Here is a 60,948-nt window from a genome sequence, read left to right as displayed (position 1 = left end):
GATTTATGGATAGTATCATGCATTCAAAATGCAAGATATTATCCTAATATTAATCCCTTACTATATTAATATAAGAATGTAGCCTATATAAATATGCACAAATGTTAGACTCACAGTATCAAGTAATTCAAAACTAAAATTCATATAATTTTCGACTACCGTAAAATCTTTAATTTGTTGTTCAAATGGCCACCTCTTGCCCACTCGACAACTTGAAGCCAACCATTTTTATTCTCATCGCTCTCCCTCCCTCTCAGGTACCTTGAACGAATACTTTAAAGGCGATTTGACACAAACATTTACGTAAAATCACAAAACTAGTTGGTCAAAATAACCTCATTAAAGTAGTCATTTCATCTCAATAATTTATTTAACTTTAATTAAAATACCCCGTACAAAAATTAGAAAAAGTTGAACAGATGAACAAAACGGAGATAGAGAGAGAGAGAGTAGTTTGTAGTAATCATCGGAATGAAAGTCACTGTCACCAAGATCAATTCGCCTAAAGGTTCATGTATATTATACTCCGTATGTGATATGTGAAAAGAGTCGGTCATGCATAATGCTATCTCATTTTCCATATTGTTATCGATTTATATATGGTTTTAAACCAATTAACACTTTACATTTACACTAGATTTTGTGATAAATATTTTTCATAATGTATGGTCTAAATCAAATACTTGCACTAACAATTTGTTAAAACATATGCAGATCACAAGTGATGAGGACAATACTTCAGTCCCCGTGTAAAATGACGTATTAAATAATGATGGGCCATAATTTCTCTATCACTTTTTTTTTTAGAATTTTGACTTCGAGTTCAACCTAAGTGGGTGTTTATTGATGTATTTCACCCTCTAATGAACTACTCGTCGTCGTTTTTTTGTTGTTGTATTGATGATTAAATAAATCGTGATGGCCAATATATTCATGAATAATTTGTGTTTTTCATTCAGTTGGTCTTTTTTTTCTTCATTCTACTTGACCCGCCTTAAGGTTAAGGCATATATGCCTGTTTCAAACGAGAATTTGTGTTTTTCATTCATACCTTGCACCGAAGTACGAAACAGATGAAGTACTCGCAAAATAATGATACGGGATACCTATTCCTAATTTTCTTAAATTTTACGATCCAATAAATAAAGAAACTTTAAAAACCCACATTTCCATATTCACAAAACTCTAATTAGTAATAGGAATTCAATTGTTTTTTTTTTGAGATTAAACGAGGGCATATTATTAGATTACCAACTCCACCAAACTTAGAACGAATTGTAGGAAGTTATTTACAAACACCAATTCTTAACCACTTCACGAACATAATCTAGCAACAAAGTGTATAACCGTATTTCTCTCTCGCTTAACATGAGAAAACCCTGTAAAATCAAACGGTTTAGCCAAGCAACACACATCACTTATACAAAGTCTGAGCTGGCCTCTATGATTAGGTATAGACTCAAGATCTTTGTGTTGTGTTTTATATCAATGCCACAATCTTACAAATCCTTATAGTATGTATACTGTTCGATCACGATGAACAATCAAGTACAAGTCAATTTCAAACTCGAAGTTGAAAACACATTGCGAATATCATGAATTTGCTGGAAATCACACAGAAGGTACCTCGAATTAGGAAAAGCGACCAAACAAAATTTAAGGAGCAATGGAGTACATTTGGAAGTGCCGGTATGCAATAAACCAGCATTCGCCGAACCTCGGATAATCGTGAAAAATGGATTAATACTCGTTATTTGGGGCTGAAATCAAATAGGTTAACTACTGAAATGAAATCGAACACGTGGTAGAAAAACCGGAGAAAAAGAAACGTGTTCTGGTATGACATTCCGAACGGCTCAAATTGAACTGTATTATAATACACGATTTTCGGTTTACCAGGTCTACTAAAAAAATACTCCCTCCCCTCATTCATTTGTTTAGCTTTTGTAATGGTATTTTAGTCAATGGTAATTAACAAATGATTGAAACAAATGAAATACTTTAATAGTTTATTTTGACCAATTAACAAGTGATTTTAGGTAAATATTTGTGTCAAACCGTCTTAAGATGCTTTGTACACGGTACCTGAGAGGGAGGAAAAGCGAAGAGAATATATGCTAGTTTTGGCTTCAAATAGTCAAGTGGGGAAGATGCAACAACCATTTGAACAACAAAAATTTTACGTTAGTTGAGTAATACTAGGTGATTTAGAGTCTAAAGGATTGGATTTATGAATGCTACTTTTGCTTGGTAGAATGAGACTCATACACGTACTTATTTATATAGGCTACACTCTTACACTAGATGAACAATATTTGGATAATATCATGCATTCTGAATGCATTATATTATCCATCCCCACTAAACTAAAAGAATAAGAGTTGCTCAAAATTTTTCCGCTCAATTGATTGACAAATATGGTTGGCCCACATTAAAATTATGACTTTTAGTTTATTGACTAATGATTGCATCCACCGAAAAAATATTACAATCTAATCAAATGCCAACTAAAAATAGGCTTAATATTGCTGGCTGCTTCATTAATCACGCTTAATTTCAATACCCGTAGTATACTAATTTGTTCTTTTTCAAGTTAGTGGTTGGAGTTGATCAGGTTTCAATTTTATTTGTTTTTTTCTAAAATAAATTGTCCTTTTTTTTAAGTTAACTAATCCTTATTAATATGGGTTGTTCTTAATGAAGGATAACGAGTAAGAATCAATAATTCTATTTTTCCCTATTAAAAATAAAAGAAAAAAAGAATATAGGGGTAAATAATATTTTTAATTGTTTGTAAATCGTCCTTCTAGATGTATCGTATACTGTTTATATATGTTTCCGTTATAAGGTCAATATGCGCTTTATAATAACAGAGTACTGACCCTATATTAAATTATGTTATTGCATAATAGTTAGCTCTCATTATTTTTAATAATAAAAATAGGTTCACACAAAAATAACTTAATCTAAAAGTTCTTTGAATAGTAATTTTTTTTTTTTAATAATTCTACTAACACTATAACCAGTACATTACAACTTACTATTATACTACAACTCGTTTATATAAAAAAAAATTAGTTTTTAAAAGTTAGTTAATTTAACCCTCACAAATGCCGTATTTTAACCCTCATGAATTATGAAAATCAATGTGTTTTAAAAATAGGATAATATTATGTAATTGACCATATATCTCCTATATCATAGTAATATAGTATGGAATCGGCTAAATTCCAAATCTAGTTATTATATTCTATTTTAATATTAAAATATAATGAGAAACATATTGTTCATTACCTTATCTAGAAAGATTGCTACCCATTTTTACTAATTATGGGATGTTATGTACTTGTGTCTGAATAATGCTTAAAATCAAAGGAATTACTCCCTCTGTTCCGGTCATTTTTCATCCATTCCATTTTGAGGTGTCTTAGTCAATTGTTTACCTTTCTATTTCGGGAATGTCTTTGACTGACAATTTGATCCTGCATACTTAATTTGGTCTATTTATAATCTAATAATTGGCCTCTCCTTTTTCCTTGGTCTTTATGCCAAAAGTAAAGGTAAGCAAATGATCGGACGGAAGGAGTAATAAAATAGGGTTAACTGAAAATTTATTACCCAAAATAGGATAAATGGGATAAAATTTGTCCTTTTTGTTAATTTGTTTAATTTTAAGCATTAGTTTTATTTTAAAAAAAGCCTTATGTCTCCCTTCTCTAAATCACTGAATGTAGTAAGGAGATAAATGAAATGATATATCATATATGTCCCTTTTGTGTGTGTGTTTACTATAAAGGGAAGAATGCCTCTTTTAATAGTATAAAAATCAATTTCTAATAATAATAAAAAAAATCTTTTAATGTATCGAATAAAATCCTAGAACCCCAATCGATGACATCCTGACTCATAGAATCCCTAACTACCCTGTGAACTCGATCAATCCCAATTTAAACGTCAAGTCAAATTAACTACTAACCTATCAACAAACACCCTTATAATCCTTCGTAACATTTAGTTTAATATTTCAAAACGATGACAAAATTATATTTCATCATACATTTATACTAACCTATCAACAAACACCCTTATATTGATATTCCATCGTCTACACTTCGTGAAATTTTACGCAAGGATATTCTTGGGATGGCTATTCCCCATGTAATAACCAATTAGTTATTTTTTCTATGGGGCTCGCCCCTCATATGCACCAAAAAAAATCATACATTTATACTTATTTAAACATTTAATGCTAGTTCATTTTAAGGGTAGATATTTTGGTTCGCAAAATTAATATATAACGTTTTACTTGAAAGCATGTATGTCAACAACAATAAGAACTTAGGCAAAATAATTTGAAAATTGGTCCACCTATAATTCTATCCTAGCTACGTCTCTGCATATCAAGGAAGAGGACACAAATGACTTGTACGTAGCCACTTAAATATGCATTCATCATGAAATATATGCTGACATGGCAGCCTAGCCAACTTCCTAATACTAACCCCACAACCATTAGTATTATCGTCGTCCTCGTCCTCGTCCTCATCTTCGTCACTATTATTATTGTTCATATTATTATTGTTATCGTAATAATTTTACTCATAACAAGTCCGTCATGACCTACCACTCTCTCCTTAAAAAAAGACCTACCACTCTCATCCCTCACCTTCTACATACTCTAAATCCTCCACATCCAACGTCTCGAGTCTCGACCACCTCAATTGCCATCTGAGAAGCGGGAATGAGACCTAGCCACCTCGTCCGACTAGACCGACTCCTAAGCCGCAACAATCTCCTCAATCTTAAAAGGTCGAATAAAAAAAATACTTGAACTTGTAAACCAAATCATGACCTCCACATGTATCCGTGTCTTTAACATTAACTAATTGGTCCACACCCTTTCTAACATCCATGCGTAATTTTTCCAAGTTGTTGTGTCACCCCAAATCAAAATTCTTGTGTCTGTCCCTGATTGTTATTAGTATTATTGAGGATTATTCTGATTTATACTCCCTCCCATTCAAACCAAATGTTACATTTGACTTTTTTGGTACTATTCATGATTGTAGAGAATCTTTTGTATTATTAGTAATGTATAAGAGAAAATATAGTCATGCGAGATCTTGTTTGATTCATCGTCGTGAATGCTATAAGAATATCAAGTTTTTATAATTTTTAATAATGTGTAATTAAAGATATTCACGTTGCAAAACACGTCTCGACAAGCGTAATAAAATCAAATGTAACCGTTGGTTTGGAAGTAAGGGAGTATATATGAAAGAATTACCTAGCTAGGGACAATTTATAAAAAATGAGATTAACTTGACTTTTGACATCATCAACATCAAATATGGTTCTAACAATTACATATCTAGCTTATGTAATTAATTAAGCTATTTTAGTCATATCGTGCTTCTCGGGTCCTATAAATTCGTTATTGAACTAAATCGATCATAGTACTATACAATTAAAAAACTAAATAAAAGCAAAACCCGATTATAACCGAAATAATGTGCAAAGATAACTAAACAGAAGTGGAAAAAAATATGTTTCGGTAAAGACTCAAGATCTTTATGTTGTGTCTTTAACTATGTCATATATAGTCTTACGAATTTTATAGCAGACATATAATCCGATCACCAGAAGATTAACGATCTAAGTATATGTCAATCTCAAACTCAAAAGTGAAAACACAATCCAAATATCATGACGTTAATTAAACTAACTAGACTATTAAATGCAATAATAAAATGCAAAAGACAAATGTATAGAGGGAAAACAGACAAGGGTTTAAATCGACGATATATAGGATCTTATTCAACACATTAAAAAAAATTGTTGCTATTATTAGAAAGTGATTTTCCTATTCTCTTCATAATAAACACACAGACAGACATAAGACTATATTTAAAAACTAATATTTCAAATAAAATAAATTAACAAATAAACAGGACATATCTTATCCCATTTTGGGAAATAAGTTTCAACTTAACCCTATTTTATTAATTCCTTTGGTTTTAAGCATTATTTTAAAATAAAATAAAAAAATAGACAAAGTACATAACAACCCATAAATTGCAAAAAATGGGTAATGAACAATATGCTTCTCATTATACTTTGATTATAAATCGGGGAAGTGGTGATTGCACAAAGTTATGAGGATCAATCACCACTTTCCCGGATTATAAATATAGTATACAATATAACTTATTCCAAATTTAACCGATTATATAATATTTTAGTACGATATAGGAGATATGGTTCACTACAGAATATAATCCTATACCCATTTATAAAAACATTCATTGAATTTTTCATGACTCATGACTCATGACTCATGGATAATGATCCATTCATAATACATGATCATAATATTCTAAAATTAATCACTTAGTGTAAGGGTATAACCTATATAAACAAGTCCATGTATAAGTCTCATACTACCAAGCAAAACTAGCATTCATAAATAAAATCCTTTAGACTCTAAATCATCTAGTACTACTCAACTGACGTGAAATCTTTATTGTGCAAATGACTGCCTCTTTCTCACTCGACAATTTGAAGCCAGCCGTTATAATAATTGGTTTCGTTATTTATCCTCCCTCTCAGGTATCGTGTACAAAGCATCTTAAGACGGTTTGACACAAATATTTACGTAAAATCACTTACTAGTTGATCAAAATCACCTCATTAAAGTACTTCATGCATTTCAATCGTTGTTATTTACCATTGATTAAAATATCTCCTGAAAAAAGGTAAGCAGATGAACGGAACAGACAGAGTAATTTATGTATCATGGATAATATCATGCATTCTAAAGGCATGATATTATTCTAATACTAATCGCCTACTATATTAGTGTACGTGTAGCCTTTATATATATGTCTCATGTATTAGGCTCATACTATCTAGCAAAACTAGCATTCATATAACTTTCTTGTAATATATCATATACTCGACTTCTTGTGCAAAATGGCTACCTCTTCTTCGCTCGAAAACTTGAAGCCAACCATTTTGATTCTCATCACTTTTCCTCCCTCTCAGGTACCGTGACAAATCATCTAAATACGGTTTTACACAAATATTTATATAAAATTACATATTAATTGCCTAATTGGTAAAAATAACGTAATCACAGAGTATCGGTCGTGGTAACACCATCTCATTTTCCGTTTTTGCCGTATTATGCTTTTAAAGTAATTCTTTGCACTAGACTTTATTTGTGATAATATTGTTCACAATAATAAGGTTTGATCTAATACTTACACTAATAATGTGTTGAAACATTTGCAGATGACAAGTGATGATGACAATGTTCCAGCCCCGATTTAAAATGAAGTTTCATATAGTGATTGGCCGTAATTCCCCCCTTTTTTAGGTTTTTGACTTTGAGTTCAACCTATGTGGGTGTTTATTGATTTATTTCACTCTTGTACTGAATTACTCATCGTCTTTTTATTTGTTTTACTTATAATAAAAATGTGATGGCCAATTTATTTATCGTCTTAATTTCTTTAGGGATTCAACGGTGTATCCCTGAGTTTTTTTTTTTTTTTTTTTTTTTTTTTTTTTTTTTTTTTTATGTTGTACCCCTCTTTTTTTTTTTTTTTTTTTTTTTTATATTCTACATTGTACCCCTAAACATTTTAGTTATTTCTCCACCATGACCTCGTTTAACTTTCCATTAACTTTATCACTATCAAACAATCGTACTTTGACCTTTATTTTGACTCATTAATGTTGTATCACCATCCTATATGAGAAGCATCACAAATCACTTTTGATAAGCACAAATTACTATTAAAAATATCCGTTACGATTCATGACACATGATAATGAAGATTTGATGGATTTTTAGTTAGATTCGTATAGTATTTCGTGAATTAATGGGTAATTTGGCGAACTAATAAATAAATGAGTAGGTTATCGAATAATTGGAATGGTAAATAGATGATTTGATAGGTCAATTAAGAAACTAGGTTAGCAAAGATAATAATAAGGCCATGGTATAAATTAATGTATAAAATTCAGGGATACCCCATAGAATTTCATAAATATAGGCGTACAACATAGAAATCGAAAAACCGGAGGGTACACCGTAGAATATCTCATTTAATTTTTTCATTGATGATAAAACTTTTCTAAACCTCATTATATCTCAAAATTATACGAAGCATAAGTTACGACAATTTTTTTACAGGTGTCATATTTACTTAAGATATCTTTGATAGCAAAATATTGTAGAGAAGATTATAAATTATAAATTTTACATGTATGTGTGGTTAATAATTTTAATTTTACTTAAAGATATCGTACTAATAATTATACTCCATCCGTTCCAGCAATATGCTTACACTTGTTTAATTTTCCCCTCACAAAATAAAGGAAGTGTAAACATATCATTGGAACTAAGGACTAATTTTTATAGAAGATATATATATCCAATACATCAAACCCGATATCTTTAGACATATTGTTTATAGAACTAAAATATATATATTTTTTTGGTATCCGATAAGTCATAAAAACAGACCGAACGAGGTGAAAAAATTCAAACCCGAGACTTCTTATTTAAAATATTTTTGTTTTGACCATCAAGTTATGATTTGTAGAAACTTAATGTCTCCTACTCCTAGTGCAATTCAGTGCATTAAAAGTTATAGTAATCTCTAGCAACGTATTATTACAACGCCGATTGAATTTGCAATTCCTACTTCAAATATAAATCTAATTCCTCCAATATTATGTCCGCTTATATATATAGATAAATTCCATTCACCAACATCATTATAATTCTCAAATCGGGTATCCACCGTCTGCAACAGTGAGAAATTCCCTCGCCGTGTCAGTGTGTGCTCTCACGAAGATACGTACAAGAAGCTGATATAATTAAAGTCGTCTTTTTTTTCCAACTACTTCCGTCATTATAATTATAATTCACATTCAAGCAATCATACCATGGATATTGATGTTGGTATAGAAATTCATATTACTCGACGTAACAATCGAGTACGATCGTATAATTGTCCTCAATTCCTTTTGAATGTTGAGTTAAAGGACTATACCCGTCGATACACCAAATAATTCAGAATGGCAATATCATGAATTCGATAATCACCCTCAACCAACGACATTTTGATTACATCCTCGAGACATAGTCGATAATAATAACAACAGTCTTATTATACGTGACGCATTGTCTATGGTTTATAAAATCCAAGACACCACTTAATAAACAGCTACCGAATTTGCCCACTGATCACCATCCCTTCATTGCTAAAAGAGTTCTTCCCTTTATACTAAACACACACATAAAAAAGGGTATATTGGATATATCATCTCATTCATCTCCTTATTACATTCAGTGACTTAAAAGATAGGAGACATTAGACTTTTTTTTTTTAAAAAAAAAAATAATGCTTAAAATCAAAGAAATTAACGAAGAAGGACTTATCTTATCCTATTAATCCCATTTTAGGTAATAAGGTTCAACTTAACCCGATTTTATTACTCTTTTCGTCTCGGTTATTTATTTATTTGTTTTGACACAAAACCCAATAAAAGAGGAGGAGGACAACTAATGGATTACAAATGGACCACATTGAGTATAGATGATCAAGTTGTCCATCAAGACATTCCAGAAATATAAAGGTAGACAATTGTCTGAGACACTCCAAAATGAAATAGGCAAATAAATGGCCGGGACGGATGGAGTAATTCCTTTGATTTTAATCATTAATTTTTTTTTTAAAAAAAATTCAGACATAAGTACATAACAACCCATCATCATATATTTATCTAATGCGAAAGTCAAAGTCGCTGACATGGCATCACAAAATTTGATCTCAAGATGACATGTCAATTAATGAAACAGCTAAGTTCAAAACACAAATATGGCAACAAATTTAAAACTTCCTAAAATAAAAATGAATTTAAAATAAAATATAATATATTCCCTATCTTCTTTAAAAATATTTTAATTGATTTTATAGCTAACTTATGAACAACTATAGTAGTAATCCAAATATAAATTTTATAGGAGCTTTTTTGAAAATCATTTTTCAAATACTTTTTTTTTTCCAAATTACACGGGTGTAATCATTTTCGAAAGCATATACCGGATAAAGTGGGCTGAACTTATCAACTATGAGTAATTAGTGGAAAATGGAAATTATTCATTTTGAATGAATATATAAATGTTTTAGAGGTGTTAATAGAAGTATGGCTCAATACATCTATATAACTAATTTTATCAATCTTAAATATACAATAATATACAGAGACTTAATTTTTGTAATAAAATATGTATTATAAAGTACTTTATCAAAAATAAAATTGGTGCTATTATATGCAATGATTACTCATAACATTCAAATAGAATATAATTACTAAAAATTAATCAAATAAGTTAAAATAATGATACATTTACAAAATATCAAATTTTATATCGGTTACAAACATATTTAAACATGACTTATCTTCATCACAAAGCAATGAATTATGTTTTTTAGTTATTTGTATGTTTTACATAATTACATATAATTGCTAATTGTGAGTTTTTTTTTATAGCGAACCCGTGAATTTTCACGGGTTTAAACCTAGTAAATTGTAAAAATAGATAGCAATCTTCCTAGAAAAGGTAATGGACAATAAGCTTCTCAATATATTTTAATAATAAAAATATAATACATACAATAATAAAATTCGAAATTTAACCGATTACATAGTATATTAATACGATATAGGATATATATATATATGGTCAGTTACATAATATTATTCTATTTTTGCAACATTCATTGAATTTTTGTGAATTATGGATAATATAATGCATTCAAAAATCGGAATACATGATATTATCCTAATAATAGTCATCTAGTGTAAGAGTGTAGCCTATATAAAGTCCATGTAATAGTCTCATACTACTAAGCAAAACTAACATTCATATATATAATCCTTTAGACTCTAAATTAAATCACGTAGTATTACTCAACTAACGTGAAATCTTTATTGTGCAAATGGATGCCTCTTCCCCACTCGACAATTTAAAGCCAACCGTTTTTATTGATTTTTTCCTCTTTTATCCTCTCTCTCAGGTAACGTCTATAAAGCATCTTAAGACGATTTGACAGTATTTACGTAAAATCTCTTGTTAATTGATCAAAATGACCTTATTAAAGTACTTCATTCGTTCCAATTATTTTTGTTAATTATCATTGATTAAAATACTCCCTTAAAAAGGTAAACGGATGAACGAGACGGACGAAGTAGTTTTAAGCAATCACTGGAAAGTCATTGAGTGTCACCAAGGTCCATTCGTTTAATAGTTCCTCCATATTATATGTGATTATGTGAAAATGGTCAGTCATGCATGATGCTATCTCATGTTTCGTATTTGTTATCGTTTTATGTCTTAAACTAACTCTTTTCATTTACACTAGCCTTTGTGATAAATATTTTTTTCATAATGTATATGGTGTATATTAAATACTTACACAAACAGTTTGTTGAAACATATGCAGATCACAAGTGACGGGGACAATGTTTCAGCCCCGGTATAAAATGAAGTGTTGTATAATGATTGGCCATATATAAATTTCCTTTTTTTTTTGGGAGTTTTAGGCTTTGAGTTCAACCTATGTTGTGTTTATGGATGTATTTCATCCTTGTACTGAATTCCTCAACGTCTTCTTTTTTTTATTTGTTTTATTGATAATAAAATAAAATGTGATGGCCAATATATTCATGCCCTTTTTTTATGTCACCCTTGTACTAAAGTTCAGTGGCAAATTTTGAAAAATGGCAAATTTTGAAAAACATATATACTAAGGGGGGACAAAGACTTGAACATGTACACTCATAGGATAATACACTTCAATTGTTAGGGGTACTTGGCCAGATGGCCCCCTCCGACATAATTAAGATCCTCCATTACTGTAGTGAGACCATAAATCATTAAAATAAAATATAGCATCGTGAGTTTAGTCAATATTAGTGTGCTTCAAATTTCAAAATGTACATATTATTCATCTTTGGTTACGTTTAGTAATGAAAACTGTAAGTAACTTTCATCGCACATAGGTAATATTTTTTTTTTTTTTGGTACGAACATAGGTAATATTTCATTTACGTGAATAATTATTATCAATTCCAGTTATTATTATTAAATAAATTGCTTGATTGAATTACCGCAAACATCACATTGTTGCTTTAAAGTTCGATTTAGATTAACATAAATAGAATTAGCTAGGTGCACAGTTAAATTTAAAATATTCGGCCCCAATATAACAAATTAACCAAGACATAATTCATACTTACTCTATTCGGTTTGATTCTATACTTTTACAAAACACAAATCCTTTTGAGAGACAGTCTTTCATTAATTTAGTGATAGACTTCTCTCATAATAGGTAATTACGATTTTTATTTATTTTTTATCTTTTTATTTTTAATTAGTTATTTGTTTTTTATTGGTTTTCTTTCATTATGTAGTGAGAGTCCGTCTCTCAGGAGACTTACAGCTGATGACGTATTCGCAAAATAATTTATAACCTCGGATACGAGATACCTATACCTATTTCTCTTAAATTTTACCATCAATAATTTATGGAAACTTTTATAATCAATGTTTCCATATTTATCAAAGTCTAATTAGGAATATAAAATGACTTCAAATTAAACTCGAAGTAGGATTATTACATTAAAAATATATAAACGGCTTTTCTAACATGTGACTTTAATGAATCGCCTCTTATTCTTTTATAATAATCCTAGCTAAAAAATAATTCTAGTGACTATAATAACAATATCATGCCCACACACTTGCAAAAACTATTCCTCATGTCCTTCTCCAAAGTTCCTTCATACCTTAATTGGTATGTATACTTGTCAAAGATTTGAGTCGTTGTAATACCTCAACTAAACAGAGACGCCATACATACCAATTACAAACCTCGTGGAATTCGACTCGATTAACACGTTTTATACTAAATGTCAGTAGACATTTCACGACTTTCTTGATTCCAAGTGTGATCGTCCTTCGACACCTTACATACGATATACTTAATGTTGAAGATATGTGTGCATGCAATATTAACTGGGGTCATGACTATTTTTAAAGTCGAAGATAATAATAACTGACCTATTATGGACGAGGAGCTTGCTGCGGTTTTTGAGTTGGTCCGATCAAACGAGGCGGGTCTCATTCCGGGTTCTTAGAGGGCGATCGAGGCAGTTGAGACGTTGAATGTGGAGATTTGGAGGAGAGTTGTAATATTTGCCTTAAGGGACTTGTTATTAGTGAAACCGATGAAGACAATAATAACAATAACAATAACAGTAACAATAACAATAATAAAAAATAACGATAATAATGATAATAATAATAATGAAAAATTGTTTTCGATCTCATTAAAAGTTGCGTTTATAATAATAATAATAAAAATAATAATAATAATAACAATCCCCCGCGTCATGCGGATTTGATGCTTTATTCTTGAAACAAGGGGCGCGATGTGTGTGGATCGACTGGATCTTCCCCCTTAACTCAGCTCGTATGTCTGACTTCGTGATCGGGCGCGTGGTGGTTGATGCTCCTCAGCGCTATGTGCCAAGTATCAGGACTTATGTATGGCGATTGGCTATGTTTTCTTACCTTTCTCCTTCTCTTCGTTGGGGGAAGACGGATGATATTGCCTTACTCAAGCGGATTCATAAATTTTCTATATTTGAGGATACCGGGGCACGTGATGCTGCTCACATTTTTACTAGACTTAACTTTGCTATATCTAAGGATGTGGGAGCCCAGAGCCCCAGATAGTATCTCGGCTACTCACCAATTTCTTGTAAAATTATTTTTGATCTCAATAAAAGTTGCATTTATAAAAAAATAATAATAATAATGTTTTTTTTAAGGCAGATGTCCGCAGGTTTTAGGTGAGTACATCGCTAGTGCTATGGTCACTCCGCTAGTTAAACCAGCTGAAGGCATTCGTCCTATTGATGTGGATACAGTTTGGAGACGCATTGTCTCTAAGGTTGGTGTTGTTTTAATTAATTGTCTCGTTGTTGTGTGGTTATCTTATACGATGGTCTTCAGTTCGGGATCGAGATAACCGTTGGAGGAGAGGCTATTTTGCATGCCTTGAATCGGTTTGTTGAGAATCGTGGTGGTGACGTAGGCCTTTCCATGCTGTTGGTATACTTCTAAAATGCTTTTAACTTGGTCGACCGTGAGATCCTATTACGATACGTACATCGTCATTGCCCTGTTCTTTTCCGATGGGTTGAGTTTTGTCATTCTAGTCCAGCCAGGTTATATTATGGGGAACACAGTTTATGGTCTTGTCAGGAGATACAACATGGTATTAACATTGGTATTGCATCCTTTGGTCTGTAAGATTAGTGACTCTTTTGACTTGTGCTTGTTGGCGTGGTACTTAAATGATGTCACTATCGTTGGTGATCACTTGGTCGTAGGAAAGGTTTTAGAGTTCATTATGGAAGATGGTCTTCGATCGGGCCTTCATCTTAATGTTGGTAAAATCAAGGTTTTCTGCCTTACGGAAGATCCCAGGTGTAGGCTTCCTCAGTTCCGATTATTTATTTATCTTTATTTTTGGTACAAAAACCAAAGAACGGATAGGGGGACTACGGGTGGTTGTTAATGATGATAAGTGAACAATAATGGATGTAGAAGAGCAAGCTACCCAATAAAAGCATTCTATGAATGGACACCTAAAAGTAAAATAGGTAAATAAATGATCCGGACAAAGTGTAATAAAATGCAAAAGACAAATTTATCAGACTAGGGTTTAAATCATCGTCAATTTTTATGATCTTTTATTCGATAAATAAAAGTTTTTTGTTGTTCTTAAGTAGAAACCTTTTTTCTTATTAAAAACAAATAATTTTCCTCCTTATTGTAACACATGCACACAAAAGAGGACATATATCATCCCATTCACCCCCTCATTGCAAAAATGGGTAGCAAACTTCCTAAAAAAGGTATTGAACAATATGCTTCTCATTATATTTTGATAACCAAAATATAATATCATATCTCAATTCGCAAGTTAACCGATTTTATAATATATTAATGCGATATATATTTTATAATATTATCCTATTATTGTAACATTCATTGATTTTTCATGATTCATGAATCATGGATAATATCATGCATTCAAAAGGCATGATATTATTCTACAATTAGTCTTGTTGAAGACGGATTGGAGCAAGTGACGGATAATGCCACTCACAAAACGGATAGGAGGGGACAAGGTGGGGGCACTCCCATGTGCTTCCCTCTCTCCTCTATTTGGGTCATTTGTGAGGAAAAATGATATCCGTCACTCCAAAGTGACGGATACGTGCCGTCACAAATGAGATTTTGTGATTATTCTAACACTAATCACCTACTATGTTAGTGTACTTATAGCCTATATATGTCACATGTATTAGGCTCATACTTCCAAGCAAAACTAGCATTCATATAATTTTCTTGTAATATATCATATACTCAACTTCTTGTGCAAAATGGTTGTCTCTTCCTCACTCGACAACTTGAAGCCAACCATTTTGATTCTCATCACTTTTCCACCATCTCAGGTACCGTGACAAATCATCTAAATACGGTTTTACACAAATATTTATATAAAATTACGTATTAATTGCCTAATTGGTCAAAATAACCTAATCACAGAGTGTCGGTCATGGTAACACCATCCCATTTTCCATTTTTTGCAGTAGTATGGTTTTAAAGTAATTCTTTGCACTAGACGTTATTTGTGATAATATTTTTTACAATAATAATGTTTGATCTAATACTTACACTAACAATTTGTTGAAACATATGTAGATGACAAGTGATGATGACAATGCTTCAGCCCCGGTTTAAAATAAAGTTTTATATAGTGATTGGCCGTAATTCTATTTTTTAAGGTTTTTTACTTTGAGTTCAACCTATGTGGGTGTTTATTGATTTATTTCACTCTTGTACTTAATTACTCATCGTCTTTTTTACTTGTTTTACTAATAATAAAAATGTGATGGCCAATTTATTCATCGTCTTAATTTTTTTAGGATATTTACGGTGTATCCGTGAGTTTTTTGGTTTTCTATGTTGTACCCCTCCTTTTTTATATTCTACATTGTACCTCTAAACTTTATAGTGATTTCTCCACCATGACTTCGTTTAACTTTCCATTAACTTTATCACTATCAAACAACCGTACTTTAACCTTTATTTTGACTCATTAATGTGCATCACCATCCTATATGAGAAGCATCACAAATCACTTTTGGTAAGCACAAATTACTATTAAAAATATCCGTTATGATTCATGACATGATAATGAAGATTGGATAAATTTTTAGTTAGATTCGTATAGTATTTGGTGATTTAATGGGTAATTCGGCGAACTAATAAGTAAATGAGTAGGTTATCGAGTAATTGGAATGGTAATTAGATGATTTAATAGGTCAATTAAGAAACTAGGTTAGCAAAGACAATAAATAAGGTCATGGTATAAATTAATGTATAAAATTAAGGGGTACACCATAGAATTTCATAAATGTAGGGGTACAACATAGAAAATCGAAAAACTCAAGGGTACACCTAAAATATCTCATTTATTTGTTTCATTGATGATAAAACTTTTCTAAACCTCATTATATCCCAAAATTATACGGAGTATAAGTTACAACAATTTTTTACGGGTTGTTGAGTCCTCCAGAGCGGGCTTATAGAATTAGGTGCATGAGACCGGCCCATAAGCAAGTGAGGTTCCATCCTAAAACCAATTGGTGATAGGAGGAGTAGCCCATTAACTTATAACTTTATAAGCTACCCTATTCACTATTATTCTACCGATATGTGACAATGCCCCTCACACACATATGGGAAGAGACCTCAACAAACTCCCCTCTTTCACATGTGTGTGTGCCGAAACTCCCCCTCACTTGGCGCTACTTCGCACCCGACACAACCGCACGTCGGGCCGACCAGGCTACTTCGCACGATGCTACTCCGCATCATCTCGAGCACCGTCACCACATCGCACCTTGCGGTCCCAAGCCGAACCGTCGGCTCTGATACCACTTGTTGAGTCCTCCACAACGGGCTTATAATATTAGGTGCATGAGACCGGCCCACAATGCAAGCAAGTGAGGCTCCATCCTTCCCACTAACTTATAAGCTAGCCTCTTCACTACTGTTTTACCGATTTGGGACAATGCCCTCACACACATATGGAAAGAGACCTCAACACAGGTATCATATTTACTTAAGATATTTTTGATAGCAAAATATTGTAGAGAAGATTATAAATTATAAATTTTACATGTATATGTGGCTAATAATTTTAATTTTACTTAAAGATATCTTACTAATAATTATAATTTTTATATAAGATATATATTCAATACATCAGACCCGATATCTTTAGACATATTATGTTTATAGAACTAAAATATATATTTTTGGTATCCGATAAGTCATAAAAACAGACCGAACGATGTGAAAAAATTCAAACCCGAAACTTCTTATTTAAAATATTTTTGTTTTGACCATCAAGTTATGATTTGTAGAAACTTATAATGTCTCCTACTCCTAGTGCAATTCAGTGCATTAATAGTTATAGTAATCTCTAGCAACGTGTGATATTATTACAACACCGATCGAATTTGCAATTCCTACTTCAAATATAAATCTAATTCCTCCAATATTATGTCCACTTATATAGTTATATATATAGATAAATTCCATTCACCAACATCATTATAATTAATTCTCAAATCAAACGTACAAGAAATCTTTTTTGTGTGTGAATCGGGGTCCACCGTCTGCAACAGTGAGATATAATTAAAGTCGTCTTTTTTTCCAAGTACTTGCATCATTATAATTTTAATTCTCTCATCCAAGCAAAAATCATGGATATTGATGTTGGTATAGAAATTCATATTACTCGACGTAACAATCGAGTACGGTCATATAATTGTCCTCAATTCCTTTTGAATATTGAGTTAAAGGACTTAATACCCGTCGACACACCAAATAATTCAGAATGGCAATACCATGAATTCGATAATCATCCTCAACCAATGACATTCCGATTACATCCTCGAGACATAGTCGATAACAATAACAACAGTCTTATTATACGTGACGCATTGTCTATGGTTTATAAAATCCAAGAAATTACTGTTCAAGATCAAATCCTCCATCAATTACAGACCGAACTTAATAAACAACTACCGAATTTTACCCGTCATCCAAATATATATTATAATGTCGCAATGGTAGAAGCCTATATGACTATTGAGCGATATTCCGAAATTGACACCACCACCGAGGAGGAGGAGGAGGACGAGGACGAGGATAATATTATTGTCGACGTACCTATACTACTAAGTGTAACAAAAACGGAAGTAAACGAAGAGGATGCTAATTGTGCAATTTGTCTAGATTATTTGTTCTATAATAATAATGATTGTCGTAATCTACACCCTTTAAAAAGAATGAACTTGGAGCAACTGTAGCGATGAATAGTATCGCTGAAATTGACCCTCTGCCGTTGATATCGCCCTTGTGATCCCAGCCCTCCATTTCTCTTTTACTCACAACCGCACCCTTTTCCATTGTTTCCAACGCTCTATTCCACTCCACTCATTCTCGCCTTCTCCTCCATCTTTGCTTCTCACTCCTCAATACAACTCCCTCAGCAAAACCTAGCATCTCACACTCTCAAAAGGTATTTACTTTTAAATCTTAATCTCATTTTCTGTTTTTTATTTCATTATTATTATTGTTAGGGGGTTACGATATTGATGTTGGTGCTCTAAGAGCTCCGTTTTTGTAGTTTCTTTGCAGTTTAGGCGCAAACAGAGGGAATGGCAGATTGATTTGTGAAAAACAATTACTTTATGGGGCACGCACATGAAGCAGTAGAGGTGGCGAAGACGGTGTTAGAGGTGGCGGAACTCGCTTGGTCTGTCGTCAAACACCTTCATCACCACCAACATAATAACCCTAATTCCCAATTTCCCGCCGACGAACACAATTACGCTCTTTCTGGGGAACAATTGAACGATATCCGAAACGAGAATAAGCGGATGACTGAATTGTTGGAGCAGAATTTGAAGCTTCTTCAGAATTTATCGTCATCTCTTTGTTTACTCAATGATTGTCCTCCCGATGTAAGTTTGTTCAATTGATGTTCGTGTTATGGTTTTTGATAATTAGGTTGTGTGTGGTTTTGATGAAGTTTGAATCTTTGATTGTGGGTTTTATTGGTTTAGTGCCAGGAATTTATAGGATGATGATTTTAGTGAGATGAATTCATTTATGTTAATACTTAGTCGGTTCCATTTGATTGTATATGTTTTCCGAAGATGTGAGGGTATCAATGAAGTATCTGTTAATTGAAAAGAAATTGAGGAGGGATGCGGCTTGTTGCCTTATTTAGATTTTTCAGTGTATCTAATCTGTGAGAATTCGGTTTTTATTACAATTAAGTTGATATGTGAGTTATTGTTTTAGCAAATTCAGGAAATGAGGTTGATAAATTTGGGTCTTGAGGTGTGGTTTGAGCTGATTTTATGTTCTATTGTTTACTGTTTATGCAGCTGCATGAGCTATTGTAGCAGCTGTAGATTCTGAAAAATTCTTGACTCGCTTTCATTGCCCCCCCACCCTTGATTTCCCCCCTCTGAATCCTCACCTTCCACTCTATGTTTTATACTCTTTCATTCCCTATCTTTTTCATTTTGCCTCTCATTCCCAATTAATCTGTGTTTCAACCATTCATTCCCTCCTCTTTCTCTCATACATGTCTTCCCTTTAAAACCACACAATCCTTGCCTACTTTCTCCTATTTGCTCTACTTACAGCTCTACTACTTTCTCCTCGATCCTCTACTATTCGGGAGATCAACTCTAATGTAGTTTCCTTGTTGAATCTTGTGTCGTTCGACTTTTTTGTTGTTGTTGTTTGGTGCCTTGTTGATTCTTGTTTCCTTGTTGATTCTTGCTTTTTGTTCTTACCTTTCTTTAGCTTTCTGAGAAGCCATTTAACTTTGATTACCTTTTATTTGTAGCAAGAATCAACAAGTAAGCATCAAATGACCTGACCGAGTTGAATCAGCTTGACTCGTGGACGTCACTGCGTCAGATTCTACGTTTATTACTTTATCCTTTTAAAAAGTACAATTTATTTCAACTACACTTTGATACCCAAATTCTGAGCCACTCAACCTTGTCAATTTCTAGGGTTTCAGCTTCACCACCTGGCTAATATATATCGAAGCTTTGATTTAAGTGTAAAATTTTTGCTGCCAGTTTGCTATTTTTTGTTGTTTTTTATAAGTTGTGTTGGCTTAGTTCAACTTTGTCTTTAATTTTCATTGTGGGGTAAGTTGGGTGTTTTTCTTTTTCATCGGTGGTTTTAATTTGGTTTTAGATTTCTAAAATCGTCTCTAATCGAGAACAATGTGGACTAAACACCACACGACTGGACACTTTAGTCAAATAAGACTCTTCACACATTCTTAGATCTTAGATTAGGCCATATTTTCCGATCTTAGATCTTAGAGTAGGCCATTCTTAGATCTTAGTTTTGTGTGGTATACTGGTATGTGCTATTTTTTGCTCAATCTTTCACTCGCCAGTTTGCATTTCTTTTTATTATTTAGATTGCTTCGCCGATATATTTGCATACTTATGAATCTCGGATTTGATTGAAATTGGCCTTTGCTTAGTTTTCGTGGGTTATTGTTGTTCTTTGCAAATTTAGTATCGTTAGTTGGTTGATTGAAGTGCCTCATTTAACTTTCTGTTGGTTCTTATTGTTATACAGTGGATCACTTGGTAAACATCGGTCTCGGTCCATGGTTATGCAATTCACTTCGTCAATAAGCTCATTTCCTCTCAAATTAGCAATGGTATTATGACTTCATATCCATTCTCATTTTATTTGATTCTCCTTTTTGGCAAATCTATTCAAATACGCGTTTTCCTGTAATTTTGAGTTATAATCTCGTGATTGTAGTAGTGCGTGTAATATGTTGAATTTCAACCACTTTTTACTGAGTATTAATTAATTGTTTTCATGTTTGAACAGGAAGTTTATTATTTGGGATGAAGCATACATCAGGTATGGAGGCATTAATGCATTATTATGGTTTCTGGCTTTCTTGTTATCGAAAATTTGTATTCACTAAGAAAGTAGACTCATTGCTTTCTTGTTATCGAAAATGTGTACACTAAGAAAGTAGACTCATTGATTTGACAGGCACAAGCTTGAATATATTTTCGTCGCGGAAGAGTCTGGTTAGGTTTCCCTCATTGCCGACTTAACATTTGTTTTCATTGTGTGGTTTCGTATGTTTGTTAATTGCATATTGGTTTGGTCGAATGTCGCTTAGCTGTTATTGCTGCAACTGTGTGAGGGATTGTGTATCAAAGATGTCAGAACATCGGTTACTTAAGTTGCCTCAAGTAAAGTTATCATGTTTATGGTGGTGGTTTATTAAGGTTAGCATTGCTACTATTCGAACCCTTGGCTCTCTGTGTTGGCCCGTCGTTGAATGTGATCCTTTAGTTTGTTCGTCTATTACTCTATGTGAACCTTTTTGTTTGCTCCCCTATTTCCTTTACATCACCTTCCTCGGCCTGCGCTTGCATCTGCTTACTGTTGCAGTCACAACGCGGTTTGGGGTTACCTGTTTGTATTTGTCGCTCGGCTAGGATTGCCGATCATGCTGGCTGTTGCAATACCTGGGTACCGTTTCTGTTAGTTTCTTAATTATGAGGTGTTGTTCTAAGTGTTTACTTCTCCCTTTAAAGGATTTCTTTTATAGTTACAAGAATCGTTTTGATTGATGGATTCAAAGGCGGTACGGATGTCATAGGCTCACGGGGTGATCATTGCTTACTCGAGAGCCGAGGCTCGTATTTAGTAGCGTGATATGTCTTGTGATATGTTACAGGGTTTTTAATCAATCATCTGACAGGTTTTTTTAAACGGGATTGTAGTTACGGTCATTCAATTTCATCTGCATAGGTATCATCTACATGTCCCTTTCCGATTTATGTTGCAGACTTGCAGCTTGGTTACTGAATGTGGTCTTAGGCTCTTAGATGCTTTTATGTTTGGGTTTTAGGGCTTCTTTGCTTAGTTCGTTAGTCTGTTAGGGTGGCGTGTTAAGAATGGTGTCGGTTTTAAAGAGATGTTGGTTGTGTAATATGTTTGGGTTTATCTCGAGTCTGTTATTATTTTAGGGTTTCCTTGGATTGGATTTGTACTTATTCTTCCGTTGGTGTTTGTTTGAAGTGGGAGTGGGGTTTACTGGAATTTTGTGTTTAGTTTATGTTTCTTTTGCCTGCTATATACATAGTTGTCCGTCGCTTTAAGCAGCAGCACGGGAGATAGTTTGGGTGTTTCGGGAAGGCGCTGCGTCACGTATTATAGAACGGGATAGTTGTTTGGCAATACTAATACAATTGGCCGGGGTCTGCCTCATTGGTAGTGAGTGTTGAGACTTAGTGTATTATTGCCCTTATGTGAGATCTGTTTTCATTCAAGTTCTTAATTTGTTAATTTATTTTGGTGAGCACGTCATTGCTAACCAATTTCATTTACGGAATTCTTTTCCCTATTTTCCTTTGCAAACCCATTTCAGTATTGTACGGTTCACTTAATGTTAGTTACAATAAGTATGTTTGTAAACTTTAATCTATCTTAAATACGACGAACTCTTGTCTATATTTTAGCTCCGCCTATTGGTTTACATTTAAGTTTGAGTTTTTTAGTTCTTACTAGAGTTGGGGATAATTTACGAAATAAAATTGGGTTTTGATTTGGTTATAGGGATGGCATCACTTTCTTGAAAGGAATTAATTTAAAGAATTAAAGTAAAACGATAGCAGTAAGAATTGCTCGTTGTTAAGTAGGAGATCGTCAGGAAATGATATCAGTACAAAATTTCAGTGTTCAGAAGGAATTGCTTCTGCTTTGGTATTATACTTGAAAGAAGGGGAAAAAAATGCATGATAGATATTTTCGGTCTGTGTGAGCTTTGGTTGCGCAATAGCTCTTGTTATCAATGTGTGATTTCGTATGGTGTAGTCTATGTTAAAGATTTTATTAAAATGCTCCTAAAGTCAGCTGTTGCGAAGCATTGCAAGAGTGTTGGGATTGTAGCTTAGGATTAGTATCATAATGTTGCACCACTAAACTCTTATACTGCCTTTTATATTCCATTTGTCTTCCAGATTGTCTAATTAGTTTGTAGAATCGACAATTGCCTTCACTTTGCTATAATTTTCAGTGTTCCTCCTTTTTAGCAATCTTTCATTATGCTTCTTCTACCTTATCTCTGTCTGCTCTAAATTCAAGAGCTAAATATAGGCAAAACCCCTCGCTTTATATCTCCATATGTCTTCTTCTTGTGTCGCTTGATTTAAACCTTGCACCCTGGTAGCTAATCTCATATGTCGCCTAGATTCAGCTATTATGATACCAAGCATAATGAAAGACCTTATTGAGATGCCTCTTGCTCATGATCAGTATTCGGTGCTTGTGTCGGTGTCGTGTTCCAGTTAGACATATGTTTGTGACGGGCATTATTTTTTCGTTGTTTTATGCGTGATAGATTTAGCGTACTACTAACTTTCGTGGTAATGCTTCGCGATAATTTCAGGTTTCACCTCAGTAGCAACTCCTTTGTTATTAAGTGGTCGGACGACAACCATAAGAACCTTGCAGAGTTGCAGGTAATCGTTTCCCCCGCCTTTCCTTCTTTGACCGACTCTTTGCTTGTCTTTTAGATCTTGAACATTTTCTAAGGCTTATATTTTCGTTTTAACGCTTAATTGCTCCGAAGTTAGATAGGTATTGACGTTTCTGACGATGGACATAGGCCTTTAGGTTGTGGATTAATACATCACTTATTGATGCGGCTATTAGAACTGATTGTATTGTGCCAGTGATTTGGTCATTGCTTTCAAGCCTTTGTTTATGGCATGACTTAGTGTTTGTGCTAATATTTGGGGTTTTACAGAGGGAACCATTGAAAAGGGAACCAAAAGTAAGGTTATAAAGGCGCTACCAGCTAGATTCACTAAAGGGTCTTGTGACTTTATGGATCATATTTGCTGCTAAAAATTGTTCTCAGCTACTAGCATCAAATTTTACTTTGTATCCCGCTCCCTCTCATTCACCTTGCCGCTATCACAGTGCCCACGTGAATTAATGCATCGATTTTCTATTACTGGGAGCATGAGGATTTTGACTGTGGTCGATTGTTAATTTGAGAAACTCATACTTTCTTATCAATAAATTTGAATGTTTTCCTCGTCACAGGGAGATCTGATTCTTGTTGACCTTCTAGCTCTAAAGCTTGTTGGGAGAAGACACTTAGGGACAGCCTGGATGACAAGTAAACCTTCCTTTTATCTCTCAAATTTACGTGTAAGTTGAGGTGCATATGTATTGTATGTGACCACTATATTTAAATCATGCTTAGGTTTATACAATCAGGCCCAGTACTAGAACCTGGCAAGACGGGCGTTTTGGCGGTGTTCCAATTTTGAGTCACTTTAAGAGTGGGAGTACATCCTCGAAGTTGAAGGACTATAGCTCAAATCGACAGGAGAAGATCGAGGAGATGAAGGTAGCTATTCACATTGCATTTTTCAAGAAGCCTTTAAATGGGAATGTATCTTAGGGAACACGTAATTCTAGAGGTAGTCTTAACCGCTTTAGTGGTTTGTTTCTCTATACAAGACTCGAACCTTTTAAGTCAACATATGTAAATTCTCATAGGAAGGGACATATACTTATGGCTCACTATCAGTATTAAATGTAAAACCTTCGCCTTACAAGAGACCTTTGAAGATGCATAAAAGATAACTAAGGCTTAGGGTAACCTATTTTGATGGCAGGGTTGTTCTCACTACTCATTTAGGCTAAGGCGCAAGAGTCAGGGTTGAGTGTATTTGTGGTCTTATGCGACACCTATAATCATTTTAAGGATCTGCTTCTACCAGTAAAAACGAAATCCATAATTGTTTTGACGGGTAAAGGATCTCTAGATAAATGTTAGTAACTTTAGAGAAACATGCTTCATATGCAGTGTGTGTATGGTACTTGTCTAATATGTCCATTCATCATTTGCTACACTGATCTGTTTGGAGCAATATAGCTACTGCAATTTCAGAATTTATGTAAATGGTTGGTGCTTATTGATTTTGTTGCAAAAATCTCGGCACGCCGCTGCTGCTTTTTAGAAAAAAAAAATGGGCCAGATATTAAAGAATAAGTGGGTGCTCAAACAAGTCTCTCTAATCTAAACACAAAATAGTTCAGGCTTATCTTGTCAACTTCTGGTACACTTTTGTAACAGGTGCACACTTTCAAGCATAAGAAGGAAAGGTTTCAGGTTAAATAGCCCAAAAATAGTTGTACGAAAAGCTGTATCGGAAATAAAACTAGTAGTTAATTTCTGGGTGTAGCGGATAGTTACATATGACTACTAGACAAACCCTACTCCTTATTCCTTACTTTGTTCCATCTTAATCTTATGTAGCATGTATCATCGTGCCTTTATTATGACTATACTATGTACCAAAAAAAAAAAACTATACAGTGCTGCACTGTCCAAATTCGTGACCCAATTGTAAAATTGTACGCTTTAACCCCTAAGTCATCCTATATGAATTTGACCACCCAAAATAGTGGAGTAAGGTTCCCGATATGTCTTATTAAATGGTTTAGACCAAATTGGCAAAGTAATTAACATTCTATTCTATACGCCAACGCATGGTACCTCAACAGAATTTCAGTTAGTCTTTTTTGTAAATGATAAACCGAATTGGGGCTCCGCGCCCGGGAGGGCGCGGCGCAACGACTAGTCATAATAAAAAGCGAGAAGATTACGTAGTCGTCAAGTTACCGAATTGCAAGCATGTGTTTCATGAAAGTTGCATTAATATATGGCTTAACAAAACTCCATCGTGCCCTCTTTGTAGGTCCAATTGCTTGATGAGTTAATAGTCGCTGACAACCAGTGAAAGACCTTAGTTATGTTGAGAGGGTTCAACTCCGCTAATTTTTCATATTTTATTGTATGATTATCATCTGACCTCCTCGGGTTAATGATTGAGTAGTTTTAAATGTTCACACACGGAGTTACTAGTTTAAAACATGGTAAATCTTCTATTACATTTCTAGTTGGCCCGTAAATTTTTTCGACAATAGCTTTAAATTAAATAATCCTTGTATCCACCACTTTAAAGTGGAAACTTTATTCCTTAGAATTTTCACATTTTAATTTATTTTTGGTGATTTGTTAATAAGTGAGGGTGATGGGTAAATGAATAAATGAGCATGTCACACATTAATAATGGACAACGTAAGAATTATCATCTCGTTTTTTTTAAGTGTAAAGAGAGCCATAATGGATAAATGCACTGTTAATAAAGTTCGAATCCAATTATACATACCACTCCTCATAAATTTAACAACTAAACTAAATGACATTGACACATTTGTTACTTTGTAGTCACACATTTTCTTGCTAGGGAAAAAGAACACACTCTAATTTATGACAAATTTTCATGTTAGACCAATATTTTCTATCTGAATTTAAGAAAGGATAAAATGTGACGATTTTATGATAGAATATAAATATTTCTGATAAAATGTTACCATCAATTTTTTGTTAAGAAGCGACAATTTTAGATATAATATTTTATCATTAAATCGTCACTTCTTATTATAAATGTCCACATTTTCTCGTCTTAAGTTAAATTCGATTTAGGGGAGAGTTATTAATAATCTATACTAGTTTTATACCCGTGCAAAAAATGCACGGGTCGTAGAATAGGCGCTATCATTAGATACATGAACATATAATTTGAGCGTAATTAAGTGTTCAATACCATGGCAATATAAATAGTCCATATTTGGAGATTCGAATATTTGATAAATAGAGTATTAGATTTGAATATCAGATAACAAACACCGTATTTTATTAGAATTATATTAAAGGTATTTGACATGTTAGACCCGTTGAATGTATGTAAATTGCAACATTTTATGTAAATTGTGACATTTTAACTTATGCTTTAACATAAATAATTTTTTAACATAAATAATTAAAATAAGAATAAGAGATAGGAATGAATATGAATTGAGTTGAAGAGAGGGTAATTAAATAGAATAGGAAACAGGAAAGGCCCTACATTTAGAAACTTAACACAATCAGAAGCCAAGGAAAAACTTGGCTTTTATACTACCTATCATAGAAGATAATGAACAATAATGGGTAGCAATTTACCCAAAAAAGGTAAGGATTCGGTAATTAGATACAATCTACCCAAAAAAGATATGGATTACCATTTGATTACAGAATACATTAATTAATGTGATACTAGTATAGATCTCGCGCAAATGTGCGGTATATATAGATTTATAAATTTTTGCTATAATACTTATAGATTTTAGATTTATATCTCGTGAATTTTAAAAAACAAAAATTAATCTTAAAATTAATCAAAATATTTGACTAATTTCATGAAGTGTGTTTTTTATGAAAATATTTTGTCTACCACAAATTCTTTTAATAATTTTTTTTTTTCGTCACGAAGTTAATAATAGGAGTAACAATTTATGTATAGATTATAGTTTTATACCAATTTTGTACTAATTTGGTTATTAGCAAATCTAACCAGAAAAGATAAGTATTTGGTAATCCATTAATAATTAAGAATTTGCCTACTATATAAATAAGTCCAAGCTAAGTATAAGAACCATCCTACTGCAAGCAAAAACTAGCACTTACTAATTTACTATAATACAATCCTCTATTATCATAAGTATATATATTGTCAACTAAATCTCTATTGTACAAATGGCTGCATCTTCCTCGATTGACGACTTGAAGCAAAATCTCATTATCATCTTCTTCTTTTTTCCGCCTCGGGTACCTTCTTTGTCTATTGAAAAAAAAAAAAAAATTATAACATCGTCTCACGCAAAACGCAAAATATTTATGTAAAATCATGTAATAAGTGGTTAAAATAACCTCATAAACATAGTTTTTAGTAACCATTATTTACTCGTATGTCGTATATATCTTATGGTCAGGATATAAACAAATTATTTTATTTGGTAATTATTTTAACTAATACGGAGTAAATACTAATTATTTTAATATTAATTGACACTTGATCTCTATGTATTATCGAAGGAGTCTTATCATAAATTATTGTTAGTGTTTTATAAAAAAATTGTTTTTTTATAAATGTATAGTCGAATGCTTAGCTTATACTAGTAATTTGTTGAATTATATGCAGATTCCAAATGACGATAACAATGCTTCAGCCCCGGTGTAAAATAAGGTGCTGTAATAGTGAATGGCCATTACGTACGTTTATGCAAACACCATGGAATTTTTGCATCATGAAGATCGTGTAATCAGTTGATTATCTTCTTTATGTTTTTTTATCCGCTTCATTGATAATAAAATGTGATGGCCATTTTTGTTTATCCTTACATTCTTGTGTTAAATCGTTTTATAACTAATTATTAGAATAATTTATGGATAATTAATGTAACAGTCCTAAATTTTCACGACTAAAACGATAAAGTAGAGATGGAAAAATCACGGCTGTCACTCCACACTTAGCTGAAAATGCCAAGTGCGAGGTAAATACAGAGTCAGCTTTTAAAAATAAAGTACATGTCTCAAAATTTTATCAAATAACTAAACCGTTGCAGCGGAAGACTTAAAGACTTACAAAATCTAAACCAATAAATAAAACTTAGGGGTATTCTCTCGTGTACCCCTAATTTTTTTTTTAAGGTGTACCCCTCGTTTTTCACAAAAAAAAACTTTGACCGACAATAATTCTTTGTTACGAGTTCAGAAAACGGTAATTTTTTTTTTCAAACCAATTATCTCGTCAAGGCCTTGAATTTGAAAAAAAAACACCGTTTTTTGATATCGTAGCTGGTAGTTATGGTTGGTCAAATCTTTTTTAAGGAATAAACTTTGACCAACCATAATTCCCGATTACGAGTTGAGATGTCGGTGAATTCTTTTTCAAACTAAAGATTTCTTAAAGACGGTCAAAAAATAAAGTTTGTCGTACTCTGAATTTTCACCACCTGCGTGCCAAGGTCTAGAGGCACCACCTGTGCTTTGTCAAACTCTTAATAGTGCGTGCCTTTCACATTTGTACAGCCACTAGGATGGAATAGGATGGAACCGCCAAAGGAGAAAGTCTAACTACCTAGCGAGTGGGAGCCGGACAATCCCCACTCAAATGAACTCGGGCAAATAGTTTAGTTTTGGGGACGTAATCCCAGGTGCGTCAGAGACGACCTTAAACCGTCTAGGCCAGAAGAAACCAAATTATCCAAAGCGGTCTGAACCGAAAACATTCCAATGTGTAGTATTTAAAATTTAGAAGTACAACTAAAATATCATCGATGCCAAAATATTATAAAAACAGTTTAAAGATTAAACCGAACATACTCTTTACTTAAATTTAAAAAGGGTATAAGTCCTTATCTCAAAAGCGGCCGACCAGAACTAAGCTTAACACAAAAATTCTTTCTCTTCAAATCCGCAAGTTACAAGTATAAACATTATCCGATTACCACACTATCCGGAATTATAATGATCACCGACTTGCTATTTAAACCCGGTTTTTTTTTTACTGAAATCACACTATAACTAGCTCATCCTATACTCACAATTCGTTTGTACGTCCTCTTAACTGACCGTAAAACGGATAGCAGAGGAAATAAGGGTGAAAGGTAATTTTTAGGGGTTTTGGGTTTTTCGAGTGAAAAGACAAGATAAAAGGGGGAGGTATATGAGGGAGGAGTTACACATATAATAAAGGTTTAGAGCCCCTTTTTTTTTTCTAAAAGTAGAATTTTGGTCAAATTCGGAGACACGATGCTTAGAATAAATTTTTACCCCCGGATAACTGAATATTCAAAACTGCTGTATTTTCGGAACTCAACTCGGCTTGCTTAGTCCACATGTCGATACCTAAATTAACAAAATCTCAACCTAGCACTCCCACAACTAACTAAGATAAGACGGTAACCCCATATAAATGATACGGAAAGTAATGGGGTGTTACAATTAAAGACCATAAAATAGGTACGCAAATTTATAAAACGAGGTACTATATATAAAATATAACAAGATATAAAAAAGTAGATACGAGGTACTATTCTATCCGTTTCATATTACAAGTCGTTTTTGAAAAAAAATTAAAAAAATAATCTTATTTGTCCATCACAAAATACAATAAATGAGTTACATCATGAACATCTTTGTTGAGCTCTATTCCCATGTATGTATGGGGGTAAAAATCACACATCAGTGGATTAATAGTGAAGAGACATGTTTATAAGCTTATAAACTATACATTTTATCATTAATTGGTTTTAGGATGGAACCACACTTATTTGTGGACTTGCCTGTCTCACTTGTTCTATAAATCTGCTGCAGAGGACTCAACAATCGTGTAATTTGAGTCTTTGTGTTTCTCAATGTCATGTTTTTTTTTATCCGTTTCATTGATATTAAAACGTGATAGCCATTTTTATTTATCGTAAATTAAGTATTTGCTAAACCACCGTCTCATATTTAGTTATTGTTATACTTCCTCCATTTCACTAGCTTCTTTTCGTTTACTTTTTGCATAATAATAAGAAAAGGTAAAAAGGTGGGGTATTCATATGCTTGGTTAGTAATATACCTTATGTTACCCCAAAACTTTTGCTTTATTAATGAGGTGTGTGAAAAACATGAGCATAGTATGGTCAATTAATTGATTAAAGGATGTCTATATAAGGAAACGTAATCAACTAAATGGAATGGCTTAAAATGGAATACATAAAGAATTCAATGGAACGGCGGAAGTATTATTATTTTTAGGATAATAAAAAAACCATTACATAGGTAAGAATATATATATATAAACCGTGTTACTATATAACAACAACAACAACAACAAAGCCTTAGTCCCAACACAAGTTGGGGCCAGCTAACATTGGGGCCAGCTAACATGTATAAGTTTGAATTTGGCAATACTATTAAAGGTAAATAAACAAAGGAAAAAAAATCGATAAATGGTAAACAAACAAGTGTGTTTGTAAAAGTTAAAATAAATTATTGATTATTCTTCGCAAATTTGGGCCGATGTAGTTCCGGATTATATTAGTGACATTGTTGCTACCGATTTCATATCTGCTTTTGATTAAAAAAATTAAGATAAGAAAAGCTGAAAATGGAGATTATAGATTAAAGGGACTAAACGGAATTGTTAAACAAAAAAAAAAAAGAATAAGTCATTTTTTAAAATAAATATAATTCATGCTTGTCGCCGACTTTAGGTCAAACTTATTACCATAATTTTGTGAGACTTTATACAATATTTAAATGAACAATTAGTTTAGACCCGTGCATTATATACACGGTACTTAAAGTTTAATATTTTTATAAAATTAATTATATAATATGGTATCTTATAATTGTTTATATTTATGATCATTGTATTTTGCTTTGTTAAATAGAAGCTGGAACTAAAAATTGGTTAAGACAATTGAGTAATGAGTTGAAATATATTTTAATAAAAATATTTTAATAGCATAAAATTAATGACTTTCAATTTATTTTATTTTATTTTTGTCACGAAAGTAATAACCACGATTTCTAACTTTGGTTTCAAACAGAATATGAGTCAACTCATCATCTAATAATAGTATCAATGAAAGATTTAGCAATTTATAGATTTACTAGTGTAGATCTCCGTGATATAGCACAATATTTTTTTAGTTTTGTTTTATAAAGAGACATTCTCATTAAATTAATTGTATAAATTAACTGTACCTTTAATATTATAATGTACTAATATAATTTTAGTAAGTGGTAGAAAAGAAAAGTTTATTACCATCAAAAGACACTTTACGTTAAATTATTTTTTTCTTAAACCATTTTTACTTTACTATAAAAATTAACTCTATAATGTTATATCATTGCATGAAACTAATTTATGACATTAAATTACAATTAAGTGATGTAAAAATGTAAAATCTAATTAAAATGCGTATAAACCTTATAACAAAAACAGGTAAAAACAGTATACCACGCACTTAAAAAGACGATTTACGAATAATTAGACTAATATTTTTTATTTTTAATTAAAAAAATACATAAAAATTGGTACGTCCTTTAAAATATACACTATATTTAGAGTGTAATTGATGATGGATAATATAAGAAACAGATTTACGTAATTTTAGGGTGTAAGTGATAACAATAATTATGTTAAAGACTGCATAAGAAGCAGGTTTGCGTAATTTTAGAGTGTAATTGACGAAGAATAATATCTATGGAAATGTAAATGATTGCATAATAAATTATGAATTTTAATGAAAAAGTCATAAATATGAATTTTAATTAAAAAGATTAGAGTTTAATAATAAAAATATATTAATTGAAAAGATAATAATGTAATGATTTTTTTTTTACTTGTTACCTTATTTAGCTAGATGACTTTTGCAGGAAAAACTAAGAGAATTTGTATTCTCTTAGTAGTAAGGGGGATGATGTTATGAAATTACCATATTGCCCTCATGTTTTTCATTGGGATTGCATTTGTGATTGGTTTGTCAACTCTACGCCATGTTGTATTTGTCAATAAAACAGAACACAAAAGTAAAACTAATAAATCATAAATTAGTACTCCCTCCGGCTTGCTGTTTTCTTCCCATTTCATTATAATACTCCTCACACATATTAGAGAAACGGGAAGAAAATTAAAAGCCAAAGGGAGTAATAAATATAAAATAAAATTTGAAATTTTAGTTGGGAAGTAACACTATTTTAAGTTATTATGTAAGCAATCATTGCACCCGTTATACATTTGTGAATTACATTTGATAAGCTATGTATATTTTTCTCGATTCCAAAATCTATTGATATTTATAGGCTATTTTTTTGCTATCCCGGATATTAAATCTTAAGTCCATTTCTGTTAATGTAAGATGGATATTTCCGTCTTAAACAAGAATTTGTGTTCAGAGACAGGAATGTAGGAAACATAACAACCCATAAATTGCAAAAATGGGTAGCAATCTTTTTAGAAAAGGTAATAAACAATAATCTTCTCAATATATTTTGATAATCAAAATAGAATGCAATAACTAATTTTGAAATCTAGCGGATTACATTATATTATTCCATTTTAGAAACATTTATTGAATAATTTTCATGAATTATGGATAATATAATGCATTCAAAATGTATAATATTATCCTAATAATAATTACCTACTATATTAATATAAGAGTGTAGCTTTTATAAATATGGTCAAGGCCCAAGTGTTAGGCTCAAACTACCTAGCAATTCAAAAATAAAAACTTTGCATTCATATCCTTTAGTATCAGATAGGAGTACTCAATTTACGTGAAATCTGTAATTTGTTGCAAATGGCTGCCTCTTGCCCACTCGACAACCTAAAACCAACCGTTATTGCTTTGATCTTGCCTATCCCTCTCCCTTCCTTTCAGGTACATGTTCATTGCACCAATACTCTTATGGCGGCATGACACAAATATTTATGTAAGATCACATATTAGTTGGTCAAATAATCTCATTAAAATAGTCCATTCATCCTAATTATTTGTTTAACTTTAATTAAAATATTCCGTACAAAAAAATTATAAAAAGATGAACAAATGAATGAAACGGAGAGAGTCGTTTTTAGTAATCACCAGAATCGCATGCATAATGATATCTCATTTTCCGTATTATTATCGTTTTATATAAGGCTTTAAACTAATTAACACTTTACATTTACTCTAGATGTTGTGATAAGTGTATATTTTTCATAATTTATGCTATAAATTAAATACTTAGACTAACAATTTGTTGAAACACATGCAGATTCCAAGTGCTGAGGACAATGTTTCAGCCCCAGTGTAAAATGAAGTGTTACATAATGACTAGCCATCATTTCTTTTTTTTTTTTTTTTTAGGTTTTTGACTTTGAGTTCAACCTATGTGTGTATTTGATATACTTCACCCTTGTACTGAATTACTCATCGTCTTCTTTTTATATTGATGATAAAATAAAATATATATGATGGTCATATATTCATGAATTTGTGTTTTTCAATTGGTCTCTTTAAAGACAGATATACCCGTCTTAACGATAAAGCGGGTTAAATAATAGTCCACTTGGCTAGCTATATAGGACAATGATATGATATCCGTTAGTAACTTTTTTTTGTCTTACTCATTCTATTTGATCTGTTTTAAGATTAAGACAATATTGCTTGTATTAAGGAAGCGTTTGGTTCGAAGGTAAGGAATGGAATGGATTGGAATCTCGTACCATTGTGGTATGGATTCTGAATCCGATACTTGGTTTATATTGTTTGGTTGAACCTTGGAATGGAATGAAATGTTGAACATTATGGAATGGAGTTAGAATCTTGGGTTAAAGGTTGGGTATGAGATTAGAGGAGGTTGGAATGGATTTAGAATCCATCCGGATTCCAACTCCATTCCAAAATAGCTCAAACAAACACTAGAATGGATTAAACCATTCCATTCCATTCCAACTCCCCCAACCAAACACCCCTAAGAATCTCTGTGTGTTTTCATTTCACCCTTGTACCGAGGTACGAAATTGATGTGGTACTCGCAAGTTAATTTGTAGCCTCGGATACGAGATACCTATATCTATTTCTCTTCGATACGTAAATTAACAAAATCTCAACCTAGCACTCCCACAACTAATTAAGATAAGACGGTAACCCCATATAAATGAATGTAAAAACTAGTACAAAATCAAGATCTTTGGGTTGTGTTTAATTATATTTGAAAATTACGGTTGAATTGTGACAATGATGAAAGTTTCATGAATAGTTAAATATCTTCATTGATTAATTGGCGATTTAATGGATGATAAGGTGATAGCTAGGTAAATAGGTAATGAGCACGTTCATGGTAATTCGTTTGATTATCGAGTCGACTAATAAATCAACTAACGAATTGAATCAAGTTAATGAAGACAATATTGGCTTGTAAGGTCACGATATAAATGCATGTATAAAGTTTAGGCGTATATCATAGAATTTCAAAAGAACAACAATAATACTACGTACTTCAAAAATCCATAAAACATAAGTATACAATGTACAATTATCATACCTTGCTTTGTTCGTAGCAACTAGACCTGACAAAATTTACCCGGTCCAAAAGACTCGATCTGAATAACCTAGCCCCAACCCGATTTGCACCTAGGTTGAAGACCCGAATTTGACTAGAAATCTGAAAAAACACAACCCACTCCCCAATTAACTTAATAACAACCCACCAAAAAACCCGAACTCAAAATAACTCAACCCGTAGCAAATTCCTGAAAATTCAAAATAACCTGACGCAAACTAGCACAACCTAACCTGAACCGATTAACCAATTTATTACCTGGTCTAGTAGTAACATTATCCCATTTTTCTTTCCTAAAGATAAAGGAAACATATCATATTTAATGGGTAGCAATCTACCCAAAAAAGATAATGAATTGAACAATTTTGTTTGTCATTAAAGTTTCATAACCAAGATAGAATACAATAAATGCATTTTTTTTTGTGGCGAGAGAACCTGCAATCGCTATCTTCGATACGTATTGGGTAAACTGATTTGTTTACATAGCACATTAATGTGATACGGACTTAGGGAGTATTTTTTCCGCCTCGGTCAAACTGATAGTTTACCTATGTTATATTTTGGTGACTTACTCATTTATTTACCTTTCCATCTTCGAAATATTGTTTACAAGTAATTTGATCATCCACATATATCATTTTAATCTACAAACAATAGTAACTACAAATAATCAAATATAGAATACTTTAATAAATGCATTCGTATTTAACTGAATACCTAGGTAGCACGGACACTCCTCCTAATTGGCCTTTTCGTGTCGGACACGACACTCGTCGGACACACGTCAAAACGTGTCGGACACTTGTAAAGCCGTGTCTAACTTTCATCTTTTATTTGGACAAGTGTTCGACACGTGTCCATGGTATTTTGAGCCGTGTCCATGGTATTTGGACACACCTTCAAACGGAATCAAGTTGAATTTAAAGTAAACGGCGTGAATTGTTATATGGTTGAATTTGGTGGAGAAATAAGTTGAGTTGCGGGCAAATGATGTTCTTTAGACTAGTAATGAGATGTCGAAATAGATTGATTATAAGTTGGTTTTTAGTTTTGGAAATGAGAATGAGTTATATAATTAACGTCAAGTTTTACCTTCACTTATTTAAATTTAATATCCAATACTTTTTCAAAAATAAAATCACACATAAATAACTATAAAATATATATTTTATTAAATTTAAATGACGTGTCCCGTGTTTTAAATTTCATGGAATACCGTGTCGCGTGTCCGTGTTGTGTCCGTGTCCGTGTCCGTGTCTGTGTCCGTTTTGGTGCTACCTAGCTGAATACATAGTACATTAATTTTAGCGTCTTATTCATTTGTTTACCTTTATATATTCGGAATATTGTTTACAAGATGTCATCATCCACATACATCATTTTGATCGACTTATCATCCAACAATAATAACTAGAAATAATTTGGTCATCCTTCCTCCTTAATCTTTCTGTCAAATATAGTTAAACAAATAATCGGAGGGAATACATAATTTTATCCTATAGACCTATATTGAAGCATATCATCCTGATATTTTACCAAAATTAAACACCTACTAGGTTAAGTGTACTCTAGCCTATAATTATAGACGTATATGGAAGCATATCATCCTGATATTTTACCAAAATTAAACACCTAGGTTAAGTGTACTCTAGCCTATAATTATAGACGTATATGGAAGCATATCATCCTGATATTTTACCAAAATTAAACACCTAGTTTAAGTGTACTCTAGCCTATATATAGAATCCCTAATATAAGACTCAACCTACCAAGCAAAAACTAGCGATTATACAATAATCCTCTATATCATAATCAATTAAAACTCTATTATATTATTGTGCAAATGGCTACATCTTCCTCACCCGACAACTTGAACCCAAACTTGTTCCTTATTTTATACATATTTCCGTCTCAGGTACCTTCATTGTTTATGTTTTCAATCGCCTTACACAAATATCAATATATCATGTAAACTCTATTATAGTATATATTAGGGCTGAGCAAAACCGTATACTCGATACGGTTTTTAAATTCACAATTTTGTCGATACGGATCTGACCCGGTTCGTATACCCGGGTTTTCCGTATATCCGGTTTTCGTATACTCGGATACGGATTTCAGTTGTTTGTTGTTCAATTTATTGCATACGCGATAAAACCGGTACAACCCTAACTTAAATGTAATAATAGATTACATATTAAAATAATCAAAATTTCAATATTCATTATACAAATGCATTAGGAAAAAAGAAAGTGGACAAGTTAAAGTGATTTTAGTTAAATTATTTAGTTTTTGTAAGATATTTTTGGTTTTTTTTATTTCTTTTCAAAAACCGTATCAGAAACCGTATACCCGGTTTTGTTTTTGCTCGACCCGGATACGGTATTTTGAAAACCGTATCGTTTATACGGAAATCCGTATCGTATATACGGAAATTCGTTTAATTGAAACCGTATATCGTATCGTCTCCGTATATTAAAACCGTTTCGTATATTTTTGATCACCCCTAGTATATATTCATGTAAAATCACGTGATAATTGATCGAAATAACCTCATACGTAGTTTTTAGTAACCATTATTCGTAAGTTATCTTATGATTTGGATATGTATATATTTCATAAATATACTTTAAAAAATAGGAACAACAAGATATAAAACAAAGTATTAAATATAAAAGTAACACATGTGCATGCTACATATGGCTAAGATATTTTAATGTCAAATGGAGGGAATTGTTAAACGGTCTTATACATAGACAGGAAATTGCTACCAATTAAAAAATGTCACATTTATTTATGCATAAAATTAATTTTACAATAAATTATTGTTAAACGGTCTTATACGAGATTTTGTTTTTCCTTAAATATATAGTAGTGTAATACTAATACTAAGTAATTTGTTGAATTATATGCAGATGACGGGTGATGAGGACAATGCTTCTATTCCAGTGTAAAATGACCATTACGTACGTTCATGCAATCACCATCGAATTGCATCATGAAGATAGTGTAATGAGTTGGTTATTGTGTACTCGTATTAGCTTAAGTAATTTGAGTCTTGTGTTTCTCCTCGTCATGTATCTTCTTCCGTTTCATTGATAATAAAATGTGACGATCATTTTAAATTATTTAAAGTATTTAATATTATCGACTGTTACTGAAACTCAATAGGTCCGTACCACCATCATATATGGATTTTTTTTGATTAATAGTAACAATGAGTTCATCTCTAAATTTATCATGAAATTATCCTGATAATCTTTCCTTTTATATCTTCTTATATTTATGCTAAAAAGGGTGAATAAATGATTTGAACGGACAAAGTAACAATTGTACAGTTATTATTATCCACTTTTTTTGAGCACTTTTTTTATGACAAGGAACTTGTAGCCGCTATCTTCTTTGTGCACTGAGTAAACCCTCAAAATTTCGAATATGCGTAATAGCCCCAAACAACGTATACCAGGTAAGTCATTCGAGGAAGACAGACTTGAAGTCTATGAGGTATGAACTTAGGCCATAAATATTCCACAAGATTGCTCTTGGGGAGGCTTAATCCTGGATCACCTGAGAATCTCACCCAAGTGTTAATGATTAGATCCCAGCCTTGTGGGTCTTTTCAGCACTTTCGTATGACAAATAGTCTGCCTTTTTATTCGAGCATTAACAATGTTGTAAATATTATTTCGTTGTTGTATAGTTTAGAGTTGAGTTCACCTGTTCCATTATCTTTATCTTGCAACACATCATCATTCATATGGTAAAAATTGATAGTAAGATTCCCGGATAATTTTGTTCAGGGGACCATGCAATCTCGAAAACCGTGTATTATACACTCCAATTTGAGCCGTTCGAATGGTCATACCGAACCACGTTCCTTTTTCCTCCGGTTTTTCTTCCACGTGCCCGAGGACCTTTCATGAGTGAACCTATTCGATTTCAGTCTCAAATATCGAGTATTAATCCATTTTTCACGATTATCCGAGATTCGACGATTGCTGGTTTATCGCATACCAGCACCCCCAAATGTCCTCCGTTGTTCATTAAATTTTGTGTGGTCGCTTTACATGATCCTACGAATCTTCTATGTGATTTCCGGAAAATTTTGTTTCGGGACCTTGTAATCTCAAAAATCGTGTGTTACACTTCAATTTGAGCCGCTCGGGAGGTCATACTTTTCCTCCGGTTTTTCTACCACGTGTCCGAGGTCCTTTCATGAGTTAACTTATTCCATATCTGTCCCAAATAACGAGTATTAATCTATTTATCACGATTAACCGAATTTCGACGATTGCTGGTTTATTGCATATCGACACCTCCAAATATCCTCCGTTGTTCCTCAAATTGTGTGGCCGCTTTACCTTATCCGACAAACCTTATGAGTGATTTCCCGAGAATTTTGTTTCAGGACCCTTTAATCTCGAAAAACTTTTATTATACACTTCAATTTGAACCATTCAGAAGCTCATACCGGACCACATTTCGTTTTCCTCGGTTTTTCTACCATATTTCCGAGGTCCTTTCAGAAGTTAATATATTCAATTTCAGCCCAATATAACGAGTATTAATCCATTTTCCATGATTATCCGAGATTCGACGAATGTTGGTTTATCTCATAACAACACCCCCCAAATGTCTTCCGTTGCTTCTCAAATTTTGTGTGGCCGCTTTATCTGATCCAAGGTACCTTATATCTAATTTCCGGAAAATTTTGTTTCGGGACCCTGTAATCTCCAAAACCGTGTATACACTTCCATTTGAACCGTTCGGGAAGTCATACCGAACCACATTTCTTTTTCTCCTTATTTTTCTTCAACGTGTCCGAGGTCCTTTAGGGAGTTAACCTATTCGATTTCAGCCCCAAATTCCGAGTATTAATCCATTTTTCACGATTATCCGAGGTTCGACGATTGCTGGTTTATCGCATACATGTACCCCCAAAAATTCCTCTGTTGTTCCTCAAATTTAGTCTGGCCGGTTTACCTGATCCGATAAAACTTGTGTGTGATTTTCCGGAGAATTTTGTTTCGGGACCTTAAAACCTCGAAAATCGTGGATTATACACTTCAATTTGAGCCGTTAGTGAGGTCATACCGAACCACGTTTCTTTTTCTTCCGGGTTTTCAATCACGCGTCCGAGGTCATTTCAGGAGTTAACCTATTCGATTCAGCCTCAAATAACGAGCATTAATCCATTTTTCACGATTATCCGAGGTTCGGCGAATGCTGGTTTATGGCATACCGGCACCCCTAAATGTCTTCCGTTGCTACTCAAATTTTGCGTGGCCGCTTATCTGACCCGAGGAACTTTCTATGTGATTTCCGGAGAATTTTGTTCCGAGACCCTGGAATCCCGAAAAACCGTGTATTATACACTTCAATTTGAGCCGTTCGGGAGGTCGTACCGGACCCTGTTTCTTTTTCTCCCGGGTTTTCAATCACGCATCCGAGGTCATTTCAGGAGTTAACCTATTCGATTCAGCCTCAAATAACGAGCATTAATCCATTTTTCACGATTATCCGAGGTTCGACGAATGTTGGTTTATGGCTTACTGGCACCCAAATGTCTTCCATTGCTACTCAAATTTTGCGCGACCGCTTTATCTGACCCGAGGAACTTTCTATGTGATTTCCGAAGAATTTTTTTCCCCCTGGAATCCCGAAAAACCGTGTATTATAAACTTCAATTTGAGCCGTTCGGGAGGTCGTACCGGACCTTGTTTCTTTTTCTTCCGGTTTTTCAATCACGCGTCCGAGTTCATTTCGGGAGTTATCCAATTCGATTCAGCCTCAAATAACGAGCATTAAACGAGTATTAATCCATTTTTCACGATTATTCGAGGTTCGACGAATGCTGGTTTATGGCATACCGGCACCCCAAAATGTCTTCCGTTGCTACTCAAATTTTGCGTGGCCGCTTTATCTGACCCGAGGAACTTTCTATGTGATTTACGGAGAATTTTGTTCCGGAACCCTGGAATCCCGAAAAACCGTGTATTATACACTTAAATTTGAGCCGTTCGGGTGGTCGTTCCGGACCCTGTTTCTTTTACTCCCGGTTTTTCAATCACGCGTATGAGGTCATTTCACGAGTTAAGCTATTCGATTCAACCTCAAATAACGAGCATTAAACGAGCATTAATCCATTTTTCACAATTATCCGAAATTCGACGAATGCTGGTTTATGGCATACCGGCAACTCCAAATGTCTTCTGTTGCTACTCAAATTTTGGGTGGCCGCTTTATCTGACCTGAGGAACTTTCTATATGATTTGCAGAGAATTTTGTTCCGGGATCCTGGAATCCCGAAAAACCGTGTATTTATACACTTCAATTTGAGCCGTTCGGGAGGTCGTACCGGACCCTGTTTCTTTTTCTCCCGGTTTTTCAATCACGCGTCTGAGGTCATTTCAGGAGTTAACCTATTCGATTCAGCTTCAAATAATGAGCATTAAACGAGCATTAATCCATTTTTCACGATTAGCCGAGGTTCGACGAATGCTGGTTTATGGCTTACCGTCACCCTCAAATGTCTTCCGTTGCTAATCAAATTTTGTGTGGCCGCTTTATCTGACCCGAGGAAATTTCTATGTGATTTCCGCAGAATTTTGTTCCGGGACCCTGGAATCCCGAAAAACCGTGTATTATACACTTCAATTTGAGTCGTTCGGGAGGTCGTACCGGCCCATGTTTCTTTTTCTCCCGGTTTTTCAATCACGCATCCGAGGTCATTTCAGGAGTTAACCTATTCGATTCAGCCTCAAATAACGAGCATTAAACGAGCATTAATCCATTTTTCACGATTATTCGAGGTTCGACGAATGCTGGTTTGGTTTATGGCATACCGGCACCCCCAAATGTCTTTGGTTGCTACCCAAATTTTGCGTGGCCGCTTTATCTCACCCGAGGAACTTTCTATGTGATTTACGGAGAATTTTGTTCAGGGACCCTGGAATCCCGAAAATCGTGTATTATACACTTCAATTTGAGCCGTTCGGGAGGTCGTGCCGGACCCTGTTTCTTTTTCTCCCGGTTTTTCAATCACGCGTCCGAGTTCATTTCAGGAGTTAACCTATTCGATTCAGCCTCTAATAACGAGTATTAAAAGAGCAATAATCCATTTTTTACGATTATCGAGGTTCGACGAATGCTGGTTTATGGCATACCGGCACCCCCAAATGTCTTCCGTTGCTACTCAAATTTTGCGTGGCCGCTTTATCTGACCCGAGGAACTTTCTATGTGATTTACGGAGAATTTTGTTCCGGAACCCTGGAATCCCGAAAAACCGTGTATTATACACTTAAATTTGAGCCGTTCGGGTGGTCGTTCCGGAGCCTGTTTATTTTTCTCCCGGTTTTTAAATCACGCGTCCGAGGTCATTTCAGAAGTTAACCTATTCGATTCAGCCTCTAATAACGAGCATTAAACGAGCATTAATCCATTTTTCACGATTATCCGACGTTCGACAAATGCTGGTTTATGGCATACCGGCACCCCCAAATGTCTTCCGTTGTACTCAAATTTTGGGGGGTCGTTTTATCTGACCTGAGGAACGTTCTATATGATTTACGGAGAATTTTGTTCCGGGACCCTGGAATCCCGAAAATCGTGTATTATACACTTCAATTTGAGCCGTTCGGGAGGTCGTACTGGACCCTGTTTCTTTTTCTCCCGGTTTTTCAATCACGCGAATGAGGTCATTTCACGAGTTAACCTATTCGATTCAGCCTCAAATAACGAGCATTAAACGAGCATTAATCCATTTTTCACGATTATTCGAGGTTCGACGAATGCTGATTTATGGCATACCGGCACCGCCAAATGTCTTCCGTTGCTACTCAAATTTTGCGTGGCCGCTTTATCTGACCCGAGGAACTTTCTATGTGATTTACGGAGAATTTTGTTCCGGAACCCTGGAATCCCGAAAAACCGTGTATTATACACTTAAATTTGAGCCGTTCGGGTGGTCGTTTCGGACCCTGTTTATTTTTCTCCCGGTTTTTAAATCACGCGTCTGAGGTCATTTCTGGAGTTAACCTATTCGATTCAGCCTCTAATAACGAGCATTAAACGAGCATTAATCCATTTTTCACGATTATCCGACGTTCGACAAATGCTGGTTTATGGCATACCGGCACCCCCAAATGTCTTCCGTTGCTACTCAAATTTTGGGGGGCCGTTTTATCTGACCTGACGAACGTTCTATATGATTTACAGAGAATTTTGTTCCGGGGCCCTGTAATCCCGAAAAACCGTGTATTATACACTTCAATTTGAGCCGTTCGGGAGGTCGTACCGGACCCTGTTTCTTTTTCTCCCGGTTTTTCAATCACGCGTATGAGGTCATTTCACGAGTTAACCTATTCGATTCAGCCTCAAATAACGAGCATTAATCCATTTTTCACGATTATCCGAAATTCGACGAATGCTGGTTTATGGCATACCGGCACCCCCAAATGTCTTCTGTTGCTACTCAAATTTTGGGTGGCCGCTTTATCTTACCTGAGGAACTTTCTATATGATTTCCAGAGAATTTTGTTCCGGGACCCTGGAATCCCGAAAAACCGTGTATTTATACACTTCAATTTGAGCCGTTCGGGAGGTCGTACCGGACCCTGTTTCTTTTTATCCCGGTTTTTCAATCACGCGTCTGAGGTCATTTCAGGAGTTAACTTATTCAATTCAGCCTCAAATAACGAGCATTAAACGAGCATTAATCCATTTTTCACGATTATCCGAAATTTGACGAATGCTGGTTTATGGCATACCGGCACCCCCAAATGTCTTCTGTTGCTACTCAAATTTTGTGTGGCCGCTTTATCTGACCCGAGGAACTTTCTATGTGATTTCCGCAGAATTTTGTTCCGGGACCCTGGAATCCCGAAAAACCGTGTATTATACACTTCAATTTGAGTCGTTCGGGAGGTCGTACCGGCCCCTGTTTCTTTTTCTCCCGGTTTTTTAATCACGCGTCCAAGGTCATTTCAGGAGTTAACCTATTCGATTCAGCCTCAAATAACGAGCATTAATCAATTTTTCACGGTTATCCAAGGTTCGGCGAATGCTGGTTTATGGCTTACTGGCACCCCCAAATGTCTTCCAATGCTACTCAAATTTTGCGTGGCCACTTTAACTGACCCGAGGAACTTTCGATGTGATTTCCAGAGAATTTTGTTCCAGGACCCCGGAATCCCGAAAAACCGTGTATTATACACTTCAATTTAAGTCGTTCGGGAGGTCGTACCGACCCATGTTTCTTTTTCTCCCGGTTTTTCAATCACGCGTCCGAGGTCATTTCAGGAGTTAACCTATTCGATTCAGCCTCAAATAACGAGCATTAAAAGAGCATTAATCCATTTTTCACGATTATTCGAGGTTCGACGAATGCTGGTTTGGTTTATGGCATACCGGCACCCCCAAATGTCTTTGGTTGCTACCCAAATTTTGCGTGGCCGCTTTATCTCACTTGAAGAACTTTCTATGTGATTTACGGAGAATTTTGTTCCGGGACCCTGGAATTCCGAAAATCGTGTATTATACACTTCAATTTGAGCCGTTCGGGAGGTCGTGCCGGACCCTGTTTCTTTTTCTCCCGGTTTTTCAATCACGCGTCCGAGATTATTTCAGGAGTTAACCTATTCGATTTAGCCTCAAATAACGAGCATTAAACGAGCATTAATCCATTTTTCACGATTATCCGAGGCTCCAAGAATGTTGGTTTATGGCATACCGGCACCCAAATGTCTTCCGTTGCTACTCAAATTTTGCACGACCGCTTTATCTGACCCGAGGAACTTTCTATGTGATTTCCGGAAAATTTTGTTCCGGGACCCTGGAATCCCGAAAAACCGTGTATTATACACTTCAATTTGAGCCGTTCGGGAGGTCGTACCGGACCTTGTTTCTTTTTCTTCCGGTTTTTCAATCACGCGTCCGAGGTCATTTGAGGAGTTATCCAATTCGATTCAGCCTAAAATAACGAGCATTAAACGAGTATTAATCCATTTTTCACGATTATTCGAGGTTCGACGAATGCTGGTTTATGGCATACCGACACCCCCAAATGTCTTCCGTTGCTACTCAAATTTTGCGTGGCTGCTTTATCTGACCCGAGGAAATTTCTATGTGATTTACGGAGAAATTCTTTCCTGAACCCTGGAATCCCGAAAAACCGTGTATTATACACTTAAATTTGAGCAGTTCGGGTGGTCGTTCCGGATCCTGTTTATATTTCTCCCGGTTTTTAAATCACGCGTCCGAGGTCATTTCAGGAGTTAACCTATTCGATTCAGCCTCTAATAACGAGCATTAAACGAGCATTAATCCATTTTTCACGATTATCCGACGTTCAACAAATGCTGATTTATGGCATACCGGCACCCCCAAATGTCTTCGTTGTTACTCAAATTTTGGGTGGCCATTTTATCAGACTTGAGGAACGTTCTATATGATTTACAGAGAATTTTGTTCCGGGGCCCTGTAATCCCAAAAAACCGTGTATTATACACTTCAATTTGAGCCGTTCGGGAGGTCGTACCGGATCCTGTTTATTTTTCTCCCGGTTTTTCAATCACGCGTATGAGGTCATTTCATGAGTTAACCTATTCGATTCAGCCTCAAATAACGAGCATTAAACGAGCATTAATCCATTTTTCACGATTATCCGAAATTTGACGAATGCTGGTTTACGGCATACCGGCACCCCCAAATGTCTTCTGTTGCTACTCAAATTTTGTGTGGCCGCTTTATCTGACCCGAGGAACTTTCTATGTGATTTCCGTAGAATTTTGTTCTGGGACCTTTGAATCCCGAAAAACCGTGTATTATACACTTTAATTTGAGCCGTTCGGGAGGTCGTACCGGACCCTGTTTCTTTTTCTCCCGGTTTCTCAATCACGCGTCCGAGGTCATTTCAGGTGTTAATCTATTCGATTAAGCCTCAAATAACGAGCATTAAACGAGCATTAATTCATTTTTCACGATTATCTGAGGTTCGACGAATGCTGGTTTATGGCATACCGGTACCCCCAAATGTCTTTCATTGCTACTCAAATTTTGCGTGGCCGCTTTATCTGACTCGAGATACTTTCTATGTGATTTACGGAGAATTTTGTTCCGGGACCTTGGAATCCCGAAAAACAGTGTATTACACTTCAATTTGAGCCATTCGGGAGCTCGTACCGGACCCTGTTTCTTTTTCTCCCGGTTTTTCAATCACGCGTCCGAGGTTATTTCAAGAATTAACCTATTCGATTCAGCCTCAAATAACGAGCATTAAACGAGCATTAATCCATTTTCACGATTATTCGAGGTTCGACGAAAGCTGTTTTATGACATACCGGCACCCCCAAATGTCTTCCGTTGCTACTCAAATTTTGCGTGGCCGCTTTATCCGACTCGAGATACTTTCTATGTCACTTCCGGAGAATTTTGTTCCGGGACCCTGGAATTCCGAAAAACCGTTTTTTATTATACACTACAATTTGAGCTGTTCAGGAGGTCGTACCGGATCTGTTTCTTTTTCTCTCGGTTTTTCAATCACGTGTTCAAGGTCATTTCAGTAGTTAACCTATTCGATTCAGCCTCAAATAAAGAGCATTAAACGAGCATTAATCCATTTTTCACGATTATCCGAGGTTCGACGAATGCTGGTTTATGGCATACCGGCACCTCCAAATGTCTTCCGTTGCTACTCAAATTTTGCGTGGCCGCTTTATCTAACCCAAGAAACTTTCTATGTGACTTCCAGAGAATTTTGTTCCGGGACCCTGGAATCCCGAAAAACCGTGTATTATACACTACAATTTGAGCCGTTCGTGAGGTCGTACCGGATCCTGTTTCTTTTTCTTCCGGTTTTTCAATCACGCGTATGAGGTCATTTCACGAGTTAACCTATTCGATTCAGCCTCAAATAACGAGCATTAAACGAGCATTAATCCATTTTTCTCGATTATCCTTAATTCGACGAATGCTGGTTTATGACATACCGGCACCCCCAAATGTCTTCTGTTGCTACTCAAATTTTGGGTGGCCGCTTTATCTGACCTGAGGAACTTTCTATATAATTTCCAGAGAATTTTGTTCAGGGACCCTGGAATTCCGAAAAACCGTTTATTATTATACACTACAATTTGAGCTGTTCAGGAGGTCGTACCGGATCCTATTTCTTTTTCTCCCGGTTTTTCAATCACGCGTTCAAGGTCATTTCAGGAGTTAACCTATTCGATTCAGCCTCAAATAACGAGCATTAAATGAGCATTAATCCATTTTTCACGATTATCCAAGGTTCGGCGAATGCTGGTTTATGGCTTACCGGCTCCCCCAAATGTCTTCCGTTGCTACTCAAATTTTTCGTGGCCACTTTATCTGACCCGAGGAACTTTCAATGTGATTTCCGAAGAATTTTGTTCCGGGACCCCGGAATCCCGAAAAACCGTGTATTTATACAATTCAATTTGAGTCGTTCGGGAGGTCGTACCGGTCCATGTTTCTTTTTCTCCCGGTTTTTCAATCACGTGTCCGAGGTCATTTCAGGAGTTAACCTATTCGATTCAGCCTCAAATAAGGAGCATTAAACCATTTTTCACGATTATCCAAGGTTCGGTGAATGCTGGTTTATGGCTTACCGGCACCCCCAAATGTCTTCCGTTGCTACTTAAATTTTGCGTGGCCACTTTATCTGACCCGAGGAACTTTCGATGTGATTTCTGGAGAATTTTGTTTCGGGACCCCGGAATCCCAAAAAACCGTGTATTATACACTTCAATTTGAGTCGTTCGGGAGGTCGTACCGGTCCATGTTTCTTTTTCTCCCGGTTTTTCAATCACGCGTCCGAGGACATTTTAGGAGTTAAGCTATTCGATTCAGCCTCAAATAACGAGCATTAAACGAGCATTAATCCATTTTTCACGATTATTCGAGGTTCGACTAATGCTGGTTTGGTTTATGGCATACCGGCACCCCCAAATGTCTTTGGTTGCTACCCAAATTTTGCGTGGCCGCTTTATCTCACCCGAGGAACTTTCTATGTGATTTACAGAGAATTTTGTTCCGGGACCCTGGAATCCCGAAAATCGTGTATTATATACTTCAATTTGAGCCGTTCGGGAGGTCGTGCCGGACCCTGTTTCTTTTTCTCCCGGTTTTTCAATCACGCGTCCGAGTTCATTTCAGGAGTTAACCTTTTCGATTCAGCCTCTAATAACGAGTATTAAAAGAGCAATAATCCATTTTTCACGATTATCGAGGTTCAACGAATGCTGGTTTATGGCATACCGGCACCCCCAAATGTCTTCCGTTGCTACCCAAAGTTTGCGTGGCCGCTTTATCTGACCCGAGGAACTTTCTATGTGATTTCCGGAGAATTTTGTTCCGGGACCCCGGAATCCCGAAAAACCGTGTATTATACACTTCAATTTCAGCCGTTCAGAAGGTCGTATCGGAACATGTTTCTTTTTCTCCCTGTTTTTCAATCACGCGTCCGAGCTCATTTCAGGAATCAACCTGTTCGATTTCAGCCTCAAATAACGAGCTTTAACACATTTTTAACGATAATCGAGAGTTCGGGAAATCTTTGGTTTGTGGCACACCGGCACCCCCAAATGTCTTCCGTTGGTGCTCAAACTTTGCGTGGCAGCTTTATCTGACCCGAGGAACTTTCTATGTGATTTCCGGAGAATTTTGTTCCGGAATCCCGAAAAACCGTGTATTATACACTTCAATTTCAGCCGTTCGAAAGGTCGTACCGGACCCTGTTTCTTTTTCTCCCTGTTTTACAATCTTGCAACTGAGCTCATTTCAGGAATCAACCTGTTCGATTTCAGCCTCAAATAACGAGCTTTAACACATTTTTCACGATAATCCGAGTTTCGGCGAATGCTGGTTTGTGGCACACCGGCACCCACAAATGTCTTCCGTTGGTGCTCAAACTTTGCATGGCCGCTTTATCTGACCCGAAGAACTTTCTATGTGATTTCCGGAGAATTTTGTTCCGGGACCCCGGAATCCCGAAAAACCGTGTATTATACACTTCAATTTCAGCCGTTCGGAAGGTCGTACCGGACCCTGTTTCTTTTTCTCCCTATTTTTCAACCACGTTTCCGAGCTCATTTCAGGAATCAACCTGTTCGATTTGAGGAATCAACCTGTTCGATTTCAGCCTCAAATAACGAGCTTTAACACATATTTCACGATAATCCGAGTTTCGGCGAATGCTGGTTTGTGGCACACCGGCACCCCCAAATGTCCTCCGTTGGTGCTCAATCTTTGCATGGCCGCTTTATCTGACCCGAGGAACATTCTATGTGATTTCCGTAGAATTTTGTTCCGGGACCTCGGAATCCCGAAAAACCGTGTATTATACAATTCAATTTCAGCCGTTCGAAAGGTCATACCGGACCCTGTTTCTTTTTCTCTCTGTTTTTCAATCACGCAACCGAGCTCATTTCAGGAATCAACCTGTTCGATTTCAGCCTCAAATAACGAGTTTTAATACATTTTTCACGATAATCCGAGTTTCGGCGAATGCTGGTTTGTGGCACATCGGCACCCCCAAATGTCTTCCGTTGGTGCTCAAACTTTGCGTGGCCTCTTTATCTGACCCGAGGAACTTTCTATGTGATTTCCGGAGAATTTTGTTCCGGGACCTCGGAATCCCGAAAAACCGTGTATTATACACTTCAATTTCAATGTAGTTCGAAAGGTCGTACCGGACCCTGTTTCTTTTTCTCCCTGTTTTTCAATCACGCAACCGAGCTCATTTCAGGAATCAACCTGTTCGATTTCAGCCTCAAATAACGAGCTTTAACACATTTTTCACGATAATCTGAGTTTCGGCGAATGCTGGTTTTGGCACACCGGCACCCACAAATGTCTTCCGTTGGTGCTCAAACTTTGCATGGCCGCTTTATCTGACCCGAAGAACTTTCTATGTGATTTCCGAAGAATTTTGTTAGGGACCGGAATCCCGAAAAACCGTGTATTTATACACTTCAATTTAACCGTTCGGAATGTCGACCGGACCTTTTTTTTTTCTCCTGTTTTTCAATCACGCAACCGGGCTCATTTCAGGAATCAACCTGTTCGATTTCGACCTCAAATAACGAGCTTTAACACATTTTTCATGATAATCAGAGTTTCGGCGAATCTTTGGTTTGTGGCACAATGGCACCCCCAAATGTCTTCCGTTGGTGCTCAAACTTTGCGTGGCCGCTTTATCTGACCCGAGGAACTTTCTATGTGATTTCCGGAGAATTTTGTTTCGGGACCCCGGAATCCCGAAAAACCGTGTATTATACACTTCAATTTGAGCCGTTCGGAAGGTCGTACCGGACCCTGTTTCTTTTTCTCCCTATTTTTCAATCACGCTTCCGAGATCATTTCAGGAATTAACATGTTCAATTTCAGGAATCAACCTGTTCGATTTCAGCCTCAAATAACGAACTTTAACACATTTTTCACGATAATCCGAGTTTCGGCGAATGATGGTTTGTGGCACACCTGCACCCCCAAATGTCTTCCGTTGGTGCTCAAACTTTGCGTGGCCGCTTTATCTGACCCCAGGAACTTTCTATGTGATTTCCGGAGAATTTTGTTCCGGGACCCCGGAATCCCGAAAAACCGTGTATTATACACTTTAATTTCAGCCGTTTGGAAGGTCGTACCGGACCCTGTTTCTTTTTCTTCCTGTTTTTCAATCACGCGTCCGAGCTCATTTCAGGAATCAACCTGTTCGATTTCAGGAATCAACCTGTTCGATTTCAGCCTCAAATAACGAGCTTTAACACATTTTTCACGATAATCCGAGTTTCGGCGAATGCTGGTTTGTGGCACACCGGCACCCCCAAATGTCTTCCGTTGGTGCTCAAATTTTGCGTGGCCGCTTTATCTGACCCGAGGAACTTTCTATGTGATTTCCGGAGAATTTTGTTCCGGAACCTCGGAATCCCGAAAAACCGTGTATTATATACACTTCAATTTCAGCCGTTCGAAAGGTCGTACCGGACCCTGTTTCTTTTTCTCCCTGTTTTACAATCTTGCAACTGAGCTCATTTCAGGAATCAACCTGTTCGATTTCAGCCTCAAATAACGACTTTTAACACATATTTCACGATAATCCGAGTTTCGGCGAATGCTGGTTTGTGGCACACCGGCACCCCCAAATGTCTTCCGTTGGTGCTCAAACTTTGCGTGGCCGCTTTATCTGACCCGAGGAACTTTCTATGTGATTTCCGGAGAATTTTGTTCCGGGACCCCGGAATCCCGAAAAACCGTGTATTATACACTTCAATTTGAGCCGTTCGGAAGGTCGTACCGGACCCTGTTTCTTTTTCTCCCTATTTTTCAATCACGCTTCCGAGATCATTTCAGGAATTAACATGTTCAATTTCAGGAATCAACCTGTTCGATTTCAGCCTCAAATAACGAACTTTAACACATTTTTCACGATAATCCGAGTTTCGGCGAATGATGGTTTGTGGCACACCTGCACCCCCAAATGTCTTCCGTTGGTGCTCAAACTTTGCGTGGCCGCTTTATCTGACCCCAGGAACTTTCTATGTGATTTCCGGAGAATTTTGTTCCGGGACCCCGGAATCCCGAAAAACCGTGTATTATACACTTTAATTTCCGTTTGGAAGGTCGTCACAGGACCCTGTTTCTTTTTTTCTTCTGTTTTTCAATCACGCGTCCGAGCTCATTTCAGGAATCAACCTGTTCGATTTCAGGAATCAACTGTTCGATTTCGGACCTCAAATAACGAGCTTTAACACATATTTCACGATAATCCGAGTTTGGCGAATCTTTGGTTTGTGGCACACCGGCACCCCCAAATGTCTTCCGTTGGTGCTCAAATTTTGCGTGGCCGCTTTATCGACCCGAGGAACTTTCTATGTGATTTTCGGAGAATTTTGTTAGGAACCTCGGAATCGAAAAACCGTGTATTATATACACTTCAATTTGACCGTTCGAAAGGTCGTACCGGACCCTGTTTCTTTTTCTCCTGTTTTACAATCTTGCAACCGAGCTCATTTCAGGAATCAACTTTGTTCGATTTGACCTCAAATAACGACTTTTAACACATATTTCACGATAATCCGAGTTTCGGCGAATTTTGGTTTGTGGCACACCGGCACCCCCAAATGTCTTCCGTTGGTGCTCAAACTTTGCGTGGCCGCTTTATCGACCCGAGGAACTTTCTATGTGATTTCCGGAGAATTTTGTTTCGGGACCTCGGAATCCCGAAAAACCGTGTATTATACACTTCAATTTCGGCCGTTCGAAAGGTAAACTGCAGGACCCTGGTTCTTTTTCTCCTGTTTTTCAATCACGCGTCCGAGCTCATTTCAGGAATCAACTTTGTTCGATTTCAGGAATCAAATAACGAGCTTTAACACATTTTTCACGATAATCAGAGTTTCGGCGAATCTTTGGTTTGTGGCACACCGCACCCCAAATATCTTCCGTTGGTGCTCAAAATTTGCGTGGCCGCTTTATCTGACCCGAGGAACTTTCTATGTGATTTCCGGAGAATTTTGTTCCAGGACCCCGGAATCCCGAAAAACCGTGTATTATACACTTTAATTTGGTAGTTTGGAAGGTCGTCTGGGACCTGTTTCTTTTTCTTCCTGTTTTTCAATCACGCGTCCGAGCTCATTTCAGGAATCAACTTGTTCGATTTCAGGAATCAACTTTGTTCGATTTGACCTCAAATAACGAGCTTTAACACATATTTCACGATAATCGAGTTTCGGCGAATCTTTGGTTTGTGGCACACCGGCACCCCAAAGTCTTCCGTTGGTGCTCAAACTTTGCGTGGCCGCTTTATCCGACCCGAGGAACTTTCTATGTGATTTCCGGAGAATTTTGTTTCGGGACCCCGGAATCCCGAAAAACCGTGTATTATACACTTCAATTTCAGCCGTTCGGAAGGTCGTACCGGACCCTGTTTCTTTTTCTCCCTATTTTTCAATCACGGTTCCGAGCTCATTTCAGGAATTAACCTGTTCAATTTGAGGAATCAACATTCGATTTGACCTCAAATAACGAACTTTAACACATTTTTCACGATAATCGAGTTTGGCGAATCTTTGGTTTTGTGGCACGCTGCACCCCCAAATGTCTTCCGTTGGTGCTCAAACTTTGCGTGGCCGCTTTATTTGACCCAAAGAACTTTCTATGTGATTTCCGGAGAATTTTGTTCCGGGACCCCGGAATCCCGAAAAACCGTGTATTATACACTTTAATTTCGGCCGTTTGGAAGGTAAATGCAGGACCTGTTTCTTTTTCTCCTGTTTTTCAATCACGCGTCCGAGCTCATTTCGGGAATCAAATTTGTTCGATTTCAGGAATCAACTTTGTTCGATTTGACCTCAAATAACGAGCTTTAACACATATTTCACGATAATCCGAGTTTCGGCGAATGCTGGTTTGTGGCACACCGGCACATCCAAATGTCTTCCGTTGGTTATCAAACTTTGCGTGGCCGCTTTATCTGACCCGAGGAACTTTCTATATGATTTCCGGAGAATTTTGTTCCGGGACCCCGGAATCCCGAAAAACCGTGTATTTATACACTTCAATTTCAGCCGTTCGAAAGGTCGTACCGGACCCTGTTTTTTTTCTCCCTGTTTTTCAATCACGCAACCGAGCTCATTTCAGGAATCAACCTGTTCGATTTCAGCCTCAAATAACGAGCTTTAACACATTTTTCACGATAATCCGAGTTTCGGCGAATGCTGGTTTGTGGCACACCGGCACCCCCAAATGTCTTCCGTTGGTGCTCAAACTTTGCATGGCCGCTATATCTGACCCGAAGAACTTTCTATGTGATTTCCGGAGAATTTTGTTCCGGGACCCCGGAATCCCGAAAAACCGTGTATTTATACACTTCAATTTCACCGTTCGGAAGGTAAACAGGACCTGTTTCTTTTTCTCCTGTTTTTCAATCACGCAACCGAGCTCTTTTCGGGAATCAACTTTGTTCGATTTCAGCCTTAAATAACGAGCTTTAACACATTTTCACGATAATCCGAGTTTCGGCGAATTTTGGTTTGTGGCACACCGGCACCCCCAAATGTCTTCCGTTGGTGCTCAAACTTTGCGTGGCGACTTTATCGACACGAGGAACTTTCTATGTGATTTAGGAGAATTTTGTTAGGGACCGAATCAGAAAAACCTTGTATTTATACACTTCAATTTTCAAATCACGAAAGGTCGTACGGACCCATTTCTTTTTCTCCCTATTTTTCAATCATGCTTCCGAGCTCATTTCAGGAATCAACCTGTTCGATTTCAGCCTCAAATAAAGAGCTTTAACACATTTTTCACGATAATCCGAGTTTCGGCGAATGCTGGTTTGTGGCACACCGGCACCCCCAAATATCTTCCGTTGGTGCTCAAACTTTGCGTGGCCGCTTTATCTGACCCGAGGAACTTTCTATGTGATTTCCGGAGAATTTTGTTTCGGGACCCCGTAATCTCGAAAAACTGTGTATTATACACTTCAATTTCAGCCGTTCGAAGGTCGTGCCGGAACCTGTTTCTTTTTTCCCTGTTTTTCAATCACGCTTCCGAGCTCATTTCAGGAATCAACCTGTTCGATTTCAGGAATCAACCTATTCGATTTCAGCCTCAAATAACGAGTTTTAACACATTTTTCACGATAATCCGAGTTTCGGCAATGCCGGTTTGTGGCATACCGGCACCCCCAAATGTCTTCCGTTGGTGCTCAAACTTTGCATGGCTGCTTTATCTGACCCGAGGAACTTTCTATGTGATTTCCGGAGAATTTTGTTCCGGGACCCCGGAATCCCGAAAAACCGTGTATTATACACTTCAATTTCAGCCGTTCGGAAGGTCGTACCGGACCCTGTTTCTTTTTCTCCCTATTTTTCAATCATGCTTCGGAGCTCATTTAGGGAATCAACCTGTTCAATTTCAGGAATGAACCTGTTCGATTTCAGCCTCAAATAACGAGCTTTAACACATTTTTCACGATAATCCGAGTTTCGGCGAATGCTGGTTTGTGGGACACTGGCACCCCCAAATGTCTTTCGTTGGTGCGCAAACTTTGCGTGGCCGCTTTATCTGACCCGAGGTACTTTCTATGTGATTTCCGGAGAATTTTGTTCCGGGACCCCAGAATCCCGAAAAACCGTGTATTTATACACTTCAATTTCAGCCGTTCGGAAGGTCGTACCGGATCCTGTTTCTTTTTTCCCTGTTTCTTAATCACGCTTACGAGCTCAATTCAGGAATCAACCTGTTCGATTTCAGGAATCAACCTGTTCGATTTCAGCCTCAAATAACGAGCTTTAACACATTTTTCACGATAATCCGAGTTTCGGCAATGCCGGTTTATGGCACACCGGCACCCCCAAATGTCTTCCGTTGGTGCTCAAACTTTGCGTGGCCGCTTTATCTGACCCGAGGAACTTTCTATGTGATTGCAGGAAAATTTTGTTCGGGACCCCGGAATCCCGAAAAACCGTGTATTATACACTTCAATTTCACTAGTTCGGAAGGTAAATCTAGGACCTGTTTCTTTTTCTCCCTATTTTTCAATCACGCTTCGGAGCTCATTTCAGGAATCAACCTGTTCAATTTCAGGAATCAACCTGTTCGATTTCAGCCTCAAATAACGAGCTTGAACACATTTTTCACGATAATCCGAGTTTCGGCGAATGCTGGTTTGTGGGACACTGGCACCCCCAAATGTCTTCCGTTGGTGCTCAAACTTTACGTGGACACTTTATCTGACCCGAGGAACTTTCTATCTGATTTCCGGAGAATTTTGTTCCGGGCCCCCGGAATCCCGAAAAACCGTGTATTATACACTTCAAATTTCGGCCGTTCAGAAGGTCGTACCGGACCCTGTTTCTTTTTCTTCCTATTTTTCAATCACGCTTCCGATCTCATTTCAGGAATCAACCTGTTCGATTTCAGGAATCAACCTGTTCGATTTAAGGTATCAAACTGTTCGATTTCAGCCTCAAATAACGAGCTTTAACACATTTTTCACGATAATCCGAGTTTCGGCGAATGCTAGTTTGTGGCACACCGGCACCCCCAAATGTCTTTCGTTGGTGCTCAAACTTTGCGTGGCCGCTTTATCTGACCCGATGAACATTCTATGTGATTTCCGGAGAATTTTGTTCCGGGACCCCGGAATCCCGAAAAACCGTGTATTTATACACTTCAATTTCAGCCGTTCGGAATGTCGTACCGGACCCTGTTTCTTTTTCTCCCTGTTTTTCAATCACACGTCCGAGCTCATTTCAGGAATCAACCTGTTCGATTTCAGGAATCAACCTGTTCGATTTCAGCCTCAAATGACGAGCTTTAACACATATTTCACGATAATCCGAGTTTCGGCGAATGCTGGTTTGTGGCACACCGGCACCCCCAAATGTTTTCCGTTGGTGCTCAAACTTTGCGTGGCCGCTTTATCTGATCCGAGAAACTTTCTATGTGATTTCCGGAGAATTTTGTTTCGGGACCCCGGAATCCCGAAAAACGGGGTATTATACACTTCAATTTCAGCCGTTCGGAAGGTCGTACCGGACCCTGTTTCTTTTTCTCCCTATTTTTCAATCACGCTTCCGAGCTCATTTCAGGAATCAACCTGTTCGATTTCAGGAATCCACCTGTTCGATTTCAGCCTCAAATAACGAGCTTTAACACATTTTTCACGATAATCCAAGTCTAGGCGAATGCTGGTTTGTGGCACACCGGCACCCCCAAATGTCTTCCGTTGGTGCTCAAACTTTGCATGGCCGCTTTATCTGACCCGAGGAAATTTCTATGTGATTTCCGGAGAATTTTGTTTCGGGACCCCGGAATCCCGAAAAACCGTGTATTATATACACTTTAATTTCAGCCGTTCGGAAGGTCGTACCGGACCCTGTTTCTTTTTTTCCCTGTTTTTCAATCACGCAACCGAGCTCATTTCAGGAATCAACCTGTTCGATTTCAGCTTCAAATAACGAGCTTTAACACATTTTTCACGATAATCCGAGTTTCGGCGAATGCTGGTTTATGGCACACCTGCACCCCTAAATGTCTTCCGTTGGTGCTCAAACTTTGCGTGGCCGCTTTATCTGACCCGAAGAACTTTCTATGTGATTTCCGAAGAATTTTGTTCCGGGACCCAGGAATCCCGAAAAACCGTGTATTATATACACTTCAATTTCAGCCGTTCGGAAGGTCATACCGGACCCTGTTTCTTTTTCTCCCTATTTTTCAATCACGCTTCTGAGCTCATTTCAGGAATTAACCTGTTCGATTTCAGGAATCAACCTGTTCGATTTCAGCCTCAAATAACGAGCTTTAACACATTTTTCACGATAATCCGAGTTTTGGCGAATACTGGTTTGTGGGACACTGGCACCCCCAAATGTCTTCCGTTGGTGCTCAAACTTTGCGTGGCCGCTTTATCTGACCCGAGAAACTTTCTATGTGATTTCCGGAGAATTTTGTTCCGGGCCCCCGGAATTCCGAAAAACCGTGTATTATACACTTCAATTTCAGCCGTTCGAAAGGTCGTACCGGACCCTGTTTCTTTTTCTCCCTGTTTTACAATCTTGCAACTGAGCTCATTTCAGGAATCAACCTGTTCGATTTCAGCCTCAAATAACGAGCTTTAACACATTTTTCACGATAATCCGAGTCTCGGCGAATGCTGGTTTGTGGCACACCGGCACCCCCAAATGTCTTCCGTTGGTGCTCAAACTTTGCATGGCCGCTTTATTTGATCCGAGAAACTTTCTATGTGATTTCCGGAGAATTTTGTTTCGGGACCCCGGAATCCCGAAAAACGGGGTATTATACACTTCAATTTCAGCCGTTCGGAAGGTCGTACCGGACCCTGTTTCTTTTTCTCCCTATTTTTCAATCACGCTTCCGAGCTCATTTCGGGAATCAACCTGTTCGATTTCAAGAATCCACTGTTCGATTTCAGCCTCAAATAACGAGCTTTAACACATTTTTCACGATAATCCGAGTTTCGACGAATCTTTGGTTTATGGCACACCGCACCCCTAAATGTCTTCCGTTGGTGCTCAAACTTTGCGTGGCCGCTTTATCGGACCCGAAGAACTTTCTATGTGATTTCGGAGAATTTTGTTTCGGGACCGGAATCCGAAAAACGGGGTATTATACACTTCAATTTGGTAGTTCGGAAGGTAAATCGGACCTGTTTCTTTTTCTCCCTATTTTTCAATCACGCTTCCGAGCTCATTTCAGGAATCAACCTGTTCGATTTCGGAATCCACTGTTCGATTTCGACCTCAAATAACGAGCTTTAACACATTTTTCACGATAATCCGAGTCTAGGCGAATGCTGGTTTGTGGCACAACGGCACCCCCAAATGTCTTCCGTTGGTGCTCAAACTTTGCATGGCCGCTTTATCTGACCCGAGGAAATTTCTATGTGATTTCAGGAGAATTTTGTTTCGGGACCGGAATCCCGAAAAACCGTGTATTATATACACTTTAATTTCACCGTTCAAGGTCGTACCGGACCTGTTTCTTTTTTCCCTGTTTTTCAATCACGCAACCGAGCTCATTTCAGGAATCAACCTGTTCGATTTCAGCTTCAAATAACGAGCTTTAACACATTTTTCACGATAATCCGAGTTTCGGCGAATGCTGGTTTATGGCACACCTGCACCCCTAAATGTCTTCCGTTGGTGCTCAAACTTTGCGTGGCCGCTTTATCTGACCCGAAGAACTTTCTATGTGATTTCCGGAGAATTTTGTTCCGGGACCCAGGAATCCCGAAAAACCGTGTATTATATACACTTCAATTTCACCGTTCGGAAGGTCATCTAGGACCTGTTTCTTTTTCTCCCTATTTTTCAATCACGCTTCGAGCTCATTTCAGAATTAACTGTTCGATTTCAGGAATCAACTTTGTTCGATTTCACCTCAAATAACGAGCTTTAACACATTTTTCACGATAATCCGAGTTTTGGCGAATACTGGTTTGTGGGACACTGGCACCCCCAAATGTCTTCCGTTGGTGCTCAAACTTTGCGTGGCCGCTTTATCTGACCCGAGAAACTTTCTATGTGATTTCCGGAGAATTTTGTTCCGGGCCCCCGGAATTCCGAAAAACCGTGTATTATACACTTCAATTTCACCGTTCGAAAGGTAAACCGGACCTGTTTCGTTTTCTCCCTGTTTTACAATCTTGCAACCGAGCTCATTTCAGGAATCAACTGTTCGATTTGACCTCAAATAACGAGCTTTAACACATTTTTCACGATAATCCGAGTCTCGGCGAATGCTGGTTTGTGGCACACCGGCACCCCCAAATGTCTTCCGTTGGTGCTCAAACTTTGCATGGCCGCTTTATTTGATCCGAGAAACTTTCTATGTGATTTCCGGAGAATTTTGTTTCGGGACCTCGGAATCCCGAAAAACCGTGTATTTATACACTTCAATTTCATCCGTTCGGAAAGACCTACCGGAGCCTGTTTCTTTTTCTCCCTATTTTTCAATCACGCAACCGAGCTCATTTCAGAAATCAACCTGTTCGATTTCAGCCTCAAATAACGAGCTTTAACACATTTTTCACGATAATCCGAGTTTCGGCGAATGCTGGTTTGTGGCACACCGGCACCCCCAAATGTCTTCCGTTGGTGCTCAAACTTTGCGTGGCCGCTTTATCTGACCCGAGAAACTTTCTATGTGATTTCCGGAGAATTTTGTTCCGTGACCCCGGAATCCTGAAAAACCGTGTATCACTTCAATTTCAGCCGTTCGGAAGGTAAATGCAGGACCCTGTTTCTTTTTCTCCCTATTTTTCAATCACGCTTCCGAGCTCATTTCAGGAATCAACCTGTTCGATTTCAGGAATCCACCTGTTCGATTTCAGCCTCAAATAACGAGCTTTAACACATTTTTCACGATAATCCGAGTTTCGACGAATGCTGGTTTATGGCACACCTGCACCCCTAAATGTCTTCCGTTGGTGCTCAAACTTTGCGTGGCCGCTTTATCTGACCCGAAGAACTTTCTATGTGATTTCCGGAGAATTTTGTTCCGGGACCCCGGAATCCCGAAAAACCGTGTATTATATACACTTCAATTTCAGCCGTTCGGCAGGTCATACCGGACCCTGTTTCTTTTTCTCCCTATTTTTCAATCACGCTCTCGAGCTCATTTCAGGAATTAACCTGTTCGATTTCAGGAATCAACCTGTTCGATTTCAGCCTCAAATAACGAGCTTTAACACATTTTTCACGATAATCCGAGTTTTGGCGAATACTGGTTTGTGGGACACTGGCACCCCCAAATTTCTTCCGTTGGTGCTCAAACTTTGCGTGGCCGCTTTATCTGACCCGAGAAACTTTCTATGTGATTTCCGGAGAATTTTGTTCCGGGCCCCCGGAATTCCGAAAAACCGTGTATTATACACTTCAATTTCAGCCGTTCGAAAGGTCGTACCGGACCCTGTTTCTTTTTCTCCCTGTTTTACAATCTTGCAACTGAGCTCATTTCAGGAATCAACCTGTTCGATTTCAGCCTCAAATAACGAGCTTTAACACATTTTTCACGATAATCCGAGTCTCGGCGAATGCTGGTTTGTGGCACACCGGCACCCCCAAATGTCTTCCGTTGGTGCTCAAACTTTGCATGGCCGCTTTATCTGACCCGAGGAACTTTCTATGTGATTTCCGG

At 36.5% G+C, this 60,948-nt stretch overlaps 2 long non-coding RNA genes across 2 annotated transcripts; both read left to right on the top strand.

Moving 5' to 3' along the window:
- Window positions 1–15,474: 15,474 nt before the first annotated feature.
- LOC141604627 (uncharacterized) lies at window positions 15,475–16,065 on the top strand. Its single transcript, XR_012526177.1, has 2 exons — window positions 15,475–15,609; window positions 15,860–16,065. It is a non-coding gene; the product is annotated as an uncharacterized LOC141604627 (long non-coding RNA).
- A 20,933-nt stretch (window positions 16,066–36,998) lies between these two features.
- On the top strand, window positions 36,999–38,392 carry LOC141607009 (uncharacterized). The gene is made up of 2 exons (XR_012526867.1): window positions 36,999–37,179; window positions 38,180–38,392. It is a non-coding gene; the product is annotated as an uncharacterized LOC141607009 (long non-coding RNA).
- Window positions 38,393–60,948: the final 22,556 nt, after the last annotated feature.

Source organism: Silene latifolia, chromosome 10, assembly GCF_048544455.1.
Source record: "Silene latifolia isolate original U9 population chromosome 10, ASM4854445v1, whole genome shotgun sequence".
Classification (NCBI taxonomy): Eukaryota; Viridiplantae; Streptophyta; class Magnoliopsida; order Caryophyllales; family Caryophyllaceae; genus Silene; species Silene latifolia.
Note: the sequence above shows the minus strand (reverse complement) of the source record. Positions and strands in the feature narration are given on the sequence as shown.